Genomic DNA, 72,089 nt, shown 5'->3' on the forward strand with positions numbered 1-72,089 from the left:
GTAGAAATAATGTGGACAGCATTGTAGACTTACATTGGGTACACACCATATTGTGATCAGCTGCTTTAACTAGATTATTAAAAGGCACTGATTTGCAGTCTGGTAAAGTCAAATATATAAATCTTTCACTGTCTATTCTAGTACTACTTGATGAAGCACAGTTATCACAGTTATGTTGCCATTGATAAGAAAGATTAAAAAGATTTTTTATATCTACTCCTTCATCTTCCAATACATCAAACATATACATTAAAAATTCCTGACAATCCTGCTGAATTATCTGTGAAAATTGATTTTGACCTGAACATATGTCTACAAGATTCCTAATTGCTGAAACACTTTCTAATTTTTCCTCTATCACTACTACATTTCTCTAACACAGAATTCAATAAACAGCACAATGTTTGATCCCGATTTTCGACAATATGTTCTTGTAAATTTTGAAGAAAAAAACAACATTAACTACTACATTAGCATAGCAGATGACACCAGAACTATTTTCAAACTGAAATCCAACAACATCTTCAACAGAATCCTTTTTCTTTCTGCTTACAATTACAGTTTCATATATTTTTTGTCTTTTTGCTACTACCTTACTGCAATTACTCTCATTTCTTCTTTTTCAGCCTACCACACGTTTTTTCAATCAGAGGATATTGAGGCAAATGTGGAGCATACTCTCTTCTTAACCTATTGTATTCTTTAACACAATCTAGATCAGCACAAATCTTTGTTTCATCACACTCAATCAAGTACAATCCTGATAAAGTTCTCACTCGTGATAATGCCACATATGCCATACCCTCATTAAACACAGAACTTCCAATGTTCACCAAAGCACTATCTACACTTAAACCTTGAGATTTATGAATTGTCACTGCATATGCCAAACAAACAGGAAACTGTTTTCGGCGAACATATAAGTCTTTCACAAGCAAAAATCTAGCTGAACAACGACAAATTTGTTCTATTTCGTCAATGCCATCAAATTTAATTATTAAAATTTCAATTCCATCTCTATTTTTGTAATTCACAAAACCAACAACATGACCCATTGCTCCATTTACCAGACCTCTTTCAACATTTAAATTCCTTCTCAAAATAATACGACAATTTAAACAGACATTCAGAGTCTTTTCAAAACCAGCAGTTTTAGATATAGTCTTCTCCAATGAATCCAATTTTGATTTCAAATTTTCTGACAAAATAATTGTTGCTCCCATATCCTCTATTTTATCTATAGCTTCCAGTTTCACTATCTCTTCATTTTCTAACTTCAGCATTCTGTTGTTGAACATGGAACATTCTTTCAGAGTAGGCATCAAACATATGGCAGATTTCTTCTCGTTAATTTTCTCAAAAATATTCTCTGGAAGAATGTTTTCATTTGGGTACAAATTAGAAATTAACCGTCCATGTAAAGCTTCTTTCCCTTGCTGACTTATTTTTCCTACTCTTACATCTTGTAAAATATTTTTATAATCTTCATCCTTTGCCTGCCGCATATTTTGAAGCAGTTCTGCATATTTGAAGTTTAACCATATATGAACGTTTCCAATGCTTCCTAGGCACTTCCTGGTATCTTCATGTGTGAGCATTTTGAACACAGGTTGTCCTTTCACTGGAGTCAACTGCAGAAGATCTCCAAAAACAATAATATGTTTTCCTCCAAATAAAACATCATAGTCTGTTCTAAGAATTTCTTGCATTCTCAAATGCACAAAAGCAAGCATTATATTTGACACCATGCTTACTTCATCAATGATAAGAAGTTTCATTTTCTTCAGGACTCTCGAAACTTCGGAACACGCATCTCCAGATAGCTTGTGATATTGCAATTTGTTATCATGCTCCACTGGCAGCATCAGTAAACGATGTAAAGTAATCCCTTTAATATTATGTGCTGCCAGTCCAGTTGGAGCGGTAACAACACAAGACAGCGGTGATTCAGTCCTTTTCTACAGATAAGATGCAATTGCTTTAATCAGAAAACTTTTTCCAGTTCCCGCTTCTCCACTCACGTACAGTCGGACAGGCTTAAATGATGTACATGAGCACTCTTTCTTCTCATGACTCAATCCATGTTCAACCTGTTCTGTGACTTCGTCATATATCAGTTTCTGCTCAAGGTTTAATTGTTTCATCAAATCTTCTAAATGAATTACATCCTCTTGAGCTTGCTCCATAGCTCTTTCCACTTCATCCATGGCAGTGGCAGCTTCATTTTGGATAATTGGTCCTCCTAGTGGATCCTGACTCAATGAAGCAGAACTCTGACTGCCTTGAGAACTATCTCTCGCAATCTCTGCAGCAATTGTTGATTCTTGCTCTATTTCTTCATTCAACATTTGCAGATAATTTGGAAAAACAGGACATTCTATGGTATCCTTCGTAGCATTAAAAGAGTCTTCATAACAGAGAAAATCTCCAAGTAGTTCCTCTTCTTCTCGCCATGGTTTAAAGAGTTGCAAAAGAGCCAAATAGTAAAATTCTCTTTTGTCTGGATTTTCACAACTCAATTTTCGATGATTAATCAAATGACCTTTTTTCTGTTTCACTAGACATCCTTCACATCCAATGATTCCATATATTCCATTATTGATATCTTCTCTGATGTTCCTCTTATAAATATATCTTTGCAGAACTTCATAGAGACAAACATTCTCAAGGTGAGGACTTCTATTTGGATAGTATGTATCCAACATGTTAGTCTTCAAAATATCTGTACTTTCTGGTTCTTTCTCCGCCAAATACTCTATCTCTTGTACAGATTTCAAAACTCGATTTCGTGTTGCAGCAAGACCTAGACTCACCCAAATGATGGTTCTAGATTTGGCATAGAGACTTGCTGACGACAATCGATCAGAACATTCAAATGCTCCAATTTCTCGATGCGACAACATCTTCAGACTGTAACTGTATAATTTCTTGCTTAGGCTCTTTTCATGTGAAATGTCCTCCCACATTTCCTTCAGTTCTGTCTTTTCTTTTTTGTGATGTAAGACGTCACATATCAAGCCACAGCAATAGAGTTGTCAGCAACGAATTGAATATCCATGTTAGCATTCCACATGGACAAAATCACTGGGTTGTAGTCGTTGATGTACTTGGACTCTTCGTTTCTTTTTAAATTGTATGTATTTTTTGGTGATTTCCTAGTCACAGTATGTCGCAGAGAAGACATCAAATTATTTACTCTTCCTTTAGAAATCACTGGTCGTGGAAAGCCGAAACGACATTTTGTGTAGAACTTGTCCTTGTTTCTGAATTTTCGACGACAGTACTTTCCACAACGATGGGATTGAAAGCGTAAAACTTGTTGCCTTAAATTGTTTTCTTCGGTAGTTTTCGGAACAGCACATGTTGAATACTCTTCAATAAAGCTCATCACTGTCTCATCTGAATCTGTTCCAAATTTGGGTGCGTCTTTAATGCATAACAACATGTATGTGAGGAGCACCTCTCGCTTGATACTCCTTTCTCCAAAAGAAATCCAAAACCTCTCCAAGGGGAGGATTTTTTTTGTTGGTAATAAAAGACATCATAGCTTCAAATCTATGATTGAAATATCTGCATACATTCACTGGATACAAAGAACACAGTTCTCCAGGTGTTTTGAATTCTATATTTTGTATATTAGCATTGGCCTCTCGTAGAAATTAAAGTAAGTCCTCCCATGCATACTCGGCACAGCTAAGAGTGAGGAACCATGTAGGAGTTCCTAAGTTTCTTAGCATACATTTCAATTCCCCATGGCGACGGTACCAATACTCGTTTGTACCACGCTGACATGCCATGAGATTGATTAGATGAGATTCTAAAATATTATCTTGCAGATTCACTTTCTCCATAAAGTCCCTCGCCGAAACATTTTGCAGATGTGCTCCACTTTTCAAAATATGGTTTACTGCATAAGAAAGCCCAGACAAGTCACTTTCATACAGTAGATGAAACAAATAGGGAATGCATTGATGAAACCTTGCATCTTCAGCATATAATCTTACAGTTCGTTATTCAGATGCAGGAATTTGAAGTGGTCGATCGTCATATCGTCCACCTCGACCTGTTGGAAATAGCTGTGGAAAACAACGAGCTTCCAAACTGTGTTCCCATACACTAATGGGACTTCCTTTTGCTGCTTTCATTTGAAACAATTCAATTGCATTCCCCATTACTTCTTTGGAATGCAAAGGCTGAACAGTATAATGTTCATATATTTCTTCACTTCTAGACACATCAACTTTTTCAATTTGGCCGCCTGAACATTCACTGTCTTCATCCGCAGCTGTTTCCTCTGCAGCAACACATACATCTTTGTAGTACTCATTGTTTTTGACTAAATACAACGATGCCTTTTTGACTTTCCTAACATCCACTAAATCTTGCCAGATTTTTTTACTCTTTGTTGGAACCCCATTAACTAGAATAACTAAAGTTTCCTCTTCTACTTTTTCTATACCAATTGTATCAATATTTTTTTTAAATCTAGGGGCAAATAAACAACTCTTCCCTTTAATCCTCTCTGCAAATCTGTAGGAGGCAATTTCCCTATCTTAGGCTCCATGCGAACAATTGCCTGAAAAGGATGGACACGTTGAATCAAAATAGACTCATAGGTATTTAAATCCATCAATTCACGGGGAATGTCTACCAACTCCAGATTATTATGAACAGCTCTAGCAGGCATTCTGTTTTGATTTAATTTATCATAACAATATTTACAAATACGCTGATCAGAACTCAAATCAAAACAATTCTCCACCCACAAATAAGTTGCTAAATCTTTCCACTCATAATTATCCATCTTTTCACTTTTTGCATATAAATCAACTAACCTAGTCTGAATCTTATAATGAGTCCGTCGACAACACACACAAGTAAAATTCGGCCTTTCACTTGATTTCACCTTAAACCTGGTAATTTCCTGCTCAAACTTTTCTGTATTTAAAATCTGTACATTGTCTTCCACATTATCTTGAATTTCTGTCTCAATTTCTACACTGTCCTCTTTTTCACCAAAATAACAAATCTCAATTTCTTCACAAATCTTCTTCACATCTAATTCAGTTCCATGCAAAAGAGCACTGTTTAATTGTTAAGTGCGGGACTTTTTGCATAATACAACATTCTCACTAATTTCCTCATTTTGGTATGATGCACTGCTAACATCCTAAAATGATGAAAAACACTCTGACAGACTTTTCTAGAAAGACAAGCCAGTGAATGGCCTTGCAAACCTGTGATTTCTCTCACTCTGCAAGGATCTAAGTCTTGCAACAACTTCACTTTATGCTTTATACTTTTCTTACTATATGTACGTAAGAAATTACAAAACAAATCAATTGATTCCTGTCGCACACTACAAATACTACTACACTTCCAAGTGTACACTGGACCCTTAGTACGTCTCCCTAAAACTTCATCATTTAACACCTCTTCTAGTTCTCTAGGCACAAGTTTCTCTTTTTCAATCGGACAACCATCTTTCACTTCATACGCTCGACCACTGGTGTCAACTGCATGCACTAAATCATTATCCTGGAAGTAACTCTCCTCATTAAAAAATGGCTCACAACTTGAACTGTGCATCCATTCTCCCGAAAAAACTTTACAAAAATTAGTCCGATTAATTACTCTTTTCCATCTACTGTTTGATTTGAAAACATCAATTGTCTTGTTAAGTGTCCTAATTCTATTGATTACTAAAATAAATAATTGTTTCTTAACTTAAAAAGCCTGATCAACAATCTTCTCTACACTTTTCTTTTTCTTATAAAAAGCAGCTCTCTGTTTACCTTTCCTAATGTTTTTTAACAAATTTAAAACCACCCTATTGCGAAACATTCGTTTACGAATGTCTCTAAATTGATTCTGCCTTCTATTCCTATACATATTATTCTCTCCTGCTCCAGTTGTAGGATTCTTTGAGGTTCTCTTCTTCCTTTTCAAATTTACTCTGTCATTCTCTTTTTCTACATGCTGTCCATTTTTTTTTTTAAAGTACATATGTTACGTAAGAAAGACTTAGTTGTCTTACCAGGAGCTTGGATCCTGTTTTTTGAAGTATTTGTTGTGGAAGAGTGCTGTAATTTCATTGCTGTTTTTGATTTTTAGCGGTTACATCCTTTTCTTTTCCTTTCCCTTGTGGGCATGTTTGCTTACTCTTCAAATGTGGATTTCAATATGTGTTAAATAAAAAAATAGCACATTATAGACCACTATTATCAAACAACAAAGCAATGACAAAAAGCAAACGATCTATACAGGGTTACAGATCAGGTGAGGATTCTCCAGGGGTGCACAAAAGGTGAGGCCTGTATTGAAGAGTATAGTGGAAGACAGCTCTGTCCACAAGTACAAAGAAGATGAGACCTATGTCTAAGTCCACTGCACTCTTATACACAGGCTTCACCACCTATGCTTCCTGAGGAAGGCCTCTCTCCCACTACAGTCTTGATCATAAACCTCTCCTCCTCTGTCCCTCTGGACATGTCTCACCTCATCTACACAATCTATTTCCTAATCTCAGGTAACACAGATGACACAATTGATCCTCATTTATAAAGCCATGCATCAGTTTTGCACTACTGATGCGTCACTTTTTGTGATGCATTGGCGTCATAAAATGTGCCTTGTTGCACCATATTTAAAAAGTGACGCATGTAGGTAGATGCGTCACTTTTTAAATCTCTGCGCCACATTATACTCAAAAATGTCAAAGCCATTTATTTTCCCCAAAATTGTTTTTGACATCACATTTAGAAAACACAGCACAGTTCCTATGTACAAAAATTCCAAGTCATTACTGAATCCTCACTATTTTACAAAATACAATTCCTCTATGCAAACAAACTCAATATGCTTCCTACACTGACTTAACACAGGTAACATAATTTGTAAAGAGTCAAATTGACACCTGTGTCTAAGAATGCAGCAGAGATAGGCTTCATGAAGCCTAGTCCACTGCACTCCTAGATACAAGCCTCACCACCTACGCTCCCCAGGAAAGCCCAAACATGTACCTTTTTGCCCCATATTTAAAAATTGACGCATGTAGGTAGACGCGTCACTTTTTAAACCTCTGCGCCACATTATACTCAAAAATGTGAAAACCATTTATTTTCCTCAAAATCGTTTCTGACATCACATTTAGGAAACACAGCACAGATCCTATGTACAATCATCTGCCTCAGAGCAGGGATAAGACTGAGACAAAATCTTGCACCTGCCTCACAACAGGGATAAGACTGAGGCAAACGCTTTCACATGGAGCTTCACAATTTTACAAAATACAATTCCTCTATGCAAACAAACTCAATATGCTTCCTACACTAAGTTAAAACACAGGTAACATCATTAAAAGAGTGAAATTGACCCCTGTGTTTAAGAATGCAGCAGAGATAGGCTTCATGAAGCCTAGTCCACTGCACTCCTAGATACAAGCCTCACCACCTAGGCTCCCCAGGAAAGGCCAAACATGTACCTTTTTTCCCCATATTTAAAAAGTGACACATGTAGGTAGATGCGTCAATTTTTAAACCTTTGCGCCACATTATACTCAAAAATGTAAAAACCATTTATTTTCCCCAAAATCGTTTTTGACATCACATTTTTGAAACACAGCACAGATCCTATTTACAATAATCTGCCTCACAGCAGGGATAAGACTGAGGCAAAATCTTGCACCTGCCTCACAACAGGGATAAGACTAAGGCAAACACTTTTACATGGAGCTTCACAATTTTACAAAATACAATTCCTCTATGCAAACAAACTCAATATGCTTCCTACACTGAGTTAACACAGGTAACATCATTGTAAAGGGTCAAATATGTTTCTTTAAACATGCACACATTCTTTATTCCTTTTAAAAAATGTAAAAGCCATTCATTTTTGCAAAAATCGTTTTTGACATCACATTTAAAAAACACAGCACAGGTCCCAAATAAAAGCATTCCATATCACTACTAAAACTTCACAATTTTACAAAATACAATTCCTCTATGCAGTAAAAACTTTTTACCAAGCATTATCAAAAAGCATGACACAAAGCAACATTAAAAAACCACAATTTGCTTCCAAATCTTCTCCATAGAGTATACAAGTCTCTATGTATAGTAAATGAATCATAACTCACCTTTAAAAATACTTTAGGAGATTCAGAACAGTGTCAGATACACACACCAATATTTCTTTAGCAGAGCAAAAGATATGTTCTCCAGACACTGCAACCATGAATGGCACAGAAAACCTCTAAATCTACACACATATTGCGCATGGTAACCAATCAAAACTCTTCCCTCTGTATTTTCAAACCAACACCCTTCCCCCCCTCAGCCCTTTCTACCTGTTACCATAGCAACTCCCTCCTCACTGTACTCTCAGGTTCAAAAGTTTATTCTACAATGTTGCAAATCACCGCAGCAAGGATGCTTGACCTGCAACACACCAGCTTTTCTGGTGCAAGGTTTCTTTAAATGATTTTTTTTAACCATTCAAATTACTTCTTACACAGAACACAACCATGCACCCTAACTTTCAGTTTTCAACTATCTCATTCTACCAATCATTGCTTCTGATTCAAAAGCACTGAAAGTCTACATTTGTTTTTTTTTGCAAACTCCTATTGTTCCAACTGCCATTTCTTTTCCACACTTCATCTGACTGCACCAGAATCTCCTCTCACCATGTATTCTGTCTGGATTATTGGACATAGCTATATCCACTGGGCTCAAAGGTATGCTAGTACCTGAAATTTTCACAACCTTGATTTATCAAATGTGAACATCAAATGGATTGGCCACAGAGGATTAAAATGTCACCAATTGATTCCATTGGTGAAAACCTTTTTGTATTTGCCACACCCTGACCTGTTAATTGTGCACTATGGAGGAAATGACTTGGGCACTTTGACTGGTGTAGGTCTGGAAATGCTTTTAAAGGACACCTTTGATCAATTGATGGCACTTTTTCCACAAACTGCCTTGGTATATTCCAATATATGCCAAAGACAGAAATGGAAGTGGTCCAACCAATTTTGTCCACAATTTGAAAAAGCACGGAAACATGTGAATAAATCTGTTTCTGCTTACATGAGAGACTATGGAATGGGTTCAATATACAACAACAACTTGCGTTACAACATGCAAGATATTTACAGAGAAGATGGTGTGCACTTCTCAGATGAAGGGAATAGAATATTCCTCCTGAATTAAAGACTGTGCATTGTTACCTACTTGTAGGTACCTAAATCTGCCACAAAACCAAAAGCTCTTTTCAGAGCTACCCTACCTCTGATCACTCCAAATAATTATCTTTTTGTTAGTATTTTCACTATTTTCACCAAAGTACGCTCCCCGGTACGCTCCGCGGTACGCTCACCCAAAATTAAAAATCTTTTTTTTTTTGGCGTATATGGGCCTCCTAACACCCCCTCAGAAAACCTAGGGGGTCAGGGAGTGCCCACTGTGCCCCCTTATACCCATTCCCAACGTTGTTTGTCCTCCATTTTCTGTCTCAAATCTACCGAAACACACAATGGAGGACTCCCGTAGCGCTGCCGGTACGCGTACCGGGGCGCGCACCGGGAAGTGCTCCCAAAAAATGTTAAAAGTTAATTTACATAAAAACCACTGGAGACACTTTCACCAAATATAGATTAGCTCATATTACATTCCAATCCATACCATTTTCCCAAATTTGGTGGGATTCCATTGAGCCATTTAGCCTGTAGACCTCTCTAAATACCCTGAGGTAAATTACTTCACAAAAACACATCTGAAGTGTTAGAATTGACAACCAATTAAAATGTTACTTTCATTTCATTGTCACTGACCATGTCATGAGTGATGTAATATGTGACGTCATCAGCAGTGCATTGCACGCGCAAGTTATAGTGAGTCCAACTAACTATAACGTGGGAATTTCAATGGTTTTATGCGAGTAAAATTTCCAGCTAAATATAACTGGTGTCAAACCTATAGTTTTTTCAGTGAATTTAATAGGTTTTTTAAATGCTAATTCCTAACTATAACTGGTGTGAAACCTATGGTTTTTTTCAGTGAATTTCATAGGTTTTTTAATAGCAAATTTCTATAGCTATGAAATATAATATTTTTTATAATGAATCCTATATTGTATATTTATGTAATACTTTTTTTTAATGTATATTGTTCATGTTTATTTATTTATTTATTTTTTGCCCTGGAGCGCTCCCGGTGCGCATACCGGTGAGCGCACCGATGCGCAGTCTTGCGGCGCGCCCCGGTGCGCGTACCGGTGAGCGTCCCGTTAGCACTATTGCCGCGAACGAAAACATCATGTGACGTATCGCGTAGCCGCGTGATGCGCCTTATGACGCACGGCGTAAACGCATCCGGAAGCGCCTGAGTGCATACGATCGCGCTACGTAAGCACCCCCGGGCGCGCATCCGGACGCGCCCCAGGGCGCGTAGCGTAAGCGCGTCAGGTCATGTGACCTGAAAATAACACTTTTCATTGGTTCAGAACAGTTTTGTTTTCCAAATGATGAAAGCCCCCACCTTTTTTCCTCATTCTCACTTTGTTCTTTGAGTGAGGAAGACCTGTTTCTATTCATTGAGAAATGGCTACAGTAGCAGCAGCAGCAGGAGCATCTGCACCACCACCACCACAAGGACCACCACAACACCACAGTGGTGGTGAAGAAGAAGAGGAGGAGGAGGAGGAGGAGGAGGAGGAGGAGAGAAGGCACTCCCTTCCTGAAGATAATACCACCTATAAACCAAAGGAGCACTTTGTGTGGGAGTTTTTTAAAATCCCAAAGGACCAAAAGAAAGTCAATGCGCCAAAGGTGACATGTCTCATCTGTGGCACTGTACTTTCCAGGGGGAACCATGCAAAAAAATATTCATTTGGGAACCACACAATGCTTCGCCACATGCAACGCCGGCATCCAAACAACTATTCTGCGGCAGAGGTCAGAGAACTGACCAGAAACCCTCCCCATCTCCAAGCACCTCCAAAAGCCAACAACCCCCTCTATCAGGTCTAGAGGCAAGGGAGATGGTCCCAAACATCCAACGCCAGTTTGGAGATTACAAAATAGTTTGTATGCTTTGCGGGACTACAATTTCCTATGGGGAGCAAAGCATAAAACTCATCAACCGTGCAGGAGACAACCACATCTGCAGAAAGAAACGTTAATTTTTTCCTGATTTTTTTTGCTCCAGTTGAGCCGTTTACAATTCCCTGTTTTTTGTTTGTCCCCATAAAAATTACAAAAAAAATATAAAATTGTTCATAAAAGCCAAAAAAAGTAAAAAATGTTCAAAAAAACAATAAAAAAATATAAAACAACAAAAAGAATAAAAAAACAGTTCTTTTTAGAACTACCTCCAATTTATAAAAAAATGCTACATTTTTAAAAAACTCTGTCATTCTTTTTTCTCCATGGTACGCTCCCCGGTACGCGCACTGGTGCCGGGCGCTCCCCCGCGTAAATCGAAAAAATAAATAGCCGTTTCTGCCTGTTACCATAGCAACTCCCTCCTCACTGAGCTCTCAGGTTCAAAAGTTTATTCTACAATGTTGCAAATGAACTCAGCAAGGATGTTTGACCTCTCAATACACCAGCTTATCTGGTGCAATGTTTCTTTAAATGACTTTTTCTTAACCATTCAAATTACTTCTTTCACAGAACAGAACCATGCACCCTAACTTTCAGTTTTCAACTATCTGAATCCACCAATCATTTCTTGTGATTCAAGAGCACTGAAACTCCACAGTTTTTTTGTGTGCAAACTCCTACTGTTCCAACTGCCATTTCATTCCCACACTTCATCTGACTGCACCAGAACCTCCTCTCACCATGTATTCTGTCTGGATTATTGGACATAGCTACATCCACTGGGCTCAAAGGTATGCAGCTATCAGAAATATTCACAACCTTGATTTACCAAATGTGGACATCAAGTGGATTGGTCAAAGAGGATTGAGATGTCATCAATTGATACCATTGGTGAAAACCTTTTACCAACTGCCACACCCTGACCTCATAATTTTGCACTGTGCTGGAAATGACCTAGGCACTTTGACTGGGGTAGGTGTGGAAATGCTTTTAAAGGACACCTTTGAGCAATTGATGTCACTTTTTCCACAAACTGCCTTGGTATATTCCAATATATGCCAAAGACAGAAATGGAAGTGGTCCAACCAATTTTGTCCACAATTTGAGAAAGCACGGAAACATGTGAATAAATCTGTTTCTGCTTACATGAGAGACTATGGAATGGGTTCAATATACAACAACAACTTGCGTTACAACATGCAAGATATTTACAGAGGAGATGGTGTGCACTTCTCAGATGAGGGGAATAGAATATTCCTCCTAAATTTAAGACTGTGCATTGGAACCTACTTGTAGGTACCTAAATCAGCCACAGAACCCCAAAGCTCTTTTCAGGGCTACCCTACCTCTGATCACTCAAAATGATTATTTTACTCTAACTTTTTTCACTATTTTTCACCAAAGTACGCTCCCCGGTATGCTCCCCGGTGCGCGTACCGGGCGTACCCCCGCGAAAATCGAAAAAAGGATTACATTTTTTTTTGTGGCCTATATGGGCCTCTTATGCCCCCCTCAAAAAACCTAGGGGGTCAGGGGGTGTCGACCGTGCCCCCTTTTACCCATTCCCAACGTTGTTTGTCCTCCATCTTGTGTCTTAAATCTACCGAAACACAAAATGGAGGACTCCCGTAGCGCTGCCGGTACGCGTACCAGGGCGCGCACCGGTAAGCGCTCCCCAATTTTTTTTAAAGTTAATTCACATAAAAACCACTGGAGAGACTTTCACCAAATATAGAATAGGCCCTACTACATACCAGTCCCTACCATTTTACCAAATTTGGTGGAATTCCATTGAGCCATTTGGGCTGTAGCCCTGTCTAAATATCCTGAGGTAAATTTCATGACAAAAACACATATAAAGTGTTAGAATTTACAACCAATTAAAATGTTACTTTCATTTTCTACTTTTATGTGCTGACATTTGATTGGTTATGTACATGAATATATATGAAAAATGAGAGGGAAACACGGCCATTTTGACTAGAACTACCTGAGGTACATTTATAAAGGATATTCTCATAAAACTTCAACAGCTTTCTGTAAGGTAAGTTGTTAATTTGTAAGGGGAACTATGTTGTGCACTTTAAGTTAATTTGGAGAAACGTTTTCTGATAGTTATTTACTGTCCCTCTGTTATAGTTATAGATTGAGATAGGCTTCTCTGTTATAGTTATGGATTGAGTTAGGCTTCTCTCGTATAATTATGAATTTACTTAGGCTTCATCACATGCACTTTTTTATATTTCTACTTCCTGCCTGATACCATACACTGCCCAAAGATAACTTCACTGTTAAAAACTCAGAAGTACCTGTCTGAACTTAAACCCAATAGTGCCCTAACTCTACTGATATAGTTATTTTTTATGCAATTTACAGCAAGAAAATGGAAGGAAAAGAAGACACAATTAATATTTATTTTGAAATTGTGGTTGAGAACAGTCCTGAAGAAGATATTGTTGACTTGGAATTTATGGATCAGTCTCTGGACCAGGAATTAATAGACTGTGTAGAAAGCATAGAATCATGGAATCAGAATTATGAGGACATTCCAGATGATCTAATGTTGGAAGTTTTATTACATTTTGAAAAGTCACAACAATAAATTTATATTTAATAATTAAAAATTGTTCGAGACATTATTCGTTTTTATATATAATTCATGAAATAGTACCAAAATGATTATAATATAAAGTGAGACTTATAGTATACTGTGCAACTTTTTTGTGTTACATAGTAATTTGGCTCATAGTTACTTCCTTTCTCCCACTATATTATCGCCAATGTGTATTTGACATCTCTTTTTCATCTCCTGCCTCCATGTTGTTTCTGCTTTCCTGACAGACTATGGTATAGATTCCATATACCACAAAAACTTCTGTAACAACATGCAAATTATCTACAGAGGAGACGGTGTACATTGAATTTAAGACTCTGCATTGGTACCTACATGTTGGTACTTAAATCACCCACACAACACAACAACTCTATTCAGAGCTACCCTACCCCTAAGCACTTTAAATTATTATTTTACTGTTTCACTGGGTTTTCCTCATGGTACGCTCCCCGGTACGCTCCCCGGTGCGCGTACCGGGCGCTCCCCCCGCGAAAATCGAAAAAAAACTATGTGTTTTTTTGCCCCGCCGAGCCCTTTTATGGCCCCCACATCAAACCTAGGGGCTCAGGGGGGGTCTACCCTGCCCCCTTTTGGTCATTTCCCCCTTTTTTTTGCCACCTCTTGTGTCTCGATCCTACCGAGACACAAGATGGCGACCGCTCCGGACTGTTTGGAATGTTGACAGACACCCGAGAGCCAATCAGCCTTCCACTCGCGAACTCGCGTAGCACGCTGGTGCACGCCCCGGTGCGCATACCGGGGCGCGCTTATAGATATATATATTTTTTTTTAACCTAAATTACTCAAAATCCACTAGAGCACATATCTTGAGACATAGCAAAGGCACATCGGGCTACCAGTCCCTACAATTTTGCCAAGTTTGGTGGAAATCCATTCAGCCGTTCGGGCTAAAAGTGAGTCCAACCGCCCTATGGAAATTAACATGGGGAAAACACGTTTTGGGACCCCCCTTTTATCTCAGCCCCCGCTTGACAAATCCCCCCGCGGGACCAAAAAAAAATTTAATTTTTTTCGATTTTCGCGGGGGGGAGCGCACGGTACGCGTACCGGGGAGCGTACCAGGGAGCGTACTTTGGTGAAAAATAGTGAAAAATAATAATTTTGAGTGATTAGAGGTAGGGTAGCTCTGAAAAGAGCTTTTGGGTTCTGTGGCTGTTTTAGGTACCTAAAAATGCACGTCCCACACACACCCACACGCACACAACCCCACACCCCCACAGTCACACACTCCCCACACATACCTCACACACGCACACCTCCACCCACACCCAAACACCCCACACCCTCACACCGACACCTTACACATCCACACCCACACCCACACACCCCACACACCCCACACACACACCTCACCCCTGCAACACACACACACACACGCACACACAGATATGTCACAGACACACCCCACACATCCCACACACACACCTCCCTCCCCCCACAGATACACACACACCTCACAGACACACCCACACATCCCACACATACACACACATCCTACACACATATCCCCCACACACACACACACCCCACACACACCGCACACACTCACTCCTCCACCTACACCCAAACACCCCACACACCCACACCCACACACACAGCTTACACAGCCACACCCCCACCCACACCCACATACCCCACACACCTACACCTATACACCTCACCCCCCAGACACACACACACACCTCACAGACACACCCCACACATCCCCCACACACACCTCCCCCCCTCCACACATGGGGAAAACTCAGTGAAACAGTAAAATAATAATTTAAAGTGCTTAGAGGTAGGGTAGCTCTGAATAGAGTTGTTGTGTTGTGTGGCGTATTTAAGAACCAACATGTAGGTACCAATGGAGAGTTTAAATTCAATGTAGTCCGTCTCCTTTGTAGATAATTTGTATGTTGTTACAGAAGTTATTGTGGTATATGGAATCCATAGCATAGTCTGTCAGGAAAGTAGAAACAGATCCTTTAAGCACACCCTGAGAAGGTCTAGGGGATCAGAGGTAGTCTATCCTGCTCCCTTATGATGTTTTCCAGTATTACATTTAATCTCTTCTAAATGTATAGAAAATTGGCGGTGATATTGTGCATTAGAGACAGACTGTGAGAGAAAGGAGGCAGGAGATGAAAAACAGATGTCAAATACACTTTGGAGATAATATAGTGGGAGAAAGGAAGTAACTATGAGCAAACTTACTATGTATCACAAAAAAAATTGCACAGTATACTATAAGTCTCACATTATATTATATTCATTTTGGTACTATTTCATTGATTACATATAAAAAAGAATAATGTCTGGAACAATTTTTAATTATTAAATATAAATGTAATCAAAATTTAATAAGACTTCCAACATTATGTCGACGGGAATGTCCTCATTTGGATTACATGATTCCATTTCTTCCACATATTTGAGAAACTCTTCATCAAGAGACTGATCCAAAAAATCTGAATCGTTATTCTCTTCCTCTGGGTTGTCCTGAAGATCAAGTTTGAATGAAATAATACATTTATTTTGATCTCCTTCCATTATGTTGCTGTAAATTGCATAAAAAATAAATATATCAGTAGAGATAGGGCACTGTTGGGTTTAAGTTCAGAGAGGTACTTTTGAGTTAACAGTCAAGTTATCTTTGGGCAGTGTATGGTATCAGGCAGGAAGTAGAAATATAAAAAAGTGCATGTGAAGAAGCCTAAGTAAATTTATAAATATACTAGAGAAGCCTAAATCAATCCATAACTATAACAGAGAAGCCTATCTGAATCTATAACTTTAACAGAGGGACGGTAAAAAACTATCATAAAACGTTTTTCCAATTTAACTTAAAGTGCAGAACATAGTTCCCCTTAAAAATTAACAAATTACCTTTCAGAAAGGAGTTGATGTTTTCAGAGGAAATCCTTTATAAATGTACCTCAGGTAGTAGTACTCAAAATGGCCGTGTTTCCCTCTCATTTTTCATATATATTCATGTTCATAACCAATGAAATGTCAGCACATAAAAATACAAAATGAAAGTAAAATTTTCATTGGTTGCAAATTCTAACACTTTCATATGTGTTTTAGTCATGTAATTTACCTCAGGATATTTAGACAGTGCTACAGCTCAAATGGCTCAATGGAATTCCACCAAATTTGGGAAAATGGTAGGGACTGGTATGTAGTATGACCTATTCTATATTTGGTGAAAGCGTCTCCAGTGGTTTTTATGTAAATTAACTTTTAACATTTTTGGGAGCGCTTCCCGGTGCGCGCCCCGGTACGCGTACCGGCAGCGCTACGGGAGTCCTCCATTTTGTGTTTCGGTAGATTTGAGACAGAAAATGGAGGACAAACAACGTTGGGAATGGGTATAAGGGGGCACGGTAGGCACTCCCTGACCCCCTAGGTTTTCTGAGGGGGTGTTAGGAGGCCCATATAGACCACAAAAAACCCCCCAATATTTTCAAATTTTCGCGGGGGGAGCGCCCGGTACGCGCACCGGGAAGCGTACCGGGGAGCGTACTTTGGTGAAAAATAGTGACAAAAAGTTAGAAAAAGATTATCATTTGGAGTGATCAGAGATAGGGTAGCCAATGCACAGTCTTAAATTCAGGAGGAATATTCTATTCCCCTCATCTGAAAAGTGCACACCATCTACTCTGTAGATATCTTGCATGTTGTAACGCAAGTTATTATTGTATTTTGAACCCATTCCATAGTCTCTCATGTAAGCAGAAACAGATTTATTCACATGTTTCCGTGCTTTCTCAAATTGTGGACAAAATTGATTGGACCACTTCCATTTCTGCCTTTGGCATATATTGGAATATACCAAGGCAGTTTGAGGAAAAAATGCCATCAATTGATCAAAGGTGTCCTTTAAAAGCATTTCCAGACCTACCCCAGTCAAAGTGCCCAAGTCATTTCCTCCACAGTGCACAATTAAAAGGTCAGGGTGTGGCAAATGCAAAAAGGTTTTCACCAATGGTATCAATTGGTGACATTTCAATCCTCTCTGGCCAATCCATTTAATCTTCACATTTGGTAAGTCAAGGTTGTGAAAATTTCTGGTAGCTTCATACCTTTGAGCCCAGTGGATATAGCTATGTCCAATAATCCAGACAGAATACATGGTGAGAGGAGATTCTGCTGCAGTCAGATGAAGTGTGGAAAAGAAATGGCAGTTGGAACAATAGGAGTTTGCAAAAAAAAACCTGTGGAGTTTCAGTGCTCTTGAATCACACGCAATGATTGGTAGAATGAGATAGTTGGAAACTGAAAGTTAGGCTGCATGGTTGTGTTCTGTGTAAGAAGTAATTTGAATGGTTAAAAAAAGTCATTTAAAGAAACATTGCACCAGATAAGCTGGTGTATTCGCAGGTCAAACATCCTTGCTGAGGTGATTTGCAACATTGTAAAATAAACTTTTAACCCTGGGAGCTCAGTGAGGAGGGAGTTGCTATGGTAACAGGTAGAAAGGGCTGAGGGGGGGAAGGGTGTTGGTTTGAAAATACAGAGGGAAGAGATTTGATTAGTTACCATGAGCAATATGTGTGTAGAATTAGAGGGTTTCTGTGCCTTTATGGTTTGCAGCGCCTGGAGAACATTCCTTTTGCTCTGCTAATGAAATATTGGTGTGTGTATCTGACACTGTTCTGAATCTCCTAAAATATTTGTAAAGGTGAGTTATGATTCATTTAATATACATAGCGACTTGTATACCCTATGGAGAATATTTGGAAGCAAATTGTGGTTTTTTAATGTTGCTTTGTGTCATGCTTTTTGATAATGTTTGGTAAAAAGTTTTTACTGCATAGAGTAATTGTATTTTGTAAAATTGTGAAGTTTTAGTAGTGACATGGAATGCTTCCACATAGGACCTGTGCTGTGTTTTTAAATGTGATGTCAAAAACGGTTTTGAGAAAAATGAATGGCTTTTACATTTTTTAAAAGGAATAAAGAATGTGTGCATGTTTAAAGAAATACATTTGACTCTTTACAATGATGTTACCTGTGTTAACTCAGTGTAGGAAGCATATTGAGTTTGTTTGCATAGAGGAATTGTATTTTGTAAAATTGTGAAGCTTCATGTGAAAGCTTTTGCCTCAGTCTTATCCCTGGTTTTTACATTTTTGAGTATAATGTGGCGCAGAGGTTTAAAAAGTGACACATCTAACTACATGCGTCACTTTTTAAATATGGTGCAAAAAGGTACATGTTTGGGCTTTCCTGGGGAGCGTAGGTGGTGAGGCTTGTGTCTAAGAGTGCAGTGGGCTAGGCTTCATGAAGCCTATCCCCAACTGCACTCTTAGACACAGGTGTCAATTTGACTCTTTACAATGATGTTACCTGTGTTAACTGAGTGTAGGAAGCATATTGAGTTTGTTTGCATAGAGAAATTTTATTTTGTAAAATTGTGAAGCTCTATGTGAAAGCTTTTGCCTCAGTCTTATCCCTGGTTTTTACATTTTTGAGTATAATGTGGCGCAGAGGTTTAAAAAGTGACGCATCTAACTACATGTGTCACTTTTTAAATATGGTGCAAAAAGGTACATGTTTGGGCTTTCCTGGGGAGCGTAGGTGGTGAGGCTTGTGTCTAAGAGTGCAGTGGACTAGGCTTCATGAAGCCTATCCCCGACTGCACTCTTAGACACAGGTGTCAATTTGACTCTTTACAATGATGTTACGTGTGTTAACTGAGTGTAGGAAGCATATTGAGTTTGTTTGCATAGAGGAATTGTATTTTGTAAAATTGTGAAGCTCCATGTGAAAGCGTTTGCCTCAGTCTTATCCCTGCTGTGAGGCAGATGCTTGTACATAGGATCTGTGCTATTTTGGGGAAAATGAATGGTTTTTACATCTTTGAGTATATTGTGGTGCAGAGGTTTAAAAAGTGACGCATCTAACTACATGCGTCACTTTTTAAATATGGTGCAAAAAGGTACATGTTTGGGCTTTCCTGGGGAGCGTAGGATGTGAGGCTTGTATCTAAGAGTACAGTGGACTAGGCTCCATGAAGCCTATCCCTGTCTGCACTCATAGACACAGGTGTCAATTTGACTCTTTACAATGATGTTACCTGTGTTAACACAGTGTAGGAAGCATATTGAGTTTGTTTGCAAAGAGGAATTGTATTTTGTAAAATTGTGAAGCTCCATGTGAACGCTTTTGCCTTAGTCTTATCCCTGCTGTGAGGCAGATGTTTGTACATAGGATCTGAGCTATTTTGGGGAAAATGAATGGTTTTTACATCTTTGAGTATATTGTGGCGCAGAGGTTTAAAAAGGGACGCATCTAACTACATGCGTCACTTTTTAAATATGCTGCAAAAAGGTACATGTTTGGGCTTTCCTGGGGAGCGTAGGTGGTGAGGCTTGTGTCTAAGAGTGCAGTGGACTAGGCTTCATGAAGCCTATCCCCGACTGCACTCTTAGACACAGGTGTCAATTTGACTCTTTACAATGATGTTACCTGTGTTAACACAGTGTAGGAAGCATATAGAGTTTGTTTGCATAGAGGAATTGTATTTTGTAAAATTGTGAAGCTCCATGTGAAAGCGTTTGCCTCAGTCTTATCCCTGCTGTGAGGCAGATGCTTGTACATAGGATCTGTGCTATTTTGGGGAAAATGAATGGTTTTTACATCTTTGAGTATATTGTGGTGCAGAGGTTTAAAAAGTGACGCATCTAACTACATGCGTCACTTTTTAAATATGGTGCAAAAAGGTACATGTTTGGGCTTTCCTGGGGAGCGTAGGATGTGAGGCTTGTATCTAAGAGTGCAGTGGACTAGGCTCCATGAAGCCTATCCCTGTCTGCAGTCATAGACACAGGTGTCAATTTGACTCTTTACAATGATGTTACCTGTGTTAACTTAGTGTAGGAAGCATATTGAGTTTGTTTGCATAGAGGAATTGTATTTTGTGAAATTGTGAAGCTCTATGTGAAAGCTTTTGCATCGGTCTTATCCCTGGTTTTTACATTTTTGAGTATAATGTGGCGCAGAGGTTTAAAAAGTGACGCATCTAACTACATGTGTCACTTTTTAAATATGGTGCAAAAAGGTACATGTTTGGGCTTTCCTGGGGAGTGTAGGTAGTGAGGCTTGTGTGTAAGAGTGCAGTGGACTAGGCTTCATGAAGCCTATCCCCGACTGCACTCTTAGACACAGGTGTCAATTTGACTCTTTACAATGATGTTACCTGTGTTAACACAGTGTAGGAAGCATATTGAGTTTGTTTGCATAGAGGAATTGTATTTTGTAAAATTGTGAAGCTTCATGTGAACGCTTTTGCCTTAGTCTTATCCCTGCTGTGAGGCAGATGTTTGTACATAGGATCTGAGCTATTTTGGGGAAAATAATGGTTTTTACATCTTTGAGTATATTGTGGCGCAGAGGTTTAAAAAGTGACGCATCTAACTACATGCGTCACTTTTTAAATATGGTGCAAAAAGGTACATGTTTGGGCTTTCCTGGGGAGCGTAGGATGTGAGGCTTGTATGTAAGAGTGCAGTGGACTAGGCTCCATGAAGCCTATCCCTGTCTGCACTCATAGACAGAGGTGTCAATTTGACTCTTTACAATGATGTTACCTGGGTTAACTCAGTGTAGGAAGCATATTGAGTTTGTTTGCATAGAGGAATTACATTTTGTAAAATTGTGAAGCTCCATGTGAAAGCTTTTGCCTCAGTCTTATCCCTGTTGTGAGGCAGGTGCAAGATTTTGATGTAACAGTGTCCTAAAAGTGACGCAGTGAAATCTCATAGATTTTACTGCGTCATTATTACGAGGCTTTTTGTGGAGAAATGACCCCTCTCTGTACATTACACTTGACAGAGGTATAATGTGGTGCAAAAGGTTTTTAAAATGACGCATCTACCTTCATGCGTCACTTTTTAAATATGGTGCAACAAGGCACCATACGCCAATGCGTCACAAAAAGTGACGCTTCAGTAGCACAAAACTGATGCATGGCTTTATAAATGAGGATCAATTATGTCATCTGGGTTACCTGAGATTAGGAAGTAGATTGTGCAGATGAGGTGAGACATGTCCAGAGGGACAGAGGAGGCGAGGTTTATGATCAAGACTGTATTGGGAGAGAGGCCTTTCTCTGGAAGCATAGGTGGTGAAGCGTGTGTATAAGAGTGCAGTGGACTTATACACAGGTCTCATCTTCTTTGTACTTGTGGACAGAGCTGTCTTCCACTATAATCTTCAATACAGGCCTCACGTTTTGTGCACCCCTGGAGAATCCTCACCTGATCTGTAACCCTGAATAGATCGTTTGCTTTTTGTCATTGCTTTGTTGTTTGGTAATAGTGGTCTATAATGTGCTACTTTTTTCTTTAACACAGATTGAAATCGTTATTTGAAGAGTAAGCAAAGATGCCCACAAGGGAAAGGACAAGAAAACAACGTAACCGGGAAAAATCAAAAACAGCAACGGAATTACAGCACTCTTCCACAACAAATACTTCAAAAAACAGGAACCAAGCTCCTGGTAAGACAACTAAGTCTTTTTTACGTAACATATGTACATCCCAAAAAAATGATGGACAGCATGTAGAAAAAGAAAATGAGAGAGTAAAATTGAAAAGGAAGGAGAGAACTTCAAAGAATCCTAAAACTGGAGCAGGAGAGAATAATATGTATAGGAATAGAAGGCAGAATCAGTTTAGAGACATTTGTAGATGAATGTTTCGCAATAGAGTGGTTTTAAATTTGTTAAAAAACATTAGGAAAGGTAAACGGAGAGCTGCTTTTTATAAGAAAAAGAAAAGTGTAGAGAAGATTGTTGATCAGGCTTTTGAAGTTAAGAAAAAATTATTTATTTTAATAATCAATAGAATTAGGACACTTAACAAGACAATTGATGTTTTCAAATCAAACAGTAGATGGAAAAGAGTAATTAATCTGACTAATTTTTGTAAAGTTTTTTCTGGAGAATGGATGCACAGTTCAAGTTGTGAGCCATTTTTTAATGAGGAGAGTTACTTCCAGGAGAATGATTTAGTGCATGCAGTTGACACCAGTGGTCGAGCGTATGAAGTGAAAGACGGTTGTCCGATTGAAAAAGAGAAACTTGTGCCTAGAGAAACAGAAGAGGTGTTATCTGATGGAGTTTTAGGGAGACGTACTAAGGGTCCAGTGTACACTTGGAAGTGTAGTCGTATTTGTAGTGTGCGACAGGAATCAATTGATTTGTTTTGTAATTTCTTACGTACATATAGTAAGAAAAGTCTAAAGCAGAAAATGAAGTTGTTGCAAGACTTAGATCCTTGCAGAGTGAGAGAAAAGACAGGTTTGCAAGGCCATTCACTGGCTTGTCTTTCTAGAAAAGTCTGTCAGAGTGTTTTTCATCATGTTAGGATGTTAGCAGTGCATCATACCAAAATGAGGAAATTAGTGAGAATGTTGTATTATGCAAAAAGTCCAGCACTTAAGCGTAAACCATTAAACAGTGCTCTTTTGCATGGAACTGAATTAGATGTGAAGAAGATTTGTGAAGAAATTGAGATTTGTTATTTTGATAAAAAAGAGGATAGTGTAGAAATTGACACAGCAATTCAAGGTGTGGAAGACAAGATGTGGAAGACAATGTACAGATTTCAAGTACAGAAAAGTTTAAGCAGGAAATTAATAGGTTTAAGGTGAAATCAAGTGAAAGGCCGAATTTTACTTGTGTGTGTTGTCGACGAAGTCATTATAAGCATCAAACTAGATTAGTTGATTTATACGTAAAAAGTGAAAAGGTGAATAATTATGAGTGGAAAGATTTTGCAACTTATTTGTGGGTGGAGAATTGTTTTGATTTGAGTTCTGATCAGCGTATTTGTAAATATTGTTATGATAAATTAAATCAAAACAGAATGCCTGCTAGAGCTGTTCATAATAATCTGGAGTTGGTAGACATTCCCCCTGAATTAATGGATTTAAATACATATGAGTCTATTTTGATTCAATGTGTCCACCCTTTTCAGGCAATTGTTCGCATGGAGCCTAAGATAGGGAAATTGCCTCCTACAGATTTGCAGAGAGGATTAAAGGGAAGAGTTGTTTATTTGCCTCTAGATTTAAAAAAAATATTGATACAAATGGTATAGAAAAAGTAGAAGAGGAACCTTTAGTTATTCTAGTTAACGGGGTTCCGACAAAGAGTAAAAAAATCTGGCAAGATTTAGTGGATGTTAGGAAAGTCAAAAAGGCAACGTTGTATTTAGTCAAAAACAATGAGTATTACAAACATGTTTATGTTGCAGCAGAGGAAACAGCTGCAGATGAAGACAGTGATTGTCCAGGTGGCCAAATTGAAAAAGTTGATGTCTTTAGAAGTGAAGAAATATATGAACATTATACTGTTCATCCTTTGCATTCCAAAGAAGTAATGGGGAATGCAATTGAATTGTTTCAAATGAAAGCAGCAAAAGGAAGTCCCGTTAGTGTATGGGAAGAAAGTTTGGAAGCTCGTTGTTTTCCACAGCTATTTCCAACAGGTCGAGGTGGACGATATGGCGATCGACCACTTCAAATTCCTGCATCTGAATATCGAACTGTAAGATTATATGCTGAAGATCCAAGGTTTCGTCAATGCATTCCCTATTTGTTCATCTACTGTATGAAAGTGACTTGTCTGGGCTTTCTTATGCAGTAAACCATATACTGAAAAGTGGAGCACATCTGCAAAATGTTTCGGCGAGGGACTTTATGGAGAAAGTGAATCTGCAAGATAATATTTTGGAATCTCATCTCATCAATCTCATGGCATGTCAGCGTGGTACAAACGAGTATTGGTACCGCCGTCATGGGGAATTGAAATGTATGCTAAGAAACTTAGGAACTCCTACATGGTTCCTCACTCTTAGCTGTGCCGAGTATGCATGGGATGACTTACTCCAATTTCTACGAGAGGCAAATGCAAATATACAAAATATAGAATTCAAAACACCTGGAGAACTGTGTTCTTTGGATCCAGTGAATGTATGCAGATATTTCAATTATAGATTTGAAGCTATGATGTCTTTTATTACCAACAAAAAAAATCCTCCCCGTGGAGAGGTTTTGGATTTCTTTTGGAGAAAGGAGTATCAAGCGAGAGGTGCTCCTCATATACATATGTTGTTGTGGATTAAAGATGCACCCAAATTTGGAACAGATTCGGATGAAACAGTGATGAGCTTCATTGAAGAGTATTCAACATGTGCTGTTCCGAAAACTACTGAAGAAAATAGTTTAAGGCAACAAGTTTTACGCTTTCAATCCCATCGTTGTGGAAAGTACTGTCGTCGAAAATTCAGAAACAAAGACAAGTTCTACGCAAAATGTCATTTCGCCTTTCCACGACCAGTGATTTCTAAAGGAAGAGTAAATAATTTGATGTCTTCTCTGCGACATAGTGTTATGAGGAAATCACCAAAAAATACATACAATTTAAAAAGAAACGAAGAGTCCAAGTACATCAACGACTAGAACCCAGTGATTTTGTCCATGTGGAATGCTAACATGGATATTCAATTTGTTGCTGACAACTCTATTGCTGTGGCTCGATATGTGACGTCTTACATCACAAAAAAAGAAAAGACAGAACTGAAGGAAATGTGGGAGGACATTTCACATGAAAAGAGTCTAAGCAAGAAATTATACAGTTACAGTCTGAAGATGTTGTCGCATCGAGAAATTGGAGCATATGAATGTTCTGATCGATTGTCATCAGCAAGTCTCTACAGAAGAGGAACTACTTGGAGATTTTCTCTGTTACGAAGATTCTTTTAATGCAATCAAGGATACCATAGAATGTCCTGTTTTTCCAAATTATCTGCAAATGTTGAACGAAGAAATAGAGCAAGAAGCCACAATTGCTGCAGAGATTGCTAGAGACAGTTCCCAAGACAGTCAGAGTTCTCCTTCATTGAGTCAGGATCCACTTGGAGGACCAATTATCCAAAATGAAGCTGCCACTGCCATGGATGAGGTGGAAAGAGCTATGGAACAAGCTCAAGATGATGAAGTTAACTTAGAAGATTTGGTAAAACAACTAAAATTTGAGCAGAAACAGATATATGACGAAGTCACAGAACAGATTGAACATGGATTCAGTCATGAGAAAAAAGAGTTCTCATGTACATCATTTAAAAGCCTGTCCAACTGTACGTGAGTGGAGAAGCGGGAACTGGAAAAAGTTTTCTGATTAAAGCAATTGCAACTTATTTGCAGAAAAGGACTGAATCACCGCTGTCTTGTGTTGTTACGGCTCCAACTGGGCTGGCAGCACATAACATTAAAGGGATTACTTTACATCGTTTACTGATGCTGCCAGTGGAGCATGATAACAAATTGGAGTATCACAAGCTATCTGGAGATGCGTGTTCCGAAGTTTCGAGAGTCCTGAAGAAAATGAAACTTCTTATCATTGATGAAGTAAGCATGGTGTCAAATATAATGCTTGCTTTTGTGCATTTGAGATTGCAAGAAATTCTTAAAACAGACTATGATGTCTTATTTGGAGGAAAGCATATTATTGTTTTTGGAGATCTTCTACAGTTGACTCCAGTGAAAGGACAACCTGTGTTCAAAATGCTCACACATTAAGATACCAGGAAGTGCTTAGGAAGCATTGGAAACGTTAATATATGGTTAAACTTCAAATATGCAGAACTGCTTCAAAATATGCGGCAGGCAAAGGATGAAGATTATAAAAATATTTTACAAGATGTAAGGATTGGAAAAGTAAGTCAGCAAGGGAAAGAAGCTTTACATGGACGGTTAATTTCAAATTTGTACCCAAATGAAAACATTCTTCCAGAGAATATTTTTAAGAAAATTAACGAGAGGAAATCTGCCATATGTTTGATGCCAACTCTGAAAGAATGTTCCATGTTCAACAACAAAATGTTAAATTTAGAAAAAGAAGAGATAGTGAAACTGGAAGCTACAGATAAAATAGAGCATATGGGAGCAACAAGTGTGTTGTCTGAAAATTTGAAATCAAAATTGGATTAATTAGAGAAGAGTATATCTAAAACTGCTGGTTTTGAAAAGACTCTGAATGTGTGTTTGAATTGTCGTGTCATTTTGAGAAGGAATTTAAATGTTGAAAGAGGTCTGGTAAATGGAGCAATGGGTCATGTTGTTGGTTTTGTGTATTACAAAAATAGAGATGGAATTGAAATTTTAAAAATTAAATTTGATGGCATTGATGAAATAGAACAAATTTGTCGTTGTTCAGCTAGATTTTTGCTCGTGAAAGACTTATATGTTCGCAGAAAACAGTTTCCTATTTTTTTGGCATATGCGGTGACAATTCATAAATCTCAAGGTTTAAGTGTAGATAGTGCTTTGGTGAACATTGGAAGTTCTGTGTTTAAAGAGGGTATGGCATATGTGGCTTTATCACGAGTCAGAACTTTATCAGGATTGTACTTGATTGAGTGTGATGAAACAAAGATTTGTGCTGATCTAGATTGTGTTAAAGAATACAATAGGTTAAGAAGAGAGTATGCTCCACATTTGCCTCAATATCCTCTGATTGAAAAACATGTGGTAGGCCGAAAAAGAAGAAATGAGAGTAATTGCAGTGAGGTAGTAGCAAAAAGACAAAAAGTAGATGAAACTGTAATTGTAAGCAGAAGGAAAAAGGATTCTGTTGAGGATGTTGTTGGATTTCAGTTTGAAAACAGTTCTGGTGTCAACTGCTATGCTAATGTAGTAGTTAATGTTGTTTTTTTTCTTCATAATTTACAAAAACAGATTGTCGAAAATCGGGAACAAACATTGTGCTGTTTATTGAATTCTGTGTTAGAGAAATGTAGTAGTGATAGAGCAAAAATAGAAAGTGTTTCAGAAATTAGAAATCTTCTAGACATATGTTCAGGTCAAAATCAATTTTCACAGAATATTCAGCAGGATTGTCAGGAATTTTTAATGTATATGTTTGATGTATTGCAAGATGAAGGAGTAGATATAAAAAATCTTTTTAACCTTTCTTATCAATGGCAACATGACTGTGATAACTGTGCTTCATCAAGTACTACTAGAATAGACTCTGAAAGATTTATATATTTGACTTTACCAGACTGCAAATCAGTGCCTTTTAATAATCTAGTTAAAGCAGCGGATCACAATATGGTGTGTACCCAATGTAAGTCTGCAATGCTGTCCACATTATTTCTACAAAATTATGGTCACTATGTCATTTTAATGTTCCAACGATGTAGACCTGATGGAACTAAATTGACAACTTCTATTAAAATTTCGTGGCTTCTCAGTTATCGATATCAGGAAGAACCTTTGCAACTGTAGCTATTATTTTTCATGACGGTCCTTCTACAACATCAGGGCATTACACATGCTATTTAAAAACTTCTAAAGGTTGGACCCAATGTAACGACACTCATTTGACTTTCAAACAACGCTTGCCTTTTGGCTTTATAAATTCATACCTAGTGTTTTTACAGCCAAAATTTAGGTAAAGGTAATTGGCCTATGAAGACGGGAGGAGTACTGATATATACTCATACATCTGACACTATTTAGCCAAATGGAAAGGTGCAGGAATGAGTAAAGAGTCATGACTGAAAAAAAGAAGTATATGAAAATATTGAAAATATTTCAGATGTTCTTGGAGTTTTTCTTCTAGAAAGTCGTTGAAATGGATTTTTTACTGAACAGCAAAGTACTTTGCAATGAGAAAAGGACCTCCATGATATAATATTTGGCCTCAAGGAAAAGTAAGTCAATCAAAGATCAGTGTACATTTGTCATTTGTCAGTATCTAAGTTTTTTTTTAAAACACAATCTTTTAGATTGCGTTTTTTTTTTCCCGCTGTCATATGATGAGTAATTTGAACTCACTGTTTTAAGTGAAATTCAATATATTCTGAGAACAGCAAAAATAAACTATGTAACATGTTGTACAAGTTATTCTATACTTTGGATTGTGTAAATTAAATTGTATTCCCATTCTCTGACACTCACTTTCCTTTTTCCATCCTCTTTGAGCTCTTTTAACTCACTTATAATGTCTTTCTCTCACTCTCTGTAACCCCTGTTCTTTTACTCCACTTCTTTGGCAAGCCCTCATTCTCATTTCAACTGTCTGCATCCCCTCTCTCCCTTGCATAACTTTTCAGCTTTCAGTCTCTCTGCTTTACTTCCCTTTTTCGTATATTCCTCCTTTGCTCTTTTAGTAATTCCTGTTTACTCACTCAGCAGTATTATCACACTCTATCACTATAAATCACCCACTCTCCCTCGCTTATCTTTGTTTGCTCCTTACTTTTGACCTTTTCTATCTATTTTTCGTTCACTACTTCTATGTCCTCAGAGCCTCACTCTCCTTGTGTTATGTTCACTTGTGTTTATCTACCTTCTATCATTTCTTTTACGACAACTTCACTGCTCCTCTCTCATCGTTCTTCATCCCATTTCTTTTACTCTAGTTCCATTACTATCCCTCATTTCCTTTCTTTCAATGTCCTTCTCTTTACTTTCATCACCAAATTATTTTCTCTCAGTACCACTGTTTTAGTCGTCTTCTCCTCTCTTTCCTTTTTTTATCCCTTACTCATTTCCTTTTCTCACTCATTGTACTCCACCTCACTCAGTTTTTCTCTTAGTGTGTCTCTCTACTAACTTCCTCATTCCATTTCCCTCAATCGTTGTATATTATCATCTCTCCCTTCATCCTTTCATTCTATGAGTGTTCTTCACTTACTCTCAGTTATCTTCTATTCCTCATTCTTCTAAATGCATCCTTAATTAGACTGTTTTCTGTCTCAGTCATTATCTTGTTACTTACTACTGTTTCCTGATTTAGTTTTGGTAACTCACATTGTTTTAGTATCTTTCTTACCTTCATTTAATTTCTCTGTTCTTCTCTCTCTTTTTCTCAGTGAATCTATATGCCTTACTCTTTGTAATTTGCTCTCCTTCTATTTTTTTCCCTCTTTTTGTCCTTCTACCTTAGTTTATTTCCCTTTCTGTGTTCTTCACTCTAACCTATTTTACTAATTATAACTTTTTTTTCTTCTCTCTTTCACAGATACAAAGTGTAGTTAAAAAATGTATTTATTATATGGTAAGTATGACTAAAAAAATTTAGTTTGTGATCACCCTTTGCTTTAAGCTCACTAACATTTTCTTAATCTACCACACTCCTGTGTCTTTACTCTGCTTCACTCACTTATTCTTATTCTACATTTTTACTCCCCTTTTCCGATTTCCCATCTCATATTCAACTTCATTCGATCCCTATTCTTTACTTCACTTACCCTCTGTTCCCTTCCTTTGCTTCTTCACTCATTCTCTTTTTCTTAATTATTTACCTTACTCCTACACATACACCTCATCCCCCTCCTAACACATACACACACCTCTAACATACATCCCACACACACACCACACACACACCTCATACACACAAAAAAACCTCCCACAAACACTCCTCAAAATCACACACACATTCCATACACACACATACATCCCACACATATACCCCCACACCCACACACCCCTGATACATATCTCACACACCCTCACCTCTACTCACACCGAAACACCCCACACAGCCACAACCACAGAAACACCTTACACACCGACACTCCGACCTACACCCACTGACTCCCTATAACTCACACAAACTGCATTACTTATCTTTGTTTGCTATTTCACTCAAACCCATTCAGGTACTGTTACCTTTATTTTGTCTGTCCTTTGTGTTTGTCACTCCCCATCTCTTATCCTAATTCAATTTTTCACTCTCTTTCACCCCTCTTTACTTATACTAACTGGTCTTTTCTTACCCTCCCTCACCGTTCTTCATTTATCCCAGTTACGCCACTACCGTTCATTCTCAATTTTTTTCTGTCCTATCTTTTTCTTTCAGCACCCACTCACATTCTCCCACTATCTCTAGTTTAGTGTTCTTCCTCTCTCTTCCCTTCTTTTGCTCCTTTAGTGATTTTACTTTTCTCATTTTCACCCTATTACACTTTGTCTGTTTTTAACTATGTAGTAAACAATCCCTCTGTGTTTCTCCCTCTAGCTCTCTTTATCTTAACATTACTCTCTTTGTGTTCTTCCCTCATGCTAACTCCTTCATTAATTTTGTTTTCTTTTTTTTTTGGTGCGCTCCCCGGTGCGCGCCCCGGTGCACGTACCGGTACGCGTACCCTGCAGAAAAAAGATTGACACAGATTCTTTAAAAATATAGGTTTATTTTTTATAAAGTAAAGGTAGTTCTAAAAAGAACTGTTTTTTTTCTTCTTTTTGTTGTTTTATATTTTTTTATGTTTTTTTGAACATTTTGTACTTTTTTTGGCTTTTCTGAACACTTTTATATATTTTTTAATTTTTTATGGGGAGAAACAAAAAACAGGGAATTGTAAATGGCTCAACTGGAGCATGAAAAAAATCAGGAAAAATTTGGTTTTTTTTGGACACTTATGGTTATCACCAGAAACCATGATAAGTTCAATGCTTTGCTCACCATAAGCAAGTAACTTGTTACAATATTTGCATAAAATGTTGTAATCATTAAACTTTGGTTGGATAGTAGCCAATGTGTCTCTTGCCCCGAACCCGATGGAGTGGGTTCTTTTGATGTTGAGCGTCGAGACGTTGATGGGGGTAGTTTACTGCAGAGGTCCCTTAACTCTGCATTAGAGTAGTTGTTTGGATGCCAACGCATCATGTGGCGAATCATCGTATGATTCCCGAAGGAATACTTTTTGTTAGGGTTCCCCCTGGATGGCTCATCACCACAAATTAAGCAAGTCACCTTTGCTGCGTTGACTTTTTTAAAACCCCTTGGGAGTTTGTAGAACTGCCATATAAAGTGCTCTTTGGGTTTGTAGGGCTGTTTATCTTCTGGCAGGAACTCCCTTGTCTGTGCCTCCTCTTCCTCATCCTCCTCCTCTTCCTGTTCACCACCAATATAATCTTCTGGTGGTCTTTTTGATGGTGGTGGTGGTGGTGGTGGGGCAGATGCTCCAGCTGCTGCTGCTACTGTAGCCATTTTAAAGTAGAAAAGATTAGAGACAGATCTCCACACAGGTCTTCCTTAGTCAAAGGACAAAGTCAGAATAAGGAAAAAAGGAGGGGGTTTCATCATTTGGAAAACAAAAGTGTTCTGGACCAATGAAAAGTGTTATTTTCAGATCACATGACCCGACGCGCTTACGCTACGCACCCCGGGGCGCGTCGCGTAAGCGAATCGAGACGTTGCTCGATCGTATGCGATCGCGTGCTTCCGGGTGCGCTTACGCAGTGCGTCATATGACGCATCACGCGACTACGCGAAACGTCATGATGTTGTTTTCGTTCGCGGGAATAGCGCTCTCGGGACGCTCCCCGGTACGCGCCCCGGGGCGCTCCGTAGCATTGCGCTCACCCGTACGTTCACCGGTTCGCGCCCCCGGGAGCGCCCCGGGGAGCGTACCAAGGCAAACAATAAAACAAAAATATTCACACAATTTAAAATTTGTTATAAAAATTATTACTTTCATACCTATAGATATTTGCTATTAAAAAACCTATGAAATTCACTGAAAAAACCATAGGTTTCACACCAGTTATAGTTAGGAATTAGCATTTAAAAAACCTATTAAATTCACTGAAAAAAACATAGGTTTTACACCAGTTATAGTTAGCTGGAAGTTTTACTCGCATAAAACCATTGAAATTCCCACGTTATAGTTAGTTGGACTCACTATAACTTGCGCGTGCAATGCACTGCTGATGACGTCACATATTACATCACTCATGACATGGTCAGTGACATCACTCATGACATCACTGATGACACCATCCTTGTGACAGAGGGACAGACCTCCTTTTACTGTAATGTAACCCTTGAAACACATATTCAAAAATAGAAACTAAAATTTTCAAACAAATGGAGATACCCATACCAGTTACAACAACCAATTCAGTAATTCCACCATCTATATACACATCCACTCATTCACCAACACTTCTATGTAGTCACTCATACATATACTCACTCTTCATATGTAGTGATACACCTATACATCCTGTTACACACCGACAGTCATCCAAAAGATACTGTCGCACATACTCACACATGCAAATAAACTATTAAACATCCATTTATTTGCATATACAGTTATACACACACTACCACTTTACTTTTAAGGAAACTTACACATACTTACTCTCTTAAACAATCACTTACAGAAACACATACTAATTTAAAAAGGAACTCTTACAATCCCTCACTCTCACATATACTTGCTTATATACATCAATATTCACATATACTACATTAAAACATATGTAGTTACTGATAAAGACACTAGTGAGACAGTCATTCACTCACTAACATACACATATACACACTCATCCACCCATATAGTCCTGCACATGTGCTGTATTCAAAACACATACAAACAGAGAGTCAGTCATTCATGCATCTATGTGCTAAGTAATACCCCCACCAAACCATACAAACACTTATACTGATACTAAGAAAAACATCTAATAACCCATATACCTACAGATGTAGCTACACACCAACCCATGCAGCCACTTATACACAAAGTGTTACATTAATACATATATTTAAATATTTAAACATTACTCACTATTATTTATTTTTCAGAAAGACACACATTCACTGGATGGTGTCATCAGTGATGTCATGAGTGATGTCACTGACCATGTCATGAGTGATGTAATATGTGACGTCATCAGCAGTGCATTGCACGCGCAAGTTATAGTGAGTCCAACTAACTATAACGTGGGAATTTCAATGGTTTTATGCGAGTAAAACTTCCAGCTAACTATAACTGGTGTAAAACCTATGTTTTTTTCAGTGAATTTAATAGGTTTTTTAAATGCTAATTCCTAACTATAACTGGTGTGAAACCTATGGTTTTTTCAGTGAATATATATTACCTACTGGCGATCGCCAGTAGGTATATATAGTTAGGATTTTTTTGAATAGGGATTTTGGAAAATTCTATGTTGAATAACTTTGGCGTTGATGGACGGAATTGGCTGAAATTGTCAGGAAAATGGCACATTTTGTTTCTGAGCGTCCCCTGAAAGTTTGGGGGGGTTTCGTCAAGCGGGGGCCGAGAAAAAAAGGGGGTCCCAAAACGTGTTTTTAACATTGAGTTTTCCATAGGGCGGTTGGACTCACTTTTAGCCCGAACGGCTGAATGGATTTCCACAAAACTTGGCAAAATTATAGGGACTGGTAGCCCGATGTGCCTTTGCTATGTCTCAAGAGATATGCTCCAGTGGTTTTTACGAAAATTAACTTTGAAAAATATATATTGGGCTACATTGGGCTATATATATGTTAGAGCCCAAATGTAGCCCAATGTAGCCCAATGTAGCCCAATGTAGCCCAAAGATGGCCACCAGAGACAAAAAAAAACAAATGTAGCCCAAATATCAGCCAGATGTAGCCCAACTATAGCCCAATGACAGAATGTCCCAGAGTGTTCTAAAGAACAACTAGAACGCTAACAGTCTTACTTATGACAAAAGTATGGCACACCTGAAGTCATCTTGATTGGAATAAAGTGGTAACACTTAATACATTTAATTTGAAAAGGAACAAAATGAGGGGTTTCATTTTGCCATAGAAATGTTATATATATATATATATATATATATATATATATATATATATTACCTACTGGCGGTCGCCAGTAGGTATATATAGTTAGGATTTTTTTGAATAGGGATTTCTGAAAATTCTATGTTGAATAACTTTGGCGTTGATGGACGGAATTGGCTGAAATTTTCAGGAAAATGGCACATTTTGTTTCGGAGCGTCCCCTGAAAGTTTGGGGGGGGTTTCGTCAAGCGGGGGCCGAGAAAAAAGGGGGGTCCCAAAACGTGTTTTTTAACATTGAGTTTTCCATAGGGCGGTTGGACTCACTTTTAGCTCGAACGGCTGAATGGATTTCTATGAAACTTGGCAAAATTGTAGAGACTGTTTGCCCGATGTGCCTTTGCTAGGTCTCAAGATATGTGCTCCAGTAGATTTTGAGAAATTAACGTGCAAAAAAATATATATATCTGTGACAGCGTCCCGGTTGTTGTGTTGCGTGGGTGATGTAAGTACCAACATGTAGGTACCAATGAAGAGTCTAAAATTCAATGTACACCGTCTCCTCTGTAGATATTTTGTATGTTCTAATATGGGTTATTTAAATGTAAATGTGTGGAAAAGCACTTAATGCTTTAAAGCAATTGTATTTTTGAACTGATTGTTCTTTCCTCTTAGTCCTCCTCTTTGTTTTTTTTTCCCCACACTCTTCTTCAGCATGATAGTTGATAAATTCGTTCCCTCAAAAAATGTATATACATAAAAAAATTATATTAAATACATATAAAATATATTTTTCCTTTAAAAGAAGAATACATTTTACAGCTTTTGATATTTGCTATTAAAAAACCATTGAAATTCACTGAAAAAACCATAGGTTATAGACCATATATAGTTAGGAATTAGCATTTACAAAACCTTATTTTACTCACACAAAACCATTGAAATTCGCATATATAGTTAGTTGCACTAACTATATATCGCGCACCCGCAATCCACTGCTGATCATGTCACATATTACATCATTCATGACATGGTCAGTGACATCACTGATGACATCTCAAATGACATCACTGATGACATCACTGAAGACAACATCCAGTGACTGTATGTTTCTGTAAAGTTAAAATATGTCTTACATATTGAAGAATGAGTGGATGTATAAGTGTCTGGATGAAGGATGTAGTAGGTGCATGACTGACTGTATGAGTGAGTGATTACATGTGTCTCACTGAGTGCATGGGTTAGTGACTAAACTGTCTTAATTTGTGCATCATTATGTCTGTTGTTCTGTAAACTGCTGCATGTGTTGATCAGTAGCTATATGAGTAACTATATGGGTTATTGATTGGTTGCCCAAGTATTTGTATGGGAGACTGAGTGTGTGTGTGGGTGGCTGGGAGGTGTATGACTGTGCATAGATGTGTGAGCAGTTGATTCACTAGATGTATGGGTTCAAAAGTGCATGTGGAAACAGCTGTATGGGCGGTTGACTGTGTGCATGAGTGTATTGGTGAGTGAATGGATATCTCAGTGCTACATGTCAAAGTAAGTACATATGTAAAACACAGTACATGTGAGAGTTGACATATATAAATAACTGTGCATAAGAGCCAGTGAATGTGTGAGTGGCTGTATGGATCATTGTGAACTTGTATCAGGGATTGTATAAGAGAGTAAATATGTGTTAGTATATGTTTGAATAAGTAAGGTGTGTATAACTGTATAGTTGAGGAAATGGAGGTGTGATTGATTCTTTGCATGACTGTCTAGGTGTGTGAGTAACTCCATAGATGAGTGACAGTCTGTGAGTGTCTGTTTACACTGAGTGTATCTAAGGTTATATTAGAGTCTGAAGAGGTTCATCGTATTATCACATGAATGATGTCATCAGTGATGTGATCAGTAATGTCAAATGAGATGTCATCAGTGATGTCATCAGTGATGTCATTTGAGATGTCATCAGTGATGTCATCAGTGATATAATTTGAGATGTCATCAGTGATGTCATCAGTGATGTCATCAGTGTTGTCATTTGAGATGTCATCAGTGATGTCATCAGTGATGTCATTTGAGATGTCATCAGTGATGTCATTTGAGATGTCATCAGTGATGTCATTTGAGATGTCATCAGTGATGTCACTGACCATGTCATGAATGATGTAATATGTGACATGATCAGCAGTGGATTGCGGGTGCGCGATATATAGTTAGTGCAACTAACTATATATGCAAATTTCAATGGTTTTGTGTGAGTAAAATAAGGTTTTGTAAATGCTAATTCCTAACTATATATGGTCTATAACCTATGGTTTTTTCAGTGAATTTTCAAGGTTTTGTAAATGCTAATTCCTAACTAAATATGGTCTATAACCTATGGTTTTTTCAGTGGATATATATATATATATTCACTGAAAAAACCATAGGTTATAGACCATATTTAGGGGTCGATCAGGATGGCGGACGGAAGAGCCACCGCGGCCCTGGAGTAGGCGGAAAAAGCCTTTTCCGTGTCCGCCTGCCGCGGATACTCCGTCCGCCATATCAGGATAGGAAAACGTGTCAAATTTCCGTCCGCGACGGAAAAACACGCTCCGCCGGCCAACTACACACGACCACGCGGCGGACGGAACACATCCAAACGCTCCGCCGTACGCACTGACGTCGAAGACCGTCCCCCAAATCAAGATGGTGGAAAACACACATAAAACCGCTGCGGAAAAACAACCTGTCTTAACACGGCGGAATCCCCACAGCGAACATAGGTGACACAGCCGAGATACCCACCGCAAGCTGACCACCACCATGGACCCGGCGCTACACGCTTTCCCGATGCTCTTCGCGATCCACCACGTCCTAGTCATGGCCTACTATGGACGACGACGCAGGTAAGGTACAAACCATTGGCTGTCTGGAGGGGAATACCAGCAAGGGACGTGACGTAGGGAGGGGGAGTGTCATGTTACCGAAACCACTGATGAGAAGCATATACGAATACACATTAGCAGGACGCAAGCAGGAATGACAACGACAGACCACGAGACTTGATAGACTACCTTTATTGTCAAATAATAGGGGTCAAATCACAGTGTATGCGTGAACATGGGCAAAGTGGGCACCAGAGCAGGTACAACATAGCAGGTAACGAGAGGGCAGCATGCAGTATCAGAGCATCAACAGGGCATTGTGCATTACAGAGCAGGTACATCAGAGGCAGGTAACGAGAGGGCAGCATGCAGTATCAGAGCATCAACAGGGCATTGTGCATTACAGAGCAGGTACATCATAGGCAGGTAACGAGAGGCCAGTATGCAGTATCAGAGCATCAACAGGGCATTGTAGAGTACAGAGCAGGTACATCATAGGCAGGTAACGAGAGGGCAGTATGCAGTATCAGAGCATCAACAGGGCATTGTAGAGTACAGAGCAGGTACATCATAGGCAGGTAACGAGAGGGCAGTATGCAGTATCAGAGCATCAACAGGGCATTGTGCATTACAGAGCAGGTACATCAGAGGCAGGTAACGAGAGGGCAGCATGCAGTATCAGAGCATCAACAGGGCATTGTGCATTACAGAGCAGGTACATCATAGGCAGGTAACGAGAGGCCAGTATGCAGTATCAGAGCATCAACAGGGCATTGTAGAGTACAGAGCAGGTACATCATAGGCAGGTAACGAGAGGGCAGTATGCAGTATCAGAGCATCAACAGGGCATTGTAGAGTACAGAGCAGGTACATCATAGGCAGGTAACGAGAGGGCAGTATGCAGTATCAGAGCATCAACAGGGCATTGTAGAGTACAGAGCAGGTACATCATAGGCAGGTAACGAGAGGGCAGTATGCAGTATCAGAGCATCAACAGGGCATTGTAGAGTACAGAGCAGGTACATCAGAGGCAGCACGTGAGAGGGGCTAAGTGCATCAACAGTCCATTGCACAGAACAGCTCCATCAGAGGCAGCACGTGAGAGGGGCCAAGTGCATCAACAGTCCATTGCACAGAACAGCTCCATCAGAGGCAGCACGTGAGAGGGGCCAAGTGCATCAACAGTCCATTGCACAGAACAGCTCCATCAGAGGCAGCACGTGAGAGGGGCCAAGTGCATCAACAGTCCATTGCACAGAACAGTCACATCACTGGCAGCACATGAGAGGGCAGAATGCAGTATCAGAACAGCAACAGGGCAGTGTGGCCAACAGAGCAGGTACATCAGAGGCAGGTAACGAGAGGGCAGCATGCAGTATCAGAGCATCAACAGGGCATTGTGCATTACAGAGCAGGTACATCAGAGGCAGGTAACGAGAGGCCAGTATCAGAGCATCAACAGGGCATTGTGCATTACAGAGCAGGTACATCAGAGGCAGGTAACGAGAGGCCAGTATGCAGTATCAGAGCATCAACAGGGCATTGTGCATTACAGAGCAGGTACATCAGAGGCAGCACAACTACGTGTCCCTACCAACCCGTCACAGGGACCACAAGAGTGCCACGCAGTTCTCAATGGACACACCATGTGAATTAACATTTGAGTGAAGTGTACAGCACGTCACATCACAGAATCAGGGGGGACTGCGTGAACTACCTGCCTCGGACACACTGGCAGCACCAGCAACAGGAGTGTGAGACACAGCCACAGCCCGAGTGACACACACATGGGCCACGGACCCAGACACACTGGCAGCACCAGCAACAGGAGTGTGAGACACAGCCACAGCCCGAGTGACACACACATGGGCCACGGACCCAGACACACTGGCAGCACCAGCAACAGGAGTGTGAGACACAGCCACAGCCCGAGTGACACACACATGGGCCACGGACCCAGACACACTGGCAGCACCAGCAACAGGAGTGTGAGACACAGCCACAGCCCGAGTGACACACACATGGGCCACGGACCCAGACACACTGGCAGCACCAGCAACAGGAGTGTGAGACACAGCCACAGATGTAGTCACTGACACGTGAGCCACTGACCCAGACAGACTGCCAGCACCAGAAACAGGAGTGTGCAACACAGCCACAGATCTTCTAACTGACACGTGAGCCATAGACCCAGATACACTGCCAGGACCTGCAACAGGAGAGGGCACAACTGACACTGTGCCACCATCTGATACATGAGAGTCAACTGCACCGGCGCCACTGGGACAACTGAAATGATGAGCCACAGGGCTGTATGGGCCAGGAGGCAGGGTGGGCCTGGGAGCTGGGGATAGCTCACCTAGAGCCAAATCGGGGTTTGCAGGTGTCAATGGTGTGTGTCTGCGTTTCTTAGGGAGGTGTGAGTGCACCCTGGACAGGACAGGACTGCCAAGTGGTGGGGACTCCAAAGAATCACCACCCAGTATAGGTGGAGCAACTGCTGCCGGGGATCTGGTTTCGGGGGACGTGCTGGAGCCTGCTTGTCGTTTGCTCTGTGCCTGCCGCCTGGACTCGGAATGATGTGTAATGGGGGATGCAACAACAGGGGACACCCTCCTCTGCTTCTGACTGGCCTGGATGGGAGTGGAGGTATGGGGGGACTCCGCCGCGGAGACATCAGTTTGGCGTTTAGTAGAAAACATCAGCCTCAGTGCAGCCAGGGGTGAAGTATGCCTGTCCTTGATTGCGCCATTGTCCATGCTAGATGCCTTGTCCGTAGGATGTGCCTTATCCTTAGGTGGAGTGTTGTCTCTGGATGTAGCCTGTGCCCTGCTCGCCGCCCTGTTCCTGCCAGCAGACTTGTCGTCTGTGGTGCACCTGCCTCCAGCAGACACCTGCTCCCTGTGTGTGTCGCTGCCCTTGGGAGTGTTCCTATCCACTGCTGTGGGCCTGCTCTTGGGAGTCTCCCTGCTCTTAGTAGGTGCCTTAGTCTTCTCACTGTCCTTGGGAGTGTTCCTATCCACTGCTGTGGGCCTGCTCTTGGGAGTCTCCCTGCTCTTAGTAGGTGCCTTAGTCTTCTCACTGTCCTTGGGAGTGTTCCTATCCACTGCTGTGGGCCTGCTCTTGGGGGTCTCCCTGCTCTCAGTAGGTGCCTTAGTCTTCTCACTGTCCTTGGGAGTGTTCCTATCCACTGCTGTGGGCCTGCTCTTGGGGGTCTCCCTGCTCTCAGTAGGTGCCTTAGTCTTCTCACTGTCCTTGGGAGTGTTCCTATCCACTGATGTGGGCCTGCTCTTGGGAGTCTCCCTGCTCTTAGTAGGTGCCTTAGTCTTCTCACTGTCCTTGGGAGTGTCCCTTACCTCTGCTGTGGGCCTGCTCTTGGGAGTCTCCCTGCTCTTAGTAGGTGCCTTAGTCTTCTGACTGGCCTTGTCCAAGGAACAGTCCATGGACATGTGAGTATCCCTTGCCTTCGGAGTACCTTTCGTGTTGAATGCCTGTGTAGCTCCGGAAGGCATGTCCCCCAACAACACTTGTGGATCCTGTGTGTGTACTCCAGTGCATCTGACGTCGTCTACGTGAACAGATTTAGCTGATCTAGGGGATGGGGTCTGTGCCCTGCGTGCCCTGACGTGCTGTCTGACGCTGCTTCTAGTGCAATAACCTGTATTTGAGTCCTGCTCTGAATAATCACTACCCCCTGAGACATCCAGCGGTGTAGATGGGGAAACAGAAGTAGCACCCTGTTCATTCGACTGTACTATTGCAGACGACACACTGCTTGCCAATGACTGCACTGTCCTGTGTAGACCTGCAAGATCGCCATGCATCCCTTCCATGAATGCCACCACCTGCCCCAACTTCCTATCATGATCCTGGAAAGCATTTGTCATATTGGTCTGACCCACACACAGCTGTCGCAGCAGATCAACGGCCTCAGCACACAGTGCATTTTGGCTCACCGTGGCAGGGGCAGCGGTGCCTGCACCGAACGCCACTCTGCTCCCCCTACTCCTTCGGCCACGAACAATACATGGTGCAGTTGGCGGAAGTGTGGGCCCTGTGTGCTGTCTTCCGACAGAAGGTGATGAGTGCCCACTCCCAGTCTGTGACAACAGTGCAGGCTCACCAAGAGTGTCCGACGAGGAGGACGATGGTGTCTCCACATGCGAGTCCTCAGGGACGGTCCTGTCCCCCTCTCCGGCGCTGGCCTCCTCCGTGTCAGTCTGCGTGTGTGCGAAGTCTGAGCCGGACTCATTTCCTCGGCTACTCTCCACCGTCTGTGGCTGAGTGTCCTCTGTCAAAGCTGAAATGCACAGAAAAGATGTGTGAGTCATGGGCACACTCACGTACAGAAGGAACAGGATAGCCAAATCACATAGCAGACAAAGGTTCATGAGCCCTCAGCCTGCACATGGCCCACCCCTACCAGTCATCCTCACATTTTCTGCCATGGGGACATGGACCACTAGGGGATGTGCTTTAACACTCAACTACTAAGCAAGTGGCGTGTCAACATGGCGGACCTGGATGTCAAATGAGTACCACCCAATGGGACCAAAATGCCATCACAGGCATACATACGCAACACGGAACTCAATGGTGTGTCTGTGCACCAATACATGCATAGCACTCACAAGTTTCCTACACAGACAGTATGCTCACCGCTAGTTTGCTGTTGATCGGCACTCAGACGTTCGGCCAGTTCAGGATGCGTCACTGCAATGATACGGTGCATGAGAGGGGTCATGGAGCGTCGGGCCAGACGGGGCGTCCTTGGAATCAGGCCCAGTGTTGCTTCCGCTACATTCTTGCTCAGCCTGGAAATGTCGTCCCAGCGTTTGTGGCAGTGTGTATGTCGTCTGTTGCACACCCCCAATGCCCGTACTTCCCGTGCTATGGTCCTCCACAGGTCCTTGCGAAGGTGCAGCTTGACCTACCATGATGGGAGACAAAAGGGTTTAAGTCAGTGGACAGGTGGCCTGTCACACACATAGGGGCAAGACGTTACTGTCAGCAGCCATGCACAATCAGGAACATATGTCTAGCCCACACTACACAGCTAAGATATAAATAGGCCTGATCATTTGGCCCCCTCATGCACACCAACATGTCCCACACTGCACTTACCACCCGTCCCGGTGCGCCGTAGAGGCGTCCATAGTTGCGGAGTACACCGTCCACGAGGACATCAAGCTCCGCGGCGGTGAAGGGTCGAGACCGGATCTCTTTGCCTCTCGACATGGCAAGATCACGGAGTATGGCACTAGAGCAGCAGTCGGTGGTCAGCTCAGCAGCAGCAGCAGGTCGAGGTGATGGTCACAGGCAGCAGTCGGTGGTCAGCTCAGCAGCAGCAGCAGGTCGAGGTGATGGTCACAGGCAGCAGTCGGTGGTCAGCTCAGCAGCAGCAGCAGGTCGAGGTGATGGTCACAGGCAGCAGTCGGTGGTCAGCTCAGCAGCAGCAGCAGGTCGAGGTGATGGTCACAGGCAGCACTGGTCCCCAGGGTAGGAAGTTTCATGTTGGCCAAGACACATATATAGGGCCCTCAGCACGTGTCAGTGGCATACGTCGCCAGCAATTGGTCAGCCCTGGGAGCGTGATCGTGAAATGGGCCAATGACTGGCCCTGTTGTTGCGGTGCACAGCTTCCGCTACTTGCGATTGGCCGTATGCGGCCAGCGTCCCTCTTCCCATTGGCTGCATGTGCAGGGACCGTGACGGGCACACATCGGCAACCGCACGTGCAAGCTTCAGGCACGGATGCTTCAGTTGCAACAATGTACTATCACTGGCGCCTCCATGGCGGGGCACGTACACAGCGGGGGAGGTGCAGGCCTATACACCCTGCAGATGTACTCAATGGACATGCCAGTTCATGACCCCCCTTACAGTCACCTTGCATCATCCACCGTACACCGGCCGGAGCGGCCGGCCCATGAACATCCGCCGTGCCCGGCCATGAACACAACCGCCATGGCCGGGACCGGCGGTTGTTCATGGCCGGGCACGGCCATGGCGGTTGTGTTCATGGCCGGGCACGGCGGTTGTTCATGGCCGGGCACGGCCATGGCGGTTGTGTTCATGGCCGGGCACGGCGGTTGTTCATGGCCGGGCACGGCCATGGCGGTTGTGTTCATGGCCGGGCACGGCGGTTGTTCATGGCCGGGCACGGCCATGGCGGTTGTGTTCATGGCCGTGCACGGCGGTTGTTCATGGGCCGGCCGCTCCGGCCGGTGTACGGTGGATGATGCAAGGTGACTGTAAGGGGGGTCATGAACTGGCATGTCCATTGAGTACATCTGCAGGGTGTATAGGCCTGCACCTCCCCCGCTGTGTACGTGCCCCGCCATGGAGGCGCCAGTGATAGTACATTGTTGCAACTGAAGCATCCGTGCCTGAAGCTTGCACGTGCGGTTGCCGATGTGTGCCCGTCACGGTCCCTGCACATGCAGCCAATGGGAAGAGGGACGCAGGCCGCATTCTGCCTTTGGGAAGTAGCGGAAGTTGAGCACCGCCATGGCGGCGCCAAATATGTGATCTTGTCAGACGCTGCACCGTGATGTGTTGTGTGCAGTTGCGTCATGAGGGATGTGAGCGTGATTGTGAAAGGTCATATGTCATACAATATAGCATGTGTGTCCATACAATGGACATCGGTCGGCACACAATGGCCAACAGATGTGCATTCGTACGTGTTGACGTCGGGTTTGACCCTACAGACGTTGTTACATCTTCACAACTACACAGTACATCACGGCTGTGTGGCCAATTCATGCATCTGTTGTCGGTTTATTGTTGTGTCGAGGTGACTACAGTGGTGGTGGTACACATGCATTCCGTGTATGTGATTTATACGTTCTGTCACCATGCATGTCATTACCGTATGCACATCATCATTGGTGGTGGCATTTGTGCTTGATGACATGGCGTGTGTAAACTTATCGTTTGTGTGCATGCAGTTGCATGAGTGTCTGTGATGTGTCTACGATACATTAGGGTGACGACTGGAGTTATGTCAGTAAGGTACACATGTGATGGAGTTGTACACGTATGCGTCGTTTGTACGTTGACCTAAGTTACATCTCTCTCCCACACAGGAGGGCTCCAAATGTGCATCGCCCATACACTCAGCTGGAGGATATGGTAGACGAGGAGGTGATTCGGAAATTCAGGCTGGATCGACGTCGGTTGCTGGAGCTTGTGGCTCAATTGGCTCCTCATCTGCAGCCACGTAGAACGTATCCTGGCTCGTTTACACCCACTGCAAAGGTCATGGCGGTACTACATTTCTTCGCTACTGGCACATTTCAGTATACAGTTGGAGGTGCCGGGGGTATGTCACAGGCAATGTTCAGCACGGTTCTTCGGGATGTGTTAACAGCTATGATGCTGTACAAGGATGAGTACATACATTTCCCACGTCCGGAAGAGTTGCCAGCTGTCAAAGCTGGTTTCTATGCACTGGGCCACATACCTCACGTTGTGGGCTCAATTGATGGCACGCACATCGCGCTCATTCCACCACGGGCACGCGAACAAGTGTTCAGGAATCGGAAACACTTTCATTCGCTGAACGTGCAGGTGGTGTGCCTGGCGAGCAACATCATCTCCCATGTGTGTGCAAGATTTCCTGGATCCGCACATGACGCCCACATCATGCGAACCAGCAATGTCCCACGACTCATGGCAAATCTGCCACCCGGTCAAGCGTGGCTTGTTGGTGAGTGTGCAGTGGGGACTCTTGTGATCTCTGTGTTGCATGGGGTACCCACCATATCTTGTTCTGATGTTTGTCTCTGTCATCCCCCTACATAGGCGACTCGGCTTACCCAAACCGGCCCTGGCTCCTCAGTCCCCTACGTAATCCGAGGACGGCGGGTGAAATGCGGTACAATGAGGCACATGGAAGGACACGGAGAGTCATCGAACGTACCTTTGGACTGCTGAAGTCTAGGTTTCGGTGCCTCGATAAGACCGGAGGGGCACTGCCTTACTCACCAGGAAAAGTATGCAAGATCGTGATTGCCTGCTGCATGCTCCACAACCTGGCAGTACGCAATGACATTGAACTGCTGTTGGACCCTGAAGACGAAGGAGTTCCTCGGCCTCCCATCCCACCCATGTCGACTGATGAGGATAGTGGTGAGGAGGAAGGTGTGGACCAGAGGCGCCAGCTCATTGATCGCTACTTCCCTTGAATGTGAGTATCTACCTCTAGTGGCGGTTGACAATGCCTCATGTATGTTTTCTGGTGTTGTGTGGATATGGGGTTATTCAGCTGGGTGTGGTTTGTGATGGTTGCACATGTGTGTCTTCATGTCTTTGGACATAGGAGTGTCCATGATGTGTGTGCTCCCATCCCATGCTTGTGTGATGGTTGTCGTTTGTGTAATGTTGCTGTGCATTGTGTTGTGATGTGTGTGAATCTCTTTACTGACGTGTGTTTGCTGTCTCTGGTTTTCTCTAGGTCACTCCCGCAGCGCCATGATCATGTGCGACTATGATCCCTGTACCTGTTTACGTCTGTATCTGATGGCAATCATGTGAATAAACATGGAGGCAAAACATCATTGTGTGAGTAAATGCAATTTATTGACAGGTTGTGCTTTTGTGCTGGTGAATATATACAAGTAAGTGGGAGGGAGGGAGTTGGAGTTGTAGGTAATGGCAGATGAAATGTCCGTGCTGACACCACATTGGGGGGTGTCAGGCTAGTCCAGCAGACCAGTGGCAATGATTGTCTATGTGGGACAGGATGGTTTGCAGGGTGAATGTCTGGCACAGGCAGTGGCATTGTCAAGGTCGTCCCCTCTTGGAGCGTGTGCCTGGCGCTCCAACACTGCTCTCAGCAACTTCCTGCCTCGGCCGCCCCCTCCGTCTCGGAGGTGGTACAGAGGCAGCTGGGAGGGCAGGTTGGTGATGGGCCACATCCGTCGCCAGGGGCTCAGGTGGTGGTGGCGGCGGTGGAGGCGGAGGCGGAGGCGACGGGGGAGGCGGAGGTGACGGTGGCGGTGGCGCTGACACACATGGTGGAGGAGGGGGGGGGTTGTTCCGGGCAACCCATTCCCTCCACATCGTTGCCTGCTGGCCCATGATCACCAACATCTGGCCAAGGATGCCAGAGATCTCGCGCAGGCTGTTGGTGTTGTCCACTGAGTCCTCGTGAACACGATCAGCGTTTGCCTGGGACCGGTCGTATGAGGCCTGGCACCTGGCAAGAGCTTGTAGGGACTGTGCCACTGGCTCGGGTAGCTGTCCCTCCTCTGACCGGCGGTGTGTGGGTCGCCTGATTGGCAGTTGTCCCGTTGCCTGTGTTTGTGGCCCACTCACCCTGCTTGTGTGTGGGGCCGTTGGACCAGCGTTGCGCGCTGGGTCATGCTGGGTGGCACCGGCAGGAGTCGTGGTGCTCGTGGTAGTGGTGGTAGTGGTGGTACTGGTGGTACTGGTGGTACTGGTGGTGGTGGGGACTGTGCAGATCACAGAGACGGGTGCCGCGGGAGTCACACATGCGACGTTGGTCGGTCCCGGGAGTCCCTGTGAGCCAGATGGCCCTGGCTGCGTGCTTGGTCCCGCTCCATCCTCCGCCCCGGAGCTGCCTGTGTCGTCGTCGGCAGAGAGTCCTGTAGGTGTGGGAGGCGAGGCTGGCGGCCGGGTACTGCTTTCCCCAGTCAGTTGACGATCACCTGAGGGACAAGATCGAGCAGGTCAGTAATGTGGACAGTACATGGTTACATTGATTTGTAGACATTTCTGTTTCCTGTCGCACACACCCCACCCTCCACCACCACCGCCACCCTCCCCGTGCACATGGGGGCCTGTTGGGAGTTGTAGTTTGGGCCTCTCACACACCCCACCCTCCACCACCACCGCCACCCTCCCCGTGCACATGGGGGCCTGTTGGGAGTTGTAGTTTGGGCCTCTCACACACCCCACCCTCCACCACCGCCACCCTCCCCGTGCACATGGGGGCCTGTTGGGAGTTGTAGTTTGGGCCTCTCACACACCCCACCCTCCACCACCGCCACCCTCCCCGTGCACATGGGGGCCTGTTGGGAGTTGTAGTTTGGGCCTCTCACACACCCCACCCTCCACCACCGCCACCCTCCCCGTGCACATGGGGGCCTGTTGGGAGTTGTAGTTTGGGCCTCTCACACACCCCACCCTCCACCACCGCCACCCTCCCCGTGCACATGGGGGCCTGTTGGGAGTTGTAGTTTGGGCCTCTCACACACCCCACCCTCCACCACCGCCACCACCACCACCACCCTCCCCGTGAACATGGGGGCCTGTTGGGAGCCATGGACATGTTAGTGTGTTGGTGTCCGACGTGCATGGGTTGGGGCGTGGGGGATGTTTCTTCTCAGTTGTGTGAGCCTGACCATGTCGTGCTGATCGTGGTGCTTGGTTTGTACTCACCAGTCTCTTCTCCTTCGTCAAGGCCGTCTAGGCTCTCTGGGTGTAGTATCACCAGCACCTTCTCCTCCCAATCGGTGTAGGGTATGGGCTCCGGGGGTGTGCCACCGCCAGTAAGATTGGCTCTGGCGTGGTTTTTCGCTCGGATGCCCTTGACCCTGGTCTTAAGGTCATGCCACCGCCTCTGAATGTCGTGCTTGGTCCTCGGCACAGTCCCCGACGCATTCACACGAGTGACGATCCTGTCCCACATGTGGTTCTTTTGCGCCACGGTCGTCTGCTGGACTTGGGCCCCGAAGATGTTGGGCTCCACACGGATAATTTCATCTACCATTACCCGCAACTCTGTCTCCGTGAATTTGGGGTTTTTTTTGGGTGCCATGGTGTGTGGTGCTCAGTGTGTGAGTTGAGTGAGTTGGGAGGTGCAGGTGTGTGGTGTGTGATGTGTAGGATTTGTGTGGTGGGTGTTTGTGTGGTAGGGTGGTGGGTGGGTGTCTTCTATGTGATTTTATGTGAGTTAGCAGTGTCTCGAATGGCCCTCTTGCTGGCAGCAATGCTGTGGTGCAAGGGATTGTGGTTGTGTGGGGGTGTCTTTTTATAGTCGTGTCTCGATGGTTGTTGGCAGTCAGGTGGTAGGTGGGCGTGTTGACTTGTGTGCATTATTGGATAATTGGGACGTGTCATGGTGGCTTGTGCTGGGGGGGGGGGCCTTGTCAATGTTCGTATGTTTGCTTAGGACTTGCGGTGCACTTTCATACATTTGTTAGGCGCTAGGGATGTTGTGCGTGTTGGCCTTCCGCCCTGATGCTGTGGTTCTCGTTGCATTGTTTCCGCCGCGGACGTGGATGGCTGTGAGTTCCGTTGTACGGGCGGATTTGTCCTAATTGCGGCCACGGAGTATTCTCAGGGATGGCGGTACATGTTTTATTTTCCGCGGTCATTTCCGTCCGCGGCAGTGGTTGTTCATTGGACTCCGTCCGCCGCGGACGGACTTGGTTGTGTTCCGTCCACCGCGGACGGTGTTGGTTGTGTTCCGTCCGCCGCGGTCGGAGTTTCGTGACATGAATATCCTAATCCCAACCGCGGTTTCTCCGCGGCGCTGCCGGGAGTAAAATTTCCCCCACCATGGCGGACAGTACCCATTTCCGTCCGCCATCCTAATCGGCCCCATAGTTAGGAATTAGCATTTACAAAACCTTGAAAATTCACTGAAAAAACCATAGGTTATAGACCATATAGTTAGGAATTAGCATTTACAAAACCTTGAAAATTCACTGAAAAAACCATAGGTTATAGACCATATATAGTTAGGAATTAGCATTTAAAAAACCTTATTTTACTCACACAAAACCATTGAAATTCCATATATAGTTAGTTGCACTAACTATATATCGCGCACCCGCAATCCACTGCTGATGATGTCACATATTACATCATTCATGACATGGTCAGTGACATCACTGATGACATCACTGATGACATCTCAAATGACATCACTGATGACATCACTGATGACATCATCCAGTGACTGTGTGTTTCTGTAAAGTTTAAATATGTTTTACATATTGAAGAATGAGTAGATGTAGAAGTGTCTGGATGAAGGATTTAGTAGGTGCGTGACTGACTGTATGAGTGAGTGATTAAATGTGTCTCACTGAGTGCATGGGTTAGTGACTAAACTGTCTTAATTTGTGCATCATTATGTCTGTTGTTCTGTAAACTGCTGCATGTGTTGATCAGTAGCTATATGAGTAACTATATGGGTTATTGATTGATTGCCCAAGTATTTGTATGGGAGACTGAGTGTGTGTGTGGCTGGCTGGGAGGTGTGTGACTCTGTGCAGATCAATGTGTACTTGTATCAATGATTGTATAAGAGAGTGATTATGTGTTAGTATATGTTTCAAAATGTAAGGTGCTCTATGTTTAACTGTATAGATTAGAAAATGGAAGTGTGATTGATTCTTTACAGGACTGACTAGGTGTGTGAGTAACTCCATGGATGAGTGACAGAGTGTGAGAGTCTGTATAGGTGTATGAGTGCATATGATAGTGTTGTAAAGATGAGTGATTGTATGTATGAATGATTGTATGGGTAAATGAGTGAATGTGTGTGTAAACATAGGAATCACTGAGTGCGTATGTAGTAACTAGTATTGGTGTGTCAATGGTTTCAAAAATTATACTCTGTATTTAACACTGGGTGTAACAGAGGTTATATTAAAGTGTGAGGAGATGCATTGTATTGTCACATGAATGATATCATCAGTGATGTGGTCATTGATGTCAAATGAGATGTCATCAGTGATGTCATCAGTGATGTCATTTGAGATGTCATCAGTGATGTCATCAGTGATGTCACTGACCATGTCATGAATGATGTAATATGTGACATCATCAGCAGTGGATTGCGGGTGCGCGATATATAGTTAGTGCAACTAACTATATATGGAATTTCAATGGTTTTGTGTGAGTAAAATAAGGTTTTTTAAATGCTAATTCCTAACTATATATGGTCTATAACCTATGGTTTTTTCAGTGAATTTTCAAGGTTTTGTAAATGCTAATTCCTAACTATATATGGTCTATAACCTATGGTTTTTTCAGTGAATTTTCAAGGTTTTGTAAATGCTAATTCCTAACTATATATGGTCTATAACCTATGGTTTTTTCAGTGAATTTCAATGTTTTTTTAATAGCAAATATCATAAGCTGTCGAATGTCAAGTACGTGGTAAGAATTTTTTTTTTCGTGTTTATGCACACTGATCTGCTTTGATTGCTGCCCCCCACCCCTCATTTCTATTAGGAGTACTCTCTCTTTGCAGATAGTGAAGGGTAGTTAACGCAGCCCTTTGCCCCCTTTGTAATCCGTCGTGCCTGCTTCTCTCTCCATTTGATTGATTGTTCTCTTTGGTTCATTCTCTATTTACAAACAAGCACAGAGTCGCAATACTCTGTTTAGTCTTTGCAGATAGCGAAAAATCGTGTAAAAAAACAAAAGGAATCGAGCAAAATCAGTAGGCCACTAATGGGATCTCTTTTGACCTCGCTAAAATAGAAACATTAGGAACAACCTGTTGAAAATAGCAATGCGTATGTATATAAGCGGCGTACATTTGTGTTCACAGTACCCCTTGTTGATTGTTTCAATCGAGCATTGAATTGTTCGAAGTTAATTCTCTTAAGGATCTTCTCTACCTGCAAACGAGGAAGAATAGGAATATTCTATCTCCCTTTGCAGATAGTGAAGGGTAGGTAACGCAAGCCTTTAACACGTCGTACCTATTTCATTCCTCATTGATTGATTGATTGTCCGAACATTGACTGTTTGGGAATTAGTTCTTTTTGGAGGTATTCCCTGTTTGCAAATAAACGTACGAAAATCTTTGCAAGTAGTGAAAGGGTACGTAATGCGGACCGTTCTCCCCCGTTGTAATCTGTCATGCCTATCTACTCCCCACTGATTGATGCACCTTTTTCACCCGGACCATTTACTAGAGATACGTCATCTGGCCCGACCAGAGAGCACCCCTAGTGAAAAGGACATATGCAATAATAACGAAGTGATCACTGTATCCTGTTAACAGAAACTTTACCATGAAACAACCTGGAAAGAAAAAAATAGGAAAACGAAAATCAGTAGGCCACTGATGAACATGAACTTTTATTAAACAACGAACAAAGAAACGATAACATAACGTAATGATAAAACCTATTAATGTCCTAGAAACAAGAAAACGTTAAAATATGCCAGTGGTGAGAGACCAGAAAAACAGTAAGAGAAACCAAATCACCCCTCGCTGTCCCACCGCCTGCCACGCCAAAAAAATCGATAGACTAGGGAAAATGCAAGTCAGTAGAACATCCACCCCCACTCTGGAAACTTCCAAGGTGGGGCAGGGTTCCGGCTACGCCCAGCCGGGAGCAGCCCATATAAGGCAGGTCCTGCTGCCACGCCTCGGCCAGGAGATCCTAACGTAGGGTGTAGCCGAAGGAGAGGCCGAGGCCAGCGGGACCCGGCCAGGGGATTGCCTTTACAACGCTGAACAGTTGCAGGGGGGGGGGATGTCTCCTCGACCCTCCCCTCTCTCTCCCAGTCCGGCCGCGGTGGCCCTTGAGAGTTGCAGGTAGTCCCGCCACATGCTCTTCCGGTCCGACCACCAACGGTCGGGGGGCCGAGGCCGACGGGATCCGGCTGCAGCCGATAAACCAAGAAACCCGTTCATGGGGCCAGAGCCAGGGGCGTCCGGCCGACATCCACCGGAAGCCCGGCCCGAAGACGGACGGGACACTTCTTTCTTTTATAATGGCTGCGACAACACTGGGGGGGGATGTCTTGCACATGCCTCCGACCCCCCCCTCGTCCTCATCGCCTGGTCCGGCCATAACAAATCTCAAGCGAGACGCCGTGGGGTGCACTGGGAGGGAGAGACGGTGCGAACAGGCCTCTCCCGCCTCCCCAGGTGGAGGCTTCCCAGCTGCACCCTCAGCGCTCCAGGCGCCCGGAAAAGGGTTCTTCCACTGTGGCCATGCTGCAACGTCTCGCCCGGCAGGGTGGAGCCCGTCCGCTCATGTGACCCCGCGATCGCCGGTAGCTGCCGAACTCTCAAAAAAATGGCGGTCGACCTGGCAAGAGCGGGCCCAACATAAAGAAATGGCCCGGTCACTGGTTGACTCCACCACCGTAGTCCTCCACGACCTTGAAGATTCTAGAGGAGCCGCGGGAGTCTCCGACCCCCGATGGGGAATGACTGCCATGATCGCCCGTGGAGTGACGAAACTGTATCCGCGGGACGTCGGCGCTCCCATGCTGGCGCCAGCCTCACTTTGAATTACTAGAATCCTGCAGACCTCACTTCCGGTGAAAGCACAGTGTGACCCGGTAGGAAAAATTATTGCACCCCCTCCCCTTTTTGACTGATAGTTCAAACCACCGATCCTTTCCTTTGCCCTTTTAACGGAACTTTGGACTGCCTCCCCCTCTTTTACATTTTCTAGAGAAAACAAAACATTAACCACTACATTAGCATAGCAGTTGACACCAGAACTGTTTTCAAATTGAAAACCAACAACATCTTCAACAGAATCCTTTTTGTTTCTGCTGTGACCCTGCTACAGCACAGGCATTGTCCCCAGCAGTAATTCTGCAATGCCGGTAAGAATAGCTGTGGTGCCTACTGGACTCACTCACCCCCGCGGCACCCCACGCCGTTTTTTGCTGGGCGGCAACTTACTAGACATCACTTTCGTGCCATCTAGATTTCAGCGCGTTCTGCTGCCTTGGAACTATTCGCACAACAGACCGCTACTGACAAGAATATTTCATTATTGGTGCTGTCAATTTCAATAAATCTATTGGATAATTAAAAAGAAATTGCCACGGTCTCTTCGTTGTTTAAATGTTTTTACTGTTTTTGTTTTGTTGTATATATTTATATGTTATTAAAGTTTTATATTCCTACTACTTTGTTGGAGTGCTATATATTTTTAATGTGACACATAATTGTAAAAACTTTGATGTACAAAGAGTCATTCCTGGAATCTTCCGCTTCAGGCTCGGTCCCCTCCCCAATCACAATACAGGATGGTTTTCAGATAGTAGGAACACGTGTGGTGTGACGGATCTCATCGAGTGTGGGCCTTGATCTACTATAACTCCTTTGAAGAGGGGTGATTCTTTACAGCTGGGGCCATAAACTACATCTGCAGGGCTAGCTGATAGCCTGGACAATCGGACACAGAGAAAGAGGAGTGTCAGAGGGTGCGGTAGTGAATAGGGCGAAAGGGAGGTGTCGGGCGGGCACAGAGTGTGATTCTCAGGGAAGAGCAGCGCAGATGGGGGGAGGTTTATTGCCCATGCATAAGACAGAGAGCGGTGGTGACCAGTGCCTAGGGAAGATGCTTGCGTGGGTGAGGAGCCATGCTACGAATCGACAGCGTGCAGAGAGTGGGTCTGGTCAAGACATCTAAAATGGCTGCCGTGCACGACAAAAGTGTGGCATTTCAAAAAAGGCAAGATGGCGCAGACAATGTTTTTCAACACTTCCTCATTTCCTTCGAATCGAACGTTAACAGACGTTGGGGCATATTACCAAAGTTAAGCGATATTTATCGCTAACGATGCTTACCAACCAATTTTTTACCACTAAGCATCGTCAGAAATTATCGAAGATAAACCTTACTATTATCAAGGTTTATCGCAAATGCGATAATAAACGGCCGCAATGCATGAATATCGCTAAAAACTCAGCGATATTCATGCATTACCGAGCTAATACTCTTAGCCATGTTATCCACCTCCCATTGGATAACATGGCTAAGAACTGCTCAGGGCAGGTGTTACTTTTTGGAGATATTCGCGCTTAGCGCGAATATCTCCAAAAGTTGGTAATAGGAGATAGATATCTTGCATGTTGTAATGCAAGTTATTGTGGTATATGGAACTCATACCATAATCTCTCAGGAAAGCAGAAACTGATCCTTTTGGGACCGCCTAAAAAGGCCTAGGGGGTGAGGAGTACTCTACTTTGCCCCCTTTTCACGTTCCGAACTATTTTATTTTACTCTCTTCTGTAATTACACAAAATACCAGCGATAAGATGCATCGGAGACACACAGTGAGAGAAAGGAGGCCGGAGATGAAGAAGACATGTCAAATACACATTGGAGATAATATAGTGGCAGAAGGGAAGTAAATATGAGTAAACTTACCATGTAACATAAAAATGTTGCACTCTATACTATAAGTCTCATTTTATACTACAATCACTTCGCTACAACCTCATAAATTAAAAATAAAAATGAATAATGTCTCAAACAATTTTTGATTTCTAAATATAAATTTATTCTTCAGAATTTTCTAAATTTGAAAGAACTAGTAACATGTCCTCATCAGCAATGTCCTCATTAAAAGTCTCCAATGATGATTCTTGTAACTCTATGGTCTCCAAACACTCGATAAATTCGCCATCAAGAGATTGATCAAAAAAATCATTCAAGTCATCTCCTCCTTGTGACAATATTTCATTATTGGTGCTGTCAATTTCAATCAATGTAGTGGAATCATTCAAGTCATCTCCTCGTGACAATATTTCATTATTGGTGCTCTCAATTTCAATCAATGTAGTGGAATCATTCAAGTCATCTCCTCCTTGTGACAATATTTCATTATTGGTGCTGTCCATTTCAATCAATCTAATGGAATCATACAAGCCATCTCCTCCTTGTGACAATATTTCATTATTGGTGCTCTCAATTTCAATCAATGTAGTGGAATCATTCAAGTCATCTCCTTGTGACAATATTTCATTCTTGGTGCTGTCCATTTCAATCAATCTAATGGAATCATACAAGTCATGTCCTCCTTGTGACAATATTTCATTATTGGTGCTCTCAATTTCAATCAATGTGTTGGACAATTCAAAAGAAATTGCCACGGTCTCTTCATTGTGAGCCATTTTATTTTGAAATTGCTTGCTGTAAATTGCAGAAAAAAATAATCACTTTCATTTATCGTCTTTAGTAATACATAATATAAAACTAACTTTATCAAGTATTTAGTATAACAGAAGGACTGCAAATAAATAACAGAAAACATTTTTCAAATTATCTTCAAGTGTACAACATAGTTCCCCTTACAAATTAACAACTCACCTTTTTAAAAGTAGCAGAAGTGTTAGTACTGTGTAAATCAAACACCAGAAATTCACCACCAAAAATTCCTCACAAATGTACCTCAGACAGTAGTATCACAAAATGGCTGTGGTTTCCTCTCATTTGACATATATACATAACCAATTAACTTTCATCACACACAAATACAAAACCAAAGTAACATTTTAATTGGTTCTAAATTTCAACACTTTCAAATGTGTTTTCCCCATGCAATTTTCCATAGGACATTTACATACGTCTACAGCCTGAATGGCTGAACGGAATTACACCAAACTTGGCAAAATGGTACATCAAACCTAACAGGTCAGGAAGGATCTACTATGCCCCCTTATGGTCATTTCCCCCTTCGCTTTGGCCTCCTCTTGTCTCTCAATCCTACCGAGGGACAAGATGGCGGCCGCTACGGACTGTTTGGAATGTTGACAGACGCCGGAGAACCAATCAGCTTCGCAAAGCTCCGTAACGCGAAAAGTACGCGAAGCGGAGCGCTGTTACAGATATATATCTTTTTTTGAACGTTAATTTCTCAAAATCCACTGGAGCACATATATTGAGACCTAGCAAAGGCACATCGGGCTACCAGTCCCTAATATTTTGCCAAGTTTCGTGCAAATCCATTCAGCCGTTCGATTATTATTATTTTGTTTTTTTTTTGCCCCGCGGGGCCCTTTTAAAACCTCCACATCAAACCTAGGGGGTCAGCGAGGATCTACTATGCCCCCTTATAGTTATTTCCCCCTTTGTTTTGACCTCCTCTTGTCTCTCGATCCTACCGAGAGACAAGATGGCGGCCGCTACGGACTGTTTGGAATGTTGACAGACGCCGGAGAACCAATCAGCTTCGCTTCACAAAGCTCCGTTGCGCGAAAAGTCCGCGAACCAGAGCGCTAACCGGTCCGCTGTTACAGATATATATCTTTTTTTAAACGTTAATTTCTCAAAATCCACTGGAGCACATATATTGAGACCTACAAAAGGCACATCGGGCTACCAGTCCCTACAATTTTGCCAAGTTTCGTGCAAATCCATTCAGCCGTTCGGGCTAAAAGTGAGGCCAACCGCCCTATGGAAAACTCAATGTTAAAAACACGTTTTGGGACCCCCCTTTTTTCTCGGCCCCCCCTTGACGAACCCCCCCCTAATTTTCAAGGGCTGCTCAGAAACAAAATGTGCCATTTTCCTGAAAATTTCTGCCAATTCCGTCCACAAACGCCAAAGTTATTAGACATAGAATTTTCAAAAAACCCATAGAGAAAAAATCCTAACTATATATACCTACTGGCGACCGCCAGTAGGTAATATATATATATATATATATATATATATATATATATATATATATATATATAGATAGATAGATATGTTTGCATGATCATTTGAAAACAGTGACTGAAGAAGTGAGAATCCTGATATGAGAACTATATAGTTGTACTTTAATTCACCTTCCTTGTTCTTCTTCTAACTGTGGAGTTAGATGTGGATATGGGCGCCATAAGAATGTGTAATGGTCAATTAAGTGTATTTATTGAATTGTGCAGTGTATAATTAAGGAGCATTTATATTGAATTGCATAACGGGCAAGGCGTTACAGCTTGCGCAATGGCAATTTAACCTGCAATAAATTGTCAATTGGCTTCCACAAGTTTAATGTGACGCGTGCCTGTTGGTAACATCCACTTTGGATTTGAGAAAACAAGATCTACATTTTTTGAGTGCTTTTAATAACCTAATGAAGAATTTAATAGATCTTGTTGTTTGACATTTTTGCAGTTTTTGTATTATAGGCAGTAAGAGTTCCTTGTATGCCATTTTTATGATTTCGGGATCCAGCATTATACATGTGTATCGCTCAGACACGTTGCATTTATGAAATTTAATTTTGAATACTCAACATTAGTTCTCCGGTATTTTACTAATAGGGCTTCAATATTTTGAATATTGATTTGCACTTGCACTTTTACAATGTATATGAATCAATATTGGAGTGGTATAGACAGATTTGCAGTGGGTTAAGACACAGGTAGTGTTCTTGCACAATATTCCATAATAAAAATAGTTAATGTAGTATGGCGCCCTGTGTGTAAGCAAGGCCAGTGTCTGGCCAAAAGGCATTACATGCCAAGCATGTCTTGCCTGTTAGTTACTTGCAGAGAGAGTGGTTGAAGGAAATAAATATAAATATATATATTCCAAATGAAGCGCTTGAAAAAGCGAAGGAGCCACACAGTCATGGATTCTTATCGTTTTATTTGGCAGGCAGCAGGTTCTAACAAAATCCTCTCGGCATTGCATCTTTAGCCATACACGTTTCGGGTGATACCCTTGATCACTGGCTCTGCATGAAAAGAAACAATGGATTAACTGTCATCATTTAAGCTTTTAAAGTTCCGCCTGAGTAGTCGTATGCAGGCTAAGCATTGTGGTTATTGTTGGATATTTTTCGAGCGCTTCATTTGTAATATAAAAATATAAGTATATGTATATACATATATATATTCAAATCCAACACTCAGCATTCGCTTAGGGCCCCTGCCTCTTGCAATGGCGGGCCTCGGCTGGGATAGCGAATCCCTTAACATCAAACAATACTTCTCCTTAAGAAAAGATAGTCCGGGCCACTTGCAGTTACAAACGTGGTTTATTTCAAATAAGCTTCGCTCGACGCGTTTCGCAGGCAGAACCCGCTTTCTCACGAGAACGAGAAAAAGTTTCCTGTGCAAATTATACACACAAATCACATGGTATTTGACGTCATACCATTGCAATAGACAACAGACTCGCTAATCACGCTGTGGGCTAGGTACATATTTCACTAAGCGGTGGATGCCAAATTATATTAATCGACATGTTTAGACATTATTAACAAATGAACATACCAAATAATAGCGTATTCATAAATCGTATTTCATTCCCAGTTGCTCAAGTTGAAAGGAATTTCGCCCATGTGGGCATATTAGGCATAGTTCATTCCGCCCCAGTGAGCAAGAAGGGAAAGCACATTAAGTTAATGTATTTCTGATTAACTTATAGTCCAGCCCCAGTGGGCACAAAACAAATAAGAGGTAAAATGTTAAATAACATCATATTCATTTTCCAATAATTGGCATTTCCCCGTATGTGTATCTGGAACCAATTCCCAGCAGCACTGATTCCATAGTTCTGGAAAAAATAATAAAAGCATTCGGTCAAACTCAAGTAAAACCCTTAAGGCTGTGATTAAAATACATTTTCTCTTGCAATAGTTAAAAAAAGACAGTAAATTCTGAATGTAGCAAAAATCTATATTGAATCATTGTTTTAACCTAAGTGGACTGCTAGCTCCTCATGCAGATTGTGCCCATTCGGTTGTGTGGTTCTGAATTTTATTATGAGTTTGGACTCCAATCTCCTCAGCTCCTGAATTCTATTCCCTCCTCTTACCCTGGCCGGTATGGTATCTAGCACACAGAAAGAAAGGAGACGTGCATTGCTTTTATGGCAAACAGCGAAATGCCTTGCTATTGGGTATTGTTTGTCATTATTGGTGATAGCCCGCATATGTTCAAGAACTCGCATTTTTGCTGGCTTTTTGGTGCTGCCGATGTAAAACAGATCACACGGGCATCTGAGCGCATATACTGCATGGTCTGTTAAGCACGTGACATGTTTGAGAATCTTAAAATTATCTCTGTCTTTTGCCAACGTTATCTCCTTCAGGTTCCTACTGTTGCGGCAAGCTTTACATTTACCGCATACATAGAATCCCTGAATAGGCTTCCTGGTGCTTAGACTCTCTGGTATAACAGTACTGCATAAGAGATCCTTAAGGGATTTTGGTCTGCGATAGGTAATTTGAGGGTATTCAGCCACCTCAGTGGCAAGATCTTTGTCAAGCTTAAGTACACTCCAAAACTTCCCCACTATGTTCTTTATATCTCTAGACTGTGTGTGGTAATCAGGGATCAATCTGCTAGTGACCGCAGATGCTTTGTTTAGATCCTCCACCGGGTGATCGGAATGACTCAATTTTTCTTTTTCTCTTGCACTCACTGCTTTTAAGGCGCTGGAAATGCACTTCTGTGTGTATCCCCTCTGTTTAAATCGCTCCGTCATCACTTTGGCCTCTTTCAGATAGTCTTCATCACGGGAGCAGTTACGCCTTGCCCTAAGAAACTCACCAAAAGGTATCGAATTGATGAGATTCTTTGGGTGACAGCTCCTGGCATGCAGAAGACTATTGCCAGCTGTTTCTTTCCCGAATAGGCAAGTAGTCAACTCGTTATTGTCAGTGCGGACTTTCAAGTCTAAAAAGTCAATCATTGTTTGGCTCATGTGACTCGTAAATGATAGATTAAACTCAATCTTCATTAGAAATGGTATGAGGTGTGCGGCACACCATGGGGTTAATTGAATGTTACGTGAGGTAAACTTCGAGTAGCTTTTTTTGGATGACTCCGGGTATGGTCCCCTCTGACCCTGGGGGATTGAACACTGTAATAACACTAGGTGCAGTGCCAACCAAATGGCACTGTGCCCTGCAGGCACTCCTTGATAGACGCTGTCTCCGACAGTAACAACAGTGTAATCCGATTACTTCAAGTAATGTAGTCAGAAACCATTTGTTGTGGATCCAAACAAAAATGCATTTATTCCAAACATCATTGCATCACTTTTTTTGTGACATTCAAATTTGTTGCTCGAGTATTCAATTTACAGTGGGGTTAAATATCGCTTCATCATTTGATACCAACTCAAATTGCGATGTGTATGTCCCTATGATTTTCCGGACTCATGCCCTTCATCATGGGACAAGTGTACAATCTGAAAATAAAGGAGTTTCTGTTTTAGTATGCTGGACAGGTGAGGTAACTCTTCCACTAAGAGCACTAACAAGGGTAAGCATGCTGAAAAACTAGGGTGCTAGATGTCTTGGAACTGGAACCGTAGTGTAACTAATGGTGTAATAGTGAAAAAACAGTAAAGTAATATGGAGTCCGAAGGAAACTGCGCTGTCTAACGATTGGTCGAGTTGTATAAACGGAGACAGTGCGTGTGAAAACCACGAAATAATAAAGTTAGGTGCACCGAGAGACAGCGTGTTTCCAAAGTATAACAGGGAACCTCAAAAGATGCAGTGATAAACGTGGTGCGTAACAGGTGTCATTAATACTATAAAGTGTCACAAAGAATTAGTGCACGTAATAAAGTGATATCATGTAAAACAAGTTTGGGAACCTGAAAGGTGGTTCCTTTGATCGCGTGGGTTGTGCAAGTTAGTGCAATAAAGTTACGTGCTCCCCGTTCAAGTAAACACGGATATTAAGCTACGGTGTTACTCTTACCGCATACAGGTCGGTGTAACGATGTTGCCTCCCGTGTGTAGTTCCATTGACAACTTACGCATTCGATCGTGTCACTCTGGTAACTAAACCATACGAGCTTACGAGATGACGAGACCCGAGGAGGGACTAAGAACTGTGGCGGCCATCTGAGAACAGTCTCAAAGGTTGATTGTAGGCAGAAACTGTGAACAGTTATCAATAAGCAGTACCAACCAAAGTCAAGTATCTCAGACACACAAGCAACAGTAATAGTTATCTTTATGTAGTGAATAAGTCGATCTCACTAGAGGCATTATAAAAGGGACATCTTCCCCTTTATATATATATATATATAAGAGTAGGAATCTATCCGTATGAACATATGCCTTCATATATTAGCGAAATTTGTAATAGAGAGGAGGTAGTAACAAACTCGAGGCTCTGCCTGACTGACAAGGCGTGCTGCCTCATTTCATAGCCACAGGAGATCGCGCTCAGGAGCGCTGCAGCGTCAATTGATAGCGCATTTCACCAACTTTATAGCGCTAGCTACTTAAGGTTTTTAAAAACCCTCTTTTGTATTTGTGTTGTGTATGGGTTAATTTTACCCTGTTTTTATCGCCACTTACCTGCACTTTAATAGTGAAGCACCGCATTTCGCGGGTCCCTCTCACCCCTTGGCGGCCATCTTAGGGGAAGGTCGTGACGCCAGATGGCGCCATCTTTGTTGCCGCACTAGTGGTCGGCTGACCGGTACTTAGGGCGGGCAAACTCGAGGCTCTGCCTGACTGACAAGGCGTGCTGCCTCATTTCATAGCCACAGGAGATCGCTCTCAGGAGCGCTGCAGCGTCAATTGATAGCGCATTTCACCAACTTTATAGCGCTAGCTACTTAAGGTTTTTTAAAACCCTGTTTTGTATTTGTGTTGTGTATGGGTTAATTTTACCCTGTTTTTATCGCCACTTACCTGCACTTTAATAGTGAAGCACCGCATTTCGCGGGTCCCTCTCACCCCTTGGCGGCCATCTTAGGGGAAGGTCGTGACGCCAGACGGTGCCATCTTTGTTGCCGCACTAGTGGTCGGCTGACCGGTACTTAGGGCGGCCATGCTGGCGCGCAGCGTTCGCACACAGCGTTCGCACGCCGGAGTCACGCCAGAGTCCAGCCCGTCTGCGCCCGTCCGCGCACGGACGGGCGCGGGGGCGGGGAACTCTGGCGGTTGCACCACTTACACACGGGATGAAATATATCGTTTAAATATGGGATCTTATCTAGATCCAGCCACGCTAGCCGTACTGGAAGAGCTTTCCATCCAAATTCCATATTCAGGTAAGTCCACCTCGGACCTGTACACGCTGAAATTGACTAGCCTTAATACGAGGTCTATGCAATGTCATAATCTTGAGATCTTCACCCTGCTCCAAGATGAGGATATAGATATCCTGACGCTGACAGAGACTTGGCTTGGGGAAAATTCCCTACCTGATATTATAGCCGCTGTCCCGTCAGGATATGACATACATTGGCACAACCGTGCTGGGAATGCGCGTGGAGGGGGAGTAGCAATTCTATTTAAAAAACATCTAGTAGTAACCAAAATGTTGGCAGAAACAGTGGATCTGGCTGACATGCTCGCAGTGAAACTTATGTTTGACAATTTGTGTCTAACTATTCTCACGGTCTATCGTCCACCTAACTCTACTCCGGCCTTTAACGATCTATTTATGGCCAGTGTGTCTGACTTATGCTCACGATATAAAAACATAGTAGTCACGGGAGACTTCAACCTGCACTGGGACAGGGATAAAAAAGATTCAGCAGCTGACTCGTTAGAGACAACGATGTCCTCCCTGGGCTTTAAGCAGCTGGTAGACTCTCCCACGCATATAAAGGGCCACACTCTTGATCTGATCTGGGCCCTAGATCCCAAGGTTACATTAGTGAAAGTCCTCCCTTGTATTTGGTCAGATCACCATCTGATCTATTGTAAAGTCCCTATCGGTATAAAACCCCCGCAACCACCACCCATAATTAAAAAGGTGCGCAAGTGGAAAAACGTTGACTCACAAACGCTGACCACTAAAATTACGGAGTTCGTCCAACCTATGGACCCTGACGCTGATATAGATCAAGAGTGTAAGGACTTGACGAATATTCTGATTAGAGCAATAAACTTGATTGCACCTGAAAAGTCTCAAATAGTGAATTGTGGTGGGAAAGGCGCCCCTTGGTTCACATCTGCTCTGAGGGAGCATAGGAAAAAACTACGTAATCTAGAGAGAACTTGGAGGAGGAAAAAAGATGGAGAATCCCATGAACAATATAGGAAGTTGTTTCGTACGTATAAAAAACATGTACAGTCCTCTAAAGCTACATTTTATGAAAATCGTATTAGTGAGGCAGACAACGTCCAGAAAGAAACCTTCAAAATATTGTCGGAACTAAGTAAAAGAGCCCAAGTTACGGATACCACAATTAGTTGTGACACCTTTCTGAAATACTTTTTGGATAAGGTTGACACTATTTTAAAGGAAATAAAAAACACTGTCACTGACCCTATGGAATTACAATCTACTCAAACTCCGGTGGGAGTGTACATGTCCGAATTCCCCTCGATGGACTCATTGGGCCTCGAAGCATTAATGAGGAAAATAAAATCAGGCTCCCCGGCGGACCCATGTCCCCCAAGTGTGTTCCGCCTAGCTCGCCTTAGCCTAGAGGGTCATATCTTGTCCGTGCTGAACAAATCACTAAATACAGGACGGCTACCTATCAGCTTTAAAGAAGCTCGGGTAAAACCGCTAATAAAGAAAGTGGGGGCAGATCCCAAAGCGTTGAAAAATTACAGGCCGATCTCCCAGCTGCCTTTCCTGTCCAAAATTCTTGAACAACATGTGCTGATATCCTTGGCCTCGTTTCTGGAGTCTAACCATCTTCTCCACGAGATGCAGGCAGGATTTCGAGCACATCACAGCACCGAGTTGGTAATGCTCTCGGTGCTGGACGAACTTAGGTGGTTGGCTGACAGTAAAAAGCCTAGCGCACTAATACTTTTAGATCTGTCAGCGGCGTTTGATACTGTCAGCCATACCCTACTCTTGGGCAGGTTGGCTAGTTATGGGTTTCGGGATTCAGCCTATCAATGGCTGGAATCTTTCCTATCTGGGAGAACCCAGAGGGTACAGTTGGGAGATATGGTATCAGGAGTGGGAAAGCTCACATGTGGGGTCCCCCAAGGCTCTGCTCTATCTCCCCTTCTGTTCAACTTGTACCTACAACCCTTAATAAAAGCCTTGGCTGAGATGGGCTGCCGCGTATACAACTATGCGGATGATACTCAGTTGTTGTTGAGCATGGACGACACTGAACAGGCCCAGTTACAGGCACAGGAGGTACTTAGATTTACAGTCAATTGGATGTCCAGGAATCTCCTGAAGATTAACCCCGAAAAAACCGAGGTGTTAATAATCTCATCTATCTGTTCCCCCTGGAGTGACCTGTACTGGCCTCAGGAATTGGGCCCCACCCCTAAGCCAGCTGATCTGGTAAAAAGCCTTGGTATTAAGATAGATTCTGCCCTTTCAATGGGGAGTCAGATCTCCTCTGTTGTAGGAACCTGTAATGGTCTTATAAGACAATTACGTAAATTAGTTCCGCTCCTCCCTCAGTCCATGCTACGCACCGTAGTCTCTGCCACTATACTTTCGCGGCTGGACTATGGAAATGCGCTCTATCTGGGCCTACCAAAGGTACTAACCAATAGACTGCAGGTGGTTTTAAATGATGCGGCAAGACTCATCTATAAACTTCCAAGAAAATCACATGCCTCCCCGCTGCTGCATAGCCTTCATTGGTTGCCAGTGACGCAAAGATTGGCCTTTAAAAGTCTTTGCATAGCCCATAAGTCCATCTATGGGCAAGCCCCTGCGTATATTAAAGAAAGGTTGGAGATCTACCGTCCAGAAAGAAGCCTAAGGTCCTCCGAGGCTCAGTTGCTTGTATGTCCTCGGTTTAAACTGGCCACAAAAGGTGGGAAATCTTTTTCGGTCCTGCTGCCTAGGATCTGGAATAAACTGCCTGAGGCCCTCCGCAAAGACGGAAACCGGCTCCACTTCAGGGAAGCCCTAAAGACTATTTTATTTAGAGAAGCGTTGAGCCCAGTATAGTCTCTATCCGGCCCCTGTTGCTGATTAGGCTGTTATGTTTTGCGGTCAAAAGCGCCCTGAGACCTGCCGGTGAATTGGCGCTATATAAACTGACAATAACAATAACAATATCTCTAATATTGGTAGTATGGCGATCTATAGCTACTTTCTAAATTTGAAGCGCTTAATGGTAGGTTTGTCTTATGCATAATAGGTATGGATATAATTTCCACGTGAGATAATGATATGCCACAGCAACGCTAAAATTGGGCGACTGCTCTATAAGCTTGTACTATTATATAATACCCCCCGTTTTCTTAGGCTAGAATGATATCATTATTTGATTAATAAAATGTATTCATTCCGTATTAAAATTACATGAAAAATACAATAATGGTAGCCTCACTGGGTCCTGACTAATTGTAACTAATTGTAAAGTTTGAACCTTGAATTGTTATTATAATGAAAAGGACTGTCGAGTAAAGTTTGTTGACATCTAGTCTAATTATTATAAAAAATGGTAGGATTTGCGGGACACATGACGAGAATCAACCAATGAGGTACACGTTTAGTTCCGTCCAATCACGCGAGCCGTCCTATTTAATCGGCAAGATAGCAGAAACATGTGATAATTCTAAACCCAAAACGCTGACTGTGGAGGAGAGGGGAGACCGACAGACTAGGACCGGGTAAGAACGCTTGAAATCGAGTTGTTTTTTGCACTTATAGTACTAGTGACTAGAGATAAATGTGGGTTTAAGTTAAAAAGCGAACTTCACGATTGGTCCATTCCTTATGGGTATTTTAAGGACAAATGAACGAGGAAACAAAAGGCATATTTCACTAACATCTGATCCCGCTAGTGTATACCATTTACGTCTAAATGTAAGGTATAGTTTGCAGAAAATAAAAAAAAGTAAAATCATCATGCGCTGTTTAACTAATCAGCACATTATCGTATATCAGATAAACGTAATTCGAAAAGGTTCTACATTTGTGTAATAATCGCCCCGATGATGTTCATAAACAATGTCCACTAGGTTATAGATAATCCAGGGAAGATGTGATGTATAAGATTATTATCACGAATGCAGAGGTCATAAACACTTATTTAATGTAGTGGCACTACGTAAGGCCGCGTTCAGTGATCCGGTTAAATTATTGCTACGATAAACACTAGCGGCTTAAATTAGACGGTACACAACTTCCATCAAGCTTTAGATTATTGTCTGCAATAATGCATTCTTTACGCAAGCAAAAATCTTAGTGCTATTTCACAGCACAGTGAGTACATTTAATTAGAATAATGCTGAATTCAACATATGTACTATACATTAATCGTATTACACTTGAATGCAACAATAAAAAAGTGGGCCACTGCTAGTGTAAGATACCAATCAACATGTGCCAAACATGGCAATTAAAATTGAGCTATAAGCTGTCTACTTTTTCATTAATAACAGAAATTGCCTTGCAATACGCATGTAATATTGTATATATAAAGGAGTGGCCCATTGCTAGTGTAAGATACCAATCAACATGTGCCAAACATGGCAATTAAAATTGAGCTATAAGCTGTCTACTTTTTTATTAATAACAGAAATTGCCTTGCAATACGCATTTAATATTGTATATATAAAGGAGTTTCAAGTAATGTGGGTTATGAACAGCACTCACGAATGTTAGAAATGGTGAAAAAATGAATGCTTAAAATCTTCAAAACTGATAGCCAGATCAAATATATATAAAGGTTGTCTGTCTGTACTCCTTGTAAATCTAGTTAGATTACAAAAAATCTTCCTTTCTACAGATCGCCTATAAACAGGAGGACAACCCTGAGTTTATTAGTGTCAAGGATTTCAGCGTCGCAAGTCCGGCAACAGCGATTCCAATTGAGTCAGGAAATTGGTGGGTAGTAGATCCCATTACCAATAAAACTTGCATGTAATGGCTAAGTGATAGACCAATGGAGGTTTGAGTCTTTTTATATATGTACCCTTCCTAGATACCTGGCATCTGCTTTACGATCGGCGGCTCCTCCCAGACAGGGGATATTATATATGAGAACCTATACAGGTATTGAGGTTTACCTATCATAAAGTATGAGAAACTATGTGAGTAAGACATCATTTATTCAAGCAGTATTAACGCTTGCCCTTAATATCATCTAGTCAGAAATTGATCCCAATAACCTCAAAGAACTAATGGTGTGGGAATTCAAGCAGTGTCATAACGCCACATCAAGACGCGACACTGCAGAGTGACTCTGAGTGAATCCAGAGCCCTAAAACTTAAGGTACAAACAGTAGCAACTTTATGTTACTTACTTCTTGCTTGGAATCAAATCCAGAATTTCTCAAATTCCATAATATGGTACCACTTAGAACTATCTTACGTGAACTGAAAGTATAGGGGTACAAACTAAACATGAATTGTGTAAAGCGACTAGTTAATTGTGTGTTTTCAGAATAAGGGATTTAAAAATGATTTTATTAATGAGCTATTAGCTGGACAGAATTTTTTAGTTTTGGCATGTATTGCATAATTTTGCAAATATTATGTTACTGTATTGTAATTGTGTGTCTTTTTATAGAGAAACAGTCCTGAAGAAGGTGCTCATTATCAACACCGAAACGCTGCGTCGACACTTGTTCTCTCGAACAATTTTTAAACTTGAATGTGTAAACTTTTTTTATATTTCTTTGTTGATTATCATGTATGTATGTAATTTCTATTGAATATAATTGACTGCATGTAGCAGAATAAACAAATTGTTTTTTACATTTTTTAATAGAATACCTTTGTGAAGAAATCCTTTTTCACTTGCACATCTAGAGTTCTGTCTATTTGTATTGAACAATTGTTATTATTGACCTATGCACTTTAGAGTTGTTTTACCTATATATGAGTAAGTTCCCGGTAATGGGGGTTGTTAGCTTGACCCAAAGATTGGGGTTTCTTCCAATTCCCATTCTGGAGGCATATATTCTTCTGGTCTAAACCAGCTGTCCATTACATATATGCTTTAAGGACCTTCTATACTTTGTCCTACATTACTTGAAGTAAACGGATTACACTGTTGTTACTGCCAGAGACAGCGTCTCTCAAGGAGTGCCTGCAGGGCACAGTGCCATTTGGTTGACACTGCACCTAGTGTTATTACAGTCTTTAATCCCCCATCGTCAGAGGGGACCATACACGGAGGCACCCAAAAAAAGCTACTTGAAGTTTTCCTCACGTAACATTCAATTAACCCCATGGTGTGCCGCACACCTCATACCATTTCTAATTGAATTCTTACTGACCTACCAGTCCGAGCACCCATCATCAAAATGTCTTACGAAGAAATAGCCAACATTACTACAAACCGAGCCGACACGTTTGGATTTTCCAGTGAAGAGACAAGTCGGATTTATTCCTTGATTTAGGAAGTGGACCCTTCCACAACCAGCACCTTTTCCACCCTAAGCATGCTAAAGCAGCTATTGTATACATCTAAACGTGTCATCAACCAGTGCTTGCACGCTGGTACTTTAATACGGTATCATAAGGATCAGCGAATCCCAAGAGGATTACGAATCGCGTTGAAACCCACGCTCTGCAGGAACAAACCCAAGTACACTGAACGCTGGTATGCGATTCTCAACCGATGTTCCCTCGACTTAATTCTCTTAATAGTGGAAGAATTTGCTAAAGTAATTGAAGATCTGGAAAAAGAAATCAAACAATTACACCAAAATTTGGATAACAATTTGACTAAGGATGAGTTGGATAAAGCCCTCAATGACATCAACATTCAGCTAGACAAGGAAATCAGCGACAGAAATATACGAAAATACAAACGCGACACTATGGACTATAAATTGGGAGAAGTGTACACCTGGGCGGAAGTATACACCCAGCGGAGACAACATACACCTTTTAACATTCAGTCATCGGATGAAGGTAGCTCCACATCAGACGGTTCGTCCCAGCGAGGCGGACCACAGACGGGAAGGTGCCAAAGGAACATTCAAATTTCAAGAACAACTGAAGCCCCAAAACAAACCGACAAAGACACAACACAAGGTTCTTTTTTAGAGAAGGGCCCAACCATTGTCGTCGAACCAGGAGGAGCTGCAGACAGAAGAGAATCCACAATTCCGATAGCTCAGTCAACGAGGAGCAAAAAAACCTAGTGAATAACATTTCCAAAACGTCCATATCCAATGCACAGATGGCCATATTACAACGTGGAACATCATTTGTACCGACCTATCACTCAAACGAATTGGAAACAGAAATAAGCCTACATAAGTTTATGAGGAGCTTGAGGTTAAGGCACTACTTTACCAATGTGATACCACAAATTTGTCCCAGCTCAGAAGACACGTGTATGGGTTTGAGAAGCAAAAGCACCTTTAACGCACTCATCAGTCACAAGATTCTGGATTCCTATGAGACTATCACTGCTAACAAAATCAAGGAATTATACAAAAAATCAAACTCCAAAAACAGCAATTTCAACATCAAACAAAAACAGGCCATCAACCAGATTACAAGTAACAAAAATATCAAATGTTGTAAAGCAGATAAAGGAGGAGCGCTTGTAATTATGGACTCTCAATTTTACCAGGAGAGTGTAGTGAAACACGTATCTGATCCTGACCTCTACATGAAGTTAGCCCAGGACCCAACGGAAGCATTTTCTAACGTACTCAAAAACATTCTGGAAACAGCACATAGGATGGGAACCATTACCGAAAAAGACAAAAAAAATCTCACCCAACTCAACCCAAGGAGTCCGAGTCTCCAAATGCTCCCGAAGATTCACAAAGATCTTGGCAGACCACCTTTTCGGCCGATAGTGTCCACTGGAGGCTCTATCCACGAGCCTACAGGGAAATAAGTAGATATGTATTTACAACCACTTGTAAAAGAGATGACTACATACCTGCGTGATACCACTGATTTCCTGAATAAACTTGACCAACCAACACTTGACCCGGACGCGAACATCATCTTATGCACAATGTTGTTTTATGCTTTATATACATCCATTCCGCATAACAGAGGTCTTGGCGCGATTGAATCATTTCTCATACAATATCCAATCAAAGAGGAATTAAAGATTCTACTACTGGAATTGATACAATATACCTTGTACCACATTTATTTTTTATGGAATGGAGAATTTTACTTACACCTCGTTGGTACGTCAATGGGAAATTGTGCAGCCCCCAGCTATGCAAATCTCTTAATGCACAGACTAGAACTAGACCACATTTTGAATAACCCGAGATGGACAGACAAAATAAAAATAAATTTGAGGTACATAGACTACATTTTTTTAATTTGGGACGGAACAACAGAGGAGATCACAGAATTTATTTCTTACATCAACGATATTGATGATCAGATTAAATTCACACACTCCGTGAGCACCCAAAGTTTACCTTTTTTGGATGTACTAGTGAACTGCCAGAACAATCAAATACAAACAGAACTGTACATTAAATCCACCGACAGGAACAATTCACTTCACTGTGACAGCTGTCATCCTCTTCCATTGAAGAAACATTTACCTTATTCGCAACTTCTTTGGGTTAAAAGAATTTGTTCTCAATCAGAAACATATACAAGCAATGAACATAAACTACTGATGAAATTCAAAGATAGGAAGTATCCGAACGAGATTCTGGACTCTGTTAAGGAACGGGTTGGTAACATTGAACGCCATGATCTTTTATCTACCCACACAAAACAAAAGTCTACCGACAGACCAGTTTTCGTCTCAAGATTTTCCACCAAGAGCTCACAAATCAAAAAACTAATCATGAAGAATTGGCAAATTATACAATGTGAACCAGACTTCAATGGGATCTTCAGCCACACTCCACTCTTTGCCTACCAAGGATCGAAGAACATCAAAGACTTATTAGAAGTCACACCCAAAACCATCGGAATGAGATTCACCGGAACCAAACCATGTCATAATTGCAGTCACTGTCACAATGTTATCTTGGGTGACACACTAAATCATCCAACTTCAGGCAAATCTATGAAACTATTTACCAATGCCACGTGTGATTCAAAGAATTTGGTATACCTTTTGAAATGCCCATGTGGTTTACCTTATGTAGGGAAAACCGAAAGAAAAATAAAGGTTCGTCTTACCGAGCATAAGAGTACCATAAGGAACAAAGTCATGCAGTCACCTTTCGCTGCACATTTTGTCACCAACAACCATAACATTAGCCAAATCGGATTTCTGGTAATGGAGGTTGTCCCACTCAGACAGGGCATAGACAACAGGAAGAGATTACTACAACGCGAACTTGTTTGGATAAAAAAACTGGACGCTTGCCAACCTAAAGGTCTCAATGATAGAATCGAATATAGCTGCTTTCTTTAACATGCCGTATCATGCTAGATTTGTTTAAGTCATGAAATGTATGAACACGTATGCTTTATTAATTTACGTTGGGTATATGTACATGTTCATCCCGTTGTCTAGTATGTCTACTCTGTTCATACTTGACAGACACATCAAATAGTATGTGTACGCCATGACTTTTTAGATCCCCAATTCAATGTACCATCCTATTCACTTATTCACTTCTAACTATATGCACGCAGATTGTTTCCATTATGCATTCTTTAGTTCTTATTTTCTTCGTATCTCTTAGTCTATTGACCGCAGACACACCGATATTCTTAACACACACAACCATCACAAGATGGCCGCCACATTCACTGTCGTGGTCCAACATGGTCCTCTTCGTTTGAGACTGTTCTAAGATGGCCCCCACAGTTCTTAAGCTCATATGGTTTAGTTACCAGAGTTACACGATCAAACGTGTAAGTTGTCAATGGAACTACACGCGGGAGGCAACATCATTATACCGACTTGTATGCGGTAAGAGTAACACCGTAGCTTAATATTTGTGTTTACTTGCACGGGGAGCACGCAACTTTATTGCACTAACTTGCACAACCCATGTGATAAAGAAACCACCTTTCAGGTTCCCAAACTTGTTTTGCATGATATCACTTTATTACGTGCACTAATTCTTTGTGACACTTTATAGTAGTAATGACACCCGTTACGCACCACGTTTATCACTGCACCTTTTGAGGTTCCCTCTTATACTTTGGAAACACGCTGTCTCTCGGTGCACCTAACTTTATTATTTCGCGGTTTTCACACGCACTGTCTCCGTTTAACTCGACCAATCGTTAGACAGCGCAGTTCCCTTCGGGACTCCATATTCCTTTCCTGTTTTTTCACTATTCCACCATTAGTTACACTGCGCTTCCAGTACCAGGACATCTAGCACCCTAGTTTTTCAGCATGCTTACCCTTGTTAGTGCTCTTAGTGGAAGAGTTACCTCACCTGTCC

This window comes from Lissotriton helveticus, chromosome 2_1 (genome assembly GCF_964261635.1).
Source record: "Lissotriton helveticus chromosome 2_1, aLisHel1.1, whole genome shotgun sequence".
Taxonomy (NCBI): domain Eukaryota; kingdom Metazoa; phylum Chordata; class Amphibia; order Caudata; family Salamandridae; genus Lissotriton; species Lissotriton helveticus.